Source organism: Mytilus edulis, chromosome 4 (genome assembly GCF_963676685.1).
Source record: "Mytilus edulis chromosome 4, xbMytEdul2.2, whole genome shotgun sequence".
NCBI classification, from domain to species: Eukaryota; Metazoa; Mollusca; class Bivalvia; order Mytilida; family Mytilidae; genus Mytilus; species Mytilus edulis.
The window spans coordinates 12,812,661-12,884,749 of record NC_092347.1 but is presented as its reverse complement, the minus strand read 5'-3'; the positions used below and the strand labels follow the sequence as shown (position 1 = coordinate 12,884,749).

General features: G+C 32.1%; 2 protein-coding genes across 2 annotated transcripts; one reads left to right on the top strand and one right to left on the bottom strand.

Annotated features, from left to right (window-relative positions):
• Positions 1 to 29,238: 29,238 nt before the first annotated feature.
• On the bottom strand, positions 29,239 to 66,058 carry LOC139518987 (neuropeptide receptor 15-like). The gene is made up of 2 exons (XM_071310701.1): positions 65,525 to 66,058; positions 29,239 to 30,731 (listed from the first exon to the last, which is right to left on the bottom strand). The coding sequence occupies exons 1-2, from the start codon at positions 65,965 to 65,967 to the stop codon at positions 29,990 to 29,992; spliced, it is 1,185 nt and encodes a 394-aa protein (XP_071166802.1). The 5' UTR covers positions 65,968 to 66,058; the 3' UTR covers positions 29,239 to 29,989.
• On the top strand, positions 35,401 to 37,181 carry LOC139518988 (protein unc-13 homolog C-like). Its single transcript, XM_071310702.1, has one exon. The coding sequence runs from the start codon at positions 35,441 to 35,443 to the stop codon at positions 36,350 to 36,352; it is 912 nt and encodes a 303-aa protein (XP_071166803.1). The 5' UTR covers positions 35,401 to 35,440; the 3' UTR covers positions 36,353 to 37,181.
• Positions 66,059 to 72,089: the final 6,031 nt, after the last annotated feature.

Sequence of the window (72,089 nt, the reverse complement as noted above, 5' to 3'; positions counted from 1 at the left end):
TATAATGATAAATGTACAGCTGAGATTAGGAAAATAAATGAAACCCTTAATATAATCGAACAAGTATTTGTTGAAAGTTGAATTATTGAGGGCTTTACGAGAAACAATATACATGACTACAGCATAATATCTTTAATAAAGAAAAACACTTAACTCAGTCTTTAAATTTGTCATTGGTTATATAAACAGTTGAGAGTGTATCTTAGAACCAAGAAACATTTTGCTTGCATTAATTGCACTACTTTAAAGATGCATAGATTTGGCTTTACATCAAATGTTTACATGATCTTAGCTATGAACTCTTTATGTTATGCAATTGTATAATACTACTAAAAAAAGTTGCAACCACCTGAGCCCACAAATGGCAGGAAAATGCAATTAAATCCCTAATACACAAATGAAAAGTACCAGTGTTCCCCTACTAAGCCTCCACAGAAGTAATTCTTTTTACCCAACATACTATGTAATTTTATTTATCTTACCTCCTATAGATTTATTGGAATATGATTGCTAAATGGACTACACGTAGTGACTATATATATATGATATAGGGTGTCCTAAAAAATATATCGTTAGTTACCATATAGGGTTGGCAACCATATGGGGTTAGTAAGGAGTTACTTCCCTTTCAGAACAAAAATAAAATCTGAAAGGTTTAAACAGAGGAAGAAACTGATAATGGACGATGGAAATATATCCATAAAAAATTTAAAGCTAAAACGTTGTTATTGTTGGCATTGGTTTTTTTGTAAAGACAAATAGAAGTAGGTTCTTAAATTAACATGTTAAAACTAAGTATTGAAGTCTTAATCACTTTGATAGGCCGATAATTTAAATACCACATGTTAAGCTCTTCGGTATGATAAATTCGCGTCTGGCGTAAATACCAAATTTAATCCTGGTATCTTTGACAAGTTTATTTACATGGTGTGCTAGTGACCTTATACGATATATATGGGGTTAGTAAATTCCATATGGGGATTCGAGTGAAATATGAGATTTACTGACCCCATATATATCGTGTAAGGTCACCAACACACCATGTAACTAATAATATAGCATGCTCACATATATACGATCTTTATTCATTAAGTTCATCATCGGAACAATTATAGACCATTACCGACACATTTCTGTTTTCTTGTAGAAGTATAGCAATGGTTATTACTGCAAATGATGTAAAGCAGAGTAGTTATCTAGACAATAATTTGAGTTGTTTATTTCTTACTTCTCTTATTAGCATTTTATTCACATTTCATATTATTAAAGACTACTTTTGAATAGGAAAACTGGATTGGTGATGGTTTACCTTGGAGAAAAGAAATTTTTTTTTAACTAGTTTTGCACATTTATTTTGAACACTTCCATTTTTCTTATTTAGAGTTGATTGAATTCGAAGAATGAGTTCCTATCTTGATTGTTTTCCTTTTAATGTTTTAGTTAGTAATTGATTGTTGTTAAAATTTACATTCTGAGGATTATAAACCAAATCAAATAAATAATTGTCCTTGGTATATTTGAGAGTATGCCATAAACAGATGTTCAATGGAATCATAAACAACAGTATTTCAGAAATTATTTACCTCATTCACTGCCGGGCTGTACATAACACAATACACATGATGTTGACGTTATTCAAAGGAGTGATACCAGGGAGACATTGTCAATGTAGTTTCTTGTTGCTACTTGTATAACTGTAGGATTATTCCATCTAGGTATCAGACTATTTCAATTATCCGATTGATATAATCTTGTATTAAAATATGTATATATTTATCAAAAGTACCAGGATTATAATTTTATACGCCAGACGCGCGTTTCGTCTACATAAGACTCATCAGTGACGCTGAGATCAAAATAGTTCAAAAGCCAAATCAATACAAAGTTGAAGAGCATTGAGGATCCAAAATTCCAAAAAGTTGTGCCAAATACGGCTAAGGTAATCTACTCCTGGGGTAAGAAAATCCTTAGTTTTTCGAAAAATTCAAGGTTTTGTAAACAGAAAATTTATAAAAATACCATATAATTGATATTCATGTCAACACCGAAGTGCTGACTACTGGGCTGGTGATACCCTCGGGGACGAAACGTCCACCAGCAGTGGCATCGACCCAGTGGTGTAAATATTTATATGCCTGTCCTAAGTCAGGAGCCTGTAATTCAGTGGTTGTCGTTTGTTTATGTGTTACATATTTGTTTTTCGTTCATTTTTTATATAAATAAGGCCGTTAGTTTTCTCGTTTGAATTGTTTTACATTGTCCTTTCGGGGCCTTTTATAGCTGACTATGCAGTATGGGCTTCGTTTATTGTTGAAGGCCGTACAGTGACCTATAGTTGTTAATTTCTGTGTCATTTTGGTCTCTTGTGGAGAGTTGTCTCATTGGAAATCATACCACATCTTCTTTTTTCTATGATAAGTTTTAACTAACAATTAAAATTTGTAGGCAGAATTTCAGTTATTGAGAAAACAGTAAGAAAAAAAGGCAGATTTTAAAAGTTCCATAAACAATATAATATTCAAAATCCCGTTAAATGTGTTTCTTAAAATACTTCCGTTTAACCGATTAGGAAACACTTTCAATAGCAAATGCATTACACCCTGTTTTTTACTAAATTAAATGGAAATCAATTAATACTAGTTCGAGGATTTCAAGCAGAATACAAGCATCCGCAGAATTTTTTGAAAGAAAATAACATGCAGGAGGAACAAATTGTCAGTGTATGAAGTTGAAACGATGAAATTAAAGTTACGTTAGTATCAGATAATCACATTAATTTGGATTTTTATTTCTGATTTAGACTTTTACAGTCTGTAAACATGAATGGTTAGAATAGATCGGAAATCTTTGGAGTAAACATGCAATAGTGCAATTGAATAGTTATTCGACACCAAAGACCAAACTAAATGATATGACACTAACACAAGTAGATAGATAGTTATTAAATAGAATTTAAATTTAAAACCAGTAAATGTGAAAAGGATCACTAGTAATCCATTTAAGTTGTTTTAATTATCTGCTTACGTGTTGAATGACGAGTACATTGGAGTTCTCATTTAAAAAGACAAAGATATGACTACAAAAAGTTGCATCATAGTTTTGAATCTTGTGGACTATTGCTACTAATTAATTTAATCTTTTGTATTGATTGATTATTTTCTGAGATTAACGTTCAGTGGCAAATAGTTCATGCATGTTCAAGACCAGAATAAATAATATAAATATGATATTATAGGTAGGTCCTGTAATAGAGGCCACACAGGATGAAAGTCGGGGAAAATTTAGACTACGACTGGAAAATTACAGCAAGTTGGAAAGAGAGAAATTTGCCATTCAGCATGACCATTAAAACAAATGTTGCAATGGTTCTTAACGTACAGAGAACGTAGCACTCTCAATACAAGTGGCATCGGATTTAACCTACTTATTTTTACCCGACGAGGCTATGTACTTGTACACCCATCACAGCCAAACAGACGACCCACTTGAGCAAGGGTTTAACTGTCGGCCGGAAGAAGACATGTAGTGCCCATATCTATATATTTCCTAGTAAACCTCGAACTTATAAACTTTAGTTACTGTGAAGGCCAACAAAACTATTAAAAAGCAATATGATAAGTTACCGAACTGAATTAGACATCATATATTGTATTATTTCGTCAATAAAAAAAACCAAAACTATAGCAAAACTGAAGGTTCCATCAAACCTGAATAACCAAGACGATATTGATGTTAAATCTTACTTACTCAATCTGAGTACCAGCCACGTTAAGAACTTTGATATCAAAATCCAGGCAGTAAAAATGGATGTTACTGATATATTAAAAATTAAACCTCGTTTTGAAAATTCAATAGAGGTTGCTGCCGCGATAAAAACTCCCGTTTCTGTACAAAAGGTTATTCTGTGTTAAATAGAACTTCACAAGTTTAGCTATTGCTCGCTGTGTTCGAATTGCAATCCAGGCTGTAGTCTAATGAATACCGGGCTAGAGGGAAAACTAGTTCAAAAATAAACTGGATCAATTCAAATGTTGGCTCCTCATATACGTCGTATATGATTACAATATTTAACATTAAAGTTCCATATGAACGATATTGTGCAATTTAGGTTTAGTAGACAATTTTATTTATTCTGATACTAAGCAATATGCAGTTCAATCAATTTTAATAGGAATTTGATACGTTGAAGCAAAACGAGACGATCAGATATGGTTCCATCTGAAGTAGAACGAAGTTCGTTAATTCTACAGAATTCAATTTGCACTTTTATACAATATTATATTACACTTAGTTTTAAGAAGGTGATGTATAAGCGTCCCGAAGGAAATTTAACATTCAATTCACGTTTAAGCATTAGTCCTATTGGATGAACTTGATAGACACGCTAAATGATGGAATTAGACATCTTGCGATATTATAATGTGTATTTATGTCGGTCTATGACAAGATGCTGCTTAGTTCAGACATGTTGTGTTGCGTTTGCATTCTGTATGCTAGTGCTGAACTTACCATTGACAGACCAATAAAAAGTAATCCGAATATATTACAAAAGAAATGTCAAACGGGACGACATTTCTTTTCTTTTTATTTGGTATAAAGTATAATCCCAAATATACTGACCTCAGGGGAAAATTCAAAAAGAAAACTCAAATTGCAAAATCAAAAGCTCAAACACATCTTACGAATGGAAGATGACTGTCATATTCCTGACTTGATACAGGCTTTTTGTTATCTTTTCAATGACGATGTTCTGTTGGCTATTTAATCGCCTGTATAATTCTTTAGGGGTAAAGTACCGGTCACAAATCTGATCACGTTTCCTCGGTTTTGACAAGAAAGAATTCGATTTGTAACCGAATGTTAATTTGTCATAGGCGTAATGAAGTATGGTCAGGGGCACCGATAATTATCCCCAGTATTTATTTCTGTTGTGTCTTTAAAATTTAATCAGACTGCAGTTACTATTTCAAATTCATGGGTTTATTGATTTGCATCATTTGGAGAAACGCATTGCTTCATCGAATGTTTGCATTCATATAAAAAATTGAAAACTACACCTTTAATAATGTTTTGCGTCCGAAGCGCTTTTCTGGATTTACCTTCATCAGGAACGCTCAAAGCCAAACATTTGAAATCCGAAGATATAAATGATTACAAACATATAGAAGTTTAGAGCTTATATGACAAAAAATATCTGAATTGCATTGAATTGAAATGAAGGAAAAAAAGTAAAATCACAAAAATACTTTACTCCGAGAAAAATTCAAAACGGAAAAGTCCCTAAACAAATGGCTAAAGCAAAAAGCTCAAAAACACAAATAAAGGCAACAGTAGTATACCGCTGTACGAAATTTATAAATCGATTGAAAAAAACCAAATCCGGGTTACAAACTAAAACTTGAGGGAAGCGCATCAAATACAAGAGGAGAACTACGACTCAACAGAAACACAACATTAAAATGTAACACACAGAAACGAACTATTATATAACAATGACCAGTTTGCTGACTTGGTACAGGACATTTTAAGAAAAAAATGGTGAGCTGAACCTGCTTTTATGGCAACGTTAAAAAAACATTAAAATGACAACATTACAGGACAGGACTACAATACAAATAAACATGATAAATGGGAAAACAAATGATAGGACAGAGAAACACATAAATAATAGCTAACAAAAGGTACCAAGTTTGAAATGTTTTACGCCAGACGCACAAGATATACCAGTGACGCGCAGATGAAAAAAGTTCGAAAGCCAAAACAAGTACAAAGTTGAAGAGCATTGAGAAAAAGTTCCAAAAAGTTGTGCCTAATACGGTTAGGGTTTCTGCCTGTGATATTAAGAATATCCATATTATTTAGAATAATTCATACTTTTGCAAACAGTAAATTTGAATAAAATGACTATATATTAGATATACACGATAACCCGAAGTGGTGACTAACTACAGAATAAAAACGGATTCATTACATAAAACAACCTAAACCAGCACATAAATAATTCACGGCCGAGTTAGCCATAGCCATCAACGCTCAAAGTGACGTCAAATTTGAATTTCTAAAAACATTTCCCAAAAATAAGAGAAAATAAGGATAGAATTCAAGATTAAATTTGTAATACTGATATAAAATGTATTAATAACAATAAAAATTACAATCCTTTTTAATATCAAATTGTGGTAGTAATTAGATAATTAATTGTACTATCTAGCTATAGATATTGGAAGATGTGGTGGGAGTGCCAATGAGACAACTCTCCATCCAAATAACAATTTATAAAAGTAAACAATTATAGGTCAATGTACGGCCTTCAACACGGAGCCTTGGCTCACACCGAACAAAAAGCTATTAAGGTTACCAAAATTACTAGTGTAAAACCATTCAAACGGGAAAACCAACGGTCTAATCTATATTAAAAACGAGAAACGAGAAACACGTATAAATTACATAAACAAACGACAACTACTGTACATCATATTCCTGACTTGGGACAGCTGCAAACATTTGCAGCGGGATTAAACGTTTTAATGGTACCAAACCTTCTCCCTTTTTTCTGAAACAATAGCATAACATCACAATATAGAAAACCACTCGATAAAATATCAACTATGTCGGTGTTTCTTCTGAATCGAACGAATGGATAACAACTGTCATCTTCTTGACTTGGTACAGACATTTTCTTTTGTATAAATTGTTGGATTAAACCTGGTTTTATAGCTAGTTAAACCTCTCACTTTGAATGACACTTACATCAAATATTGGCAACGATGTGTGAACAAATCAAAGTCATAATAGGTATAAAAATGTCAAAAATAGGGACACAACAGTCAACATTATAATATAATCTTAATCACTATAAAAACAAATGGGATGTAAATGTAATGAGTCACGTCATATATGTCTCAAAGGAACATGAAAAGGCATATATACATCTTCTTGAATGATATCTTTCACTTCATCACACGCACACAGTTCACTTTACAATTACGCTGACGACAACATTCTATCTTATGCAAAAAGAGATATAAACAATTATTTCCACGCATGAAAAAGATAATTTGGCTATGATAGACTGGTTTTCTTCCAATCGGCTATGATAGACTGGTTTTCTTCCAATCAAATGAAGGCAAACCCTGAAAAAATTCAAACTTAGGCAATTGGCAAAAAAAAGAAAAACAATGTACAAAACATTACATTTGATCTGGCAGGTAACAAAATAAAATGTGAAACAGAGGTCAAAATATATGGCATCACCATTGACTGAACTAAATTTTAACATACATATATTAAACATCTGCAAAAAAGCATCCAGACAACTCAATGTCTTAAAAAGACTTGACAAATACTTGGACACACTTGGAAAACTAACAATATATCAGTCCTTCACTATGTCAAACTTTAATTTCTGCTCATTGCCCAGGCATTTTTGCAGCGAGGCAAACACTACAAAATTGAAAAAGTACAAGAAAGAGCAGATCCGCTTCATTTACCAGGGTTACAAGAGCACATATGAAAACTTACTTTTAAAATGAAAAATGCCATCACTTAAATTAAGACGCCTAGGAACTATGGCAATAGAGGTTTTTAGAACAGTCAATCATGAAAATCCAGTATACTTCTATGATCTTATAAATATTAAAGAAACAAATTATTCTTTCATATACCAAAATTTAGCTCAAATTACTGCTGTAAGAACTACAAGGTATGGCTTGAAATCTTTCAGATATTCTGCTGTCAAACTATGAAATGAGTTGACAAACCAATTTAGAACTGAACAATCTTTTCCCTAATTCAAGAGTCTAATCAACTCATGTGATGGTACATCAAGGAATTGCAATGCATGTGCTAAGTATTTATTTTATGTTTTATGTTACAGCTACGAAACATAGTAGTGCTGCCTTTTTAGTGTTTGTTTGCTTAGCTTTATATAATTTGTGATTGCTGTCTTTTAATTTTTATGTTGCTTTTAGCGTAGTGCTCATGCATGTACATATGTATAGTATTTAAATTAGTTCAGCGTAAATGTGTATAATTATTATGTAAACGAATGTATTTGTCGGTTATAAAAGCTCAGGAAGCGTACATGTATGTTTATTTTGTTATGTAACATGCAGACTATAAATAAAGCTTTGAATTAAAGCACATTAGCAAAAATAAAAAGAATACAAAAATGTTTAACAATAGCATAATAACGGGATTTATAAGTACAGAGCCACGTCATTTGTACCACAGAAATACCAAAAGGATATAGACAAAGAACATTAGCAAACATGAAAGACAAGAATACGACAAGAACGCCATAAAGGGATAAATATATAAGGAGTCACGTCTAATTGATATCACTAAAACAGACAAAACAGTAAAAGTCATATTCATGAAAACAGATAAAGGAATAATATAAGTTATATGGTTTGCTACTGACCCCCTACGGCTTCACCCCCTATGGATTTGTAGGGGGGGGGGGGGGTGGGGGCAGTTGTGAACCGTATAACGTATCGTACGCAGGACTTTTATGCTGCGTTTTGTAGAAAAATAAACAATGAAATACAAGAACATCAATATTTACCATTAACAGTAGACATGACGTCATGAGCCCCCTGTGCAATTTATCAACCCCTGATCCAAAGGGGGTCACCGCGTGACGGCGTTCAACCAATCACAACGTGATAATAAACCCGCGTTGTGACAAAACACGTTATTAAGGCGATAAACAACATCAGTACCCAGTATCTTTACTCAAGACCATCATGTATTAATTGTAAAGTGGATACGGAGTACATATCTTCAAATTGATACTATATTCCCGTCCTCGTATTTCATGTCATGATTTCCTTGATAGAGGATTGCTACTCACAATAAAGCTATTAAACCAAGAGTTTCAAATGGTGAAGTTGAAATCATCCCTTCGTAAATTTTACGGAGGCCATCACGATTGGTTGACCGTTATGGAATAACCGTTTCACAGATGATATCGGATAGGTTCCCTACACGACGGGTGCCACATGTGGCGCAGGATCTGCTTACCCTTCCGGAGCACCTGAGATCACTCCCAGTTTTTGTTGGGGTTCGTGTTGCTTAGTCCTTAGTTTTCTATGTTGTGTCTCCAGTACTATTGTTTGTCTTTTTATTTTTAGCCATGGCGTTGTCAGTTTATTTTCAATCGATGAGTTTGACTATCCCTTTAGGATCTTTCGTCCCTCTTTTTACCGTGATAATTTCTACTATTTGTTATGAAGGAAGAAAATAATAAGATTGCAAAAATGATTAGAGAGTACTTTTCAGAAAATAGTAAGAGTCCAACATCGAAAACTATTTACCGAGTCAACTAAATACTGAATTGGGTTGCAAGTCAGATGGACAAATGTAAAAAAGCTCTTCCCTTGACAACTTTGCATTTGGCTTAAAAATACACTGTAGGTTTGCCTCGCTTAAGGATGTACTTGGGTGAGGTTTATGAATAAGTTTCAAAGCCTTGGTGTTTTTCCATAATATACAAGGTAAAATATTTTGCCCTATAACACCTATTTATCTTTTAACATAAGACTTAATAGCCCATAAAAGATCATTTGACAAAATTTGAGCAGATTCTTGATTTTCTTTCTTTTCATTTGAGATCCAAATAATACCAATGCAAATATAAGGTAAAAGGCCGAGTCAGCTTTTTTCCGCCATACTTTATAAATCAAATATCTCGAAAAGGAGCTCCTTGACCTATCAATATTTTAGCTTATTTTGATCCTCAACTAATACTCTTCCAGCTTAAAGTATCAATTTTTAATTCTTGATTTATTTAATTTTATCTCAGATCACCTAAGTACATTATAAACATTTGATATTATGAAGGACATCGATTTTTTATCGTCAAATGAAGATAGGGAGATGTACAGCTCTATACCCTGCAATTGAGAAGTGTGACATTCACAAACGTTATTTAAGTATTCATATGTTAACTTGCACATCACGAGTTGGTTGACCGTTATGGAATAACCGTTTCACAAATGATATCGGATATGTTCTTTACGTCGTAACTACATTCCCCTTACCTTTCATAAATGTGACCTACCGAATTAGACTATTTACCGTATTTATTATCTCATAAGCAACACGACAGGTGCCACATATTGAGCAGGATCTGCTTATCCTTCCGGAGCACCTGAGATCACCCCTAGTTTTGGTGGGTTTCGTGTTATTTATTCTTTAGTTTTCTATGTTGTGTTATGTGTACTATTGATTGTGTGTTTGTCCTTTTAATTTTTAGCCATGGCGTTATCAGTTTATTGTCGATTTATGAGTTTGACTGTCCCTCTTGTACACACCATGTGATTGCCGAACAAGGCATTCGTCTGTATTTTTGTCGAAGAGGGCTTGAAAACATACCAGAAATTACAAAGGACACATTTTATTGTTGAAGTAAATCCAAATACTGGAATAACGTCCATTCAAAAATGAAGCCGGGGTGAAAATAAAAGATCCAACGAAAAGGATAATTTTGGTGGTTTTGTGACTGGAAATATAGACTCATCCCTGTGTCCTGTGGAATCGTATGCAATCTTTTATTCAAACTGCACCCTGAAAATAATCGTCTTTGGCAGCACCACAGAGATATTTTTTCTTGACAATGTCAGTGTGTGGTAAACAAAAGGGGGACTCGGCAAAAACTTTATAAGTTCTTTTAAGGCCACTGCTACAACATCTTTATTCAAGAATAAATTTGCAAGTCATGGCCGTGACGGGGTTCAAATATGTGAACTCTTTAGCTGTGTACCATGCGTCTGACTAAGAAACCGAAGAAATGGGCGAAGCCATCCAAAAGTTAATACATACTTCAACTACAGCTCAATTGCAGTTACCTGCTCCAAAAGCACACTCATTATTAACACTTTCTACCATTCCCAAATCAAAACTTTCCAACTGAACTAGTATCAACTTCATGTATTATTTCGATGTTATTATCGATTTTTTATGATTTTGTCATTCATCAGCTATTATCAAATGAATGTTTTACCTCAATATTGGAGATCGCCAAATTGAGTGTAGTCAAAATTTCACAACTACAAAAACTTCTTACAAGCCATTTGGGCTTCTGGATGCGACAGTTTCTCGCTGTGCTGAAGACCCATTGGTTTTCTCTGTGACATATTTCCGCTTTTTCCATTCTCATTTTAATAGTTTGTGTGTTAGTATAATTCTTTTTAGCCATGGCGTAGTTTGTTAATGTTCGACTTTTATTGATATATTTATTTTAATATCTCTGACTGACCCATAATGTAATGACATTAACGAACAAAAAGTAAATCAATATTGGATTATGCAAACTGATAGCTTTTTCTGTGAAGTGAATGACATGATTTTGAAATATTGCCTAAAAAAAGGGAAAATAATAAAAATACCGAACTACAAGTAAAATTCAAATAGGAAATTCTTACTCTATTCGATCTTGATACTTCTGATGAACACTTTTATTTAAAGGACAAATCGTAATTTTTGAGCGTCAATGACGTTGAATTAAACACTATTTTATTTAAAAATAATGTCTGTTTTTTTTAACGTTTTTTTTTTTACTTGCAAATAAAACACCATACAACTAGATTTTTGTTAGTATGACACATCCGTGTTCTGTTAAATAAACTCTTGGATATTTCAGTTGAACAATCACTTTGATTTCGTTTACATGGATTTTCTTAGTTAACTGTAAAAGTGACAAAAAGTTATGTCGAAAAAATAAATTGGCGGATTATTTAGGTTTCATGACGAGAAATATATTTATTAAATGTTTCGTTTTAAAGAATGTGACTTATACTTGATACAGGTCCCGGGATTATATCCTGATCATGAGGTCAAGTCAATAATGTTATTGACAAACTTATTATTAAACACGTCTAGCATTTGATTACCAAAGGACGCTTTAGAGAATCTGCTTCATAAGAGAGAGAAAGCAGTCCGCTAGATGGATTAAAGAAAAGTTTTGTTAACTCATTCCTTAATCAGAATTTATTCCTTTATCTTTCATCACCAAGTCGAAATTATTCAACAAAGAAAAATTAATGAAAAATTAATGTTCAGGAAAATCTTTATCCAAAAGCGACAGAATTCCAATGTTGAAATACATTTTTTTTTATTCATTACTTAATAAGACTTGTTTTTAGATGTCTCCCCTTGAAGTATCGTCTGGCAAAGGAGAAGAATTTATAGGCGAAATTTTATTGGAAAAAAATAACCAACCAAAAACAAGTCAATAACTCGAATTGGTTCGAAGACGTTTAGCCAACACTGATAGAAAAAAACAAGTTTCACTACATTAAAAAATCAGACGGGAAATTCACCTCGCTCAATTTAAGATTCCTAATTTTACAGTTTTCTTTTATTTGATATCTGTAATATTTCTTGTGATCTTTTGCTACATTGTCTCCTACTTTGGCATGTATTTGATTGTCCACTAACCGCACTTAAACAGCAATGCAATCAAGTTTATGTAAAACTGCCATTATTAGGCATGATACTGGGGCATCTATGAGTGTTTTAAACCCCAAAATTTTTGACGAATTACCTGAGCATTGTAAAACTAGTTACAACCATGTGAAAATATTTTGAAAATGGCAGATGAGCATTATGTTGCACCATTAGGCATCGTTAAGTTACCATTTTTAAGAGACGATCAGTACATATACCAAATTTTTGTGATTGCTGATATTGAAAAACTTATTATTCTAGGATATGAGTTCATATAAGGTAGTTTCTCATTTGGTAGTGCATGAATAATGGTTTCACTATTGGGAGGTATAGTCAATTGATATTTTAAACAAATTAGGTATTTGACTCTCTAAATAACAGTCCACAGTCTGACTATTCAATAAAAGAATTTTATTTGGTACATCAATCACACATTGATTGTTATACTGGTACAACCATGATTCTTAGCAATACTAGTCAGTCTTTTAAGAATAAGGGAGTCCTTATTGTAAAATCTATTTGCACATTAAAGGGAGATAATTTACCTTTACGTGTCATGAATATGACTGATTTGCCCCAGACCTTATATAAAATAATTGTGCTGGTACAGCTGAAACTGTATGTTCAGAAAACATTTTGGGAAACATAAATGCAGAACCTGATTTAGTTTTACCTGCAAGTTGTGATGAAAAAGTGTAAAAGTAACCCCAAGGCCGATGAATGCAAAATTGTAGTTGACCTTTTAACTAAATACTCTAGAGCTTTTTGCAATGTCAGAAAAAATGACCTGGGTAGGCCGGACATAATACAACATCAAATAATAACAGGAGATGCTCATCCTATAAAACAAAACCCACGGCGTGAACCTTTGGCTCAAAGAAAGGAAGTTGACGATGAAATACAACTTATGCTTGATAGGAGTATTATACGTCATTTCCAGTCACAATGGAGCTCCCTTATTGTAGTTGTTCGCAAGAAAGACAAGTCTTTTCGCCTGTGTATAAATGTTCGCTTAGTCAACGATATGTCTATTAAATATAAATATATTTTGCCTAGAAAAGAGGACTGTATTGATGTGTTAAAAGGAAATCAATGGTTTAATGCTATCGATTTGGCTAGTGGTTACTATCAAGTGGGCAGGGACCCTCAAGTTCGGGCTAAAACATTTTTTCCCCCAGTAAATACCTTTTTAAATTTAATCGTATGCCTTTTAGTCTGTGAAATGCTGGAACCACCTATTCCAGACTTATGCAATATATTTCATCTGGGTAGTCTACCTAGATGACATCTTTGTGTCTTCTTAACTTAATCATTTGAGGAGCACATTACCAGGCTCCAAGATGTTTTTGATAGAATTTAGTTGGGTGGGTTGAAAATTGCTTCTAAAAAGTGTTTTATTTTTGAAATGAAAGTTTAATTTCTGAGACATGTTGTGAACGCAGATGGTATTACACCAGATCAAATTACAATAGAAGCTGTACAGTAATGGCCTATGTCAACCAATGTTGAGGATATAAGAAGTTTTCTTGGAACCTGTTCTTACATAGAAAATTCATTAAAGATTTTTCAAAAATAGACCGACCCTTTCATAGACTTACAGAAAAGAATGTGATTTTTAAATAAATTAATCAAGTGTCGCTGGTGTCCTAATTTGCAACCAAAGTGTGTTGGTTACAGAGAGAGACAACACGAAAAATGCCACGAGAAATATACAAACCTAATAACACCAGAAACAACTATGTGTGTGAGACTCAGAGGGAGGATTTCATATCAGAGACAATCAGGCAGCTAACAGAATTCCTGCAGGCCAGCATGCCGGATTTATCAGACCTGTTAGGTGTGGAACCCCGCACTCTATCACCATTGAGATAACTACTGAATGATTCCTTCAGACCAACTCTTCTCTAAGTGTGACAAGACCTGTCACCAATTAATTCCCCAGACAATTTCTCCATTGACATTGACTTGGAACCTTCCATCATTTCATATAATCATTAACTATCACCTCTAGTTTCCATAGCCACCAATTATGATCATCAACAACCATCACCTTCAGATTCCAATGCAACTAGTATTAATCATTAAGAACCAACAGAACAAATTTTAGATTTAACTATTTCCTAAACCATAACATCATAACACCATATGCATGTACACTATCTTAGAAATTACCTGATTAAATACTCAAGAATACAGTTACACAGAAGAACCAATTACAACCAACCAATAAATACTTTTAGATCTTTCTATGAAAACTGCAAATAATTTGAATAGAAAACCGATGGAGATTCCTACCAAATCATTGACATCTGTTATTGATTGCTCAGTACCTACAAACATATGGAAAGTACAACCCATATCACTAGTAACAGACAACCACGAACATTTTTGCCTGTACCCACGATAATTTTTTTGCTGGAGCTCCATCACAGTATCAAACACACCTTTTGGCTAATACCTTGAACGAAAAAAGTAAACATATACAGGTCATCACAGAAAGTTAGATACAAGAGACAGCTAGTTCTAATTGGTGTTAGGGAAGGAAGAACGCTGCTACCTACCAGATGGAACTATTTAAGAGATGAAAGAATAAACGGCTGCGCCATGAGCGCATGATATGCACGACATCTTGTGTGGAAGTTTTATGCAATAATCATAAATAGTTTCTGAGAAAGTTTTAAGCAATAACCATTTATTGTTTTCGAGACACGGCGGGACATGTGAACCCCCCCTGTTTTTTATTTTTTTACAAATATCACTAAAATAAAATTTTGAAACAAACTAAAAAGTATACAGATCTTAACTTACAACTCCCGTTAGCGCCATGTGTCGCATAGGGCGCGAATGGAAGCCTTCCATCTGAGTCTGTCTGTTGCTGCTTGTTGTCCCATGTTCTCCATCCAAATTCTGTTCTTTCCTTATCTACCATTCGTCTCCAAGTTTCTTTTGGTCTTCCTTCATTTCTCTATACTGGTGGTGTCCATGTCAAGGCGATTCTACAATCATATCCAACTCCATCCCCTGATCTTAATGGTGTTGGTTATGCAGCACATGTTGGCTTTTTGTAGCAGTTCTGCGTTGGATATCATAGTTGGCCAAAATATCTTAAAGATTCTGCGCAAGTTCCTGGTGTTGAAGGTGTTAAGTCTATCTCCATCTCTCTTGCTTATCTTCCAACATTCTGACCCATATAGCAACACTGATATTACATTGCTTTTATAAATTTTCATTTTCATACAGATCTTTAGATTAATATAACAAAGAAGTGTGTACAGTTTCAAGCAATAATCATAAATTATTTTTGAGATACGGCGCGACATGTAAAAAAACCCTCCCCCTTTTTGTCAAAGTACAGACTCAATAACTCAAAAATGAAATTTTGAATCATCACCAAAAAGTATACAGATATTAAGATTAATATAACTAAGAAGTGTGTAAAGTTTTGACGGGCGTATAAAAATGGACCTCTGACCAGCCAACACCATCACCAACAGAAGAATAAGGGTTTATTTTAAGGATGCATTTAATTTTTTAAGTAAATGCTTAGCAAGTAGGTCTCTAATTTTTATTTCGAGAACGAACCCTTTTTAACCCTGAATGGGGAGTAGTGTTATGCCTAAGGGTAGGAGTTAAAGATGATAGGTTTATATGTATCATGTTTCATTCTTTTCTTGTGTTGCTCAGATAGTTCATTTCTACTTTCATTCTTCTTATTTTCGTGTTCCGCTACTCTAAGCTGGACTGTTTATATATTATGAACGGAAGGACTATGGAGATAAACACTTTATATTTCAGGTATCGCGTCCGTATTATATTGTATGTATTAAATTATTGTTTATGGGAAATATAGTATTGTATGTATTATATTATTGTTTATGGGAAATATAGTAAGAACAGGGTTCGTTCTCATTGTTTGACTAGGGGGTACCTTGACACGAGACCATCTTTAGTTTGACCTGTATATCGCTTGTCCTATTTGCTCAGACACCTGTTTTATTCGATCACATTAAGGGTCTATATTGTAACCAGGGTACGTTCCCACTACGGGTTATTCTTGATAAGCCCATATCTTCCTTATTCCCTCGACAGGTGTACATTCCTATTGGTTTTTGCGCCATCTTTTATATTATTGCCGTGGGAACTTCCGGTTTTAAAGACCAATCGGAATCGACAGAGATGGCATAGTTTCCATAAACCATAACAGATATAGTTCGTAGACTTTGCATACAACAGTAAATAGTATTACGAAAGAATTTGTTATAAATGATCAGTAAGGATAACATTTCAATATATGTTTCGATTATTTGATCTAAAATACAAAGAATTATTGTCAGAATTTTAGTTACAATTAAATTACAGGTTTCACTCACAAGAAACTTATGAACAACACAATTAAAAAAAAGTTAAGGTATTTCGTTTAGCGTTTTCGTATAGTATAAGAAATCCATGTGGAAATAAGTGTTAAAATAACCGTATTGTACTTTATATACATAACGTAATGATCAACGCATTTATCTTCCGAAAGCAATATCGACATATATATTACTTTTTTATTTTAATATTGAGTAATGATCTTAATATGAAATCTTTCCAATCCATGAGTTATTTTGTCCATATTTTATACAAGCTGAATGTGTATTTAGTACTGTTACACCAAATAATCTGACGATAAATCGTCTGTAGAAAAACGTCTGAGATTATTGTAACGTGCACAGACAATAAATTATTGAAATTATAATCTATTATTATAATCTACAGCATGTCTTGAAGACTAATTCAAAACAAATACGTATAGTTATTCTACTTCGACACTTTTAGCAGATTTTATATCTTTCATGACTTTCTTGAAAACGATCCACAGAATGACGTGGGATTTAAAAAAAATAATACACGAACCAATGTTTCACTTCCTACTAGTCCAGTCAATCTAGCATAAATTTGACCCTAACCCGAAAGTAATTGCAACAGAAGATTTTTAAGTTTTAATCTTTAGCATTATACCCCAAATATACACAGAAAAAAGTCCCATAAAATCTAACTTGAGGAAGACTAAAAAAATCACAATTTAAAATTCCTATGGAGATTTGCATTGAAAAGGGAGATAACTCTTGCAAAAAAGGCAGAAATATCAATAAAATTGATACAAAATTATTACTTTACGGCTTCTATTCAACAGAATGTATTCATTCTTGATTTTTTAGCGGTCTTTAGAGTATAACAAACAACTCTGAAGATGTTTTCATATCTTTTATCAAGCTATAATCTAGATTTCGTAATTCATTAGTTGACCATTTATAGAATTTTTCAACATGTCAAGGTAAAGAATCTCAAATTTAATCAAAATAATTAAGCATGTATTCTTCTTTTTGTGGTTTAAAGTTTCTTTAGATAAGTAAGTTGCTGAAAAAATATAATATACAGATATAAACAATACCAAATTTTGACATTATTTTTTCTAAATGGTCACAAAGCTTCAAATTTGCAATTTCTTTAATGAAAAATGCACAAAAAAAATAAAACTACCCATAACACTTCGGTTTTGTACATTTCATGAGCAGAAGATTATATAATTTAGTCAAATACAAACTTGTAACCCCATTAAAGTATCATACTTTACATAAATTTCAAGAAAAACAATCAAAAACTGACCAAAAAAGACTCATTTTTGCAAGAGTTGTCTCCCCGTCCAATGTTAATTTCCATAGGAAATTAAAAATGTTGATTTTCAGTTTTCCTCAAGTTACATTTTATGGGACTTTTTTCTGTGTATATAAAGGGCATAATGCTATAGATTAGAACTAAAACATTTTCTGTTGCAATTAGTTTGAGATTAAATCTTAGATTGACTGGACTATACCAAAATGAAGCCTTGATGCTGATTGATAATTTAATTTGTTAATGTAAACGTGTCCTTTTCCTTCGATTAAATATTAATTAAAAAAAAATTAATGAGGAAAATGAAATGAAATCCAAAACTCCAAAGGAAAATGCAAAATGGAAAGTCCTTCATTAAAAATGGAAAAATCAAAAACTACAACATATTAAAAGAATGAGAAATACAAATTACTGTCATATTTCCGACTTGGAACAGCCATTTTCTAATGTAGAAAATGTTGAAAAAACTAGTTTGATAGCTAGCTAAATCTTTTACTTCTATGACAGTTGCATCGAATTCCATTTTATTAACAACACATAGATGCCAATCCCCTTTTGACACAATCAGTAACAATCTATCAAATGTTCAGTAATTTTGAAAACTTTTCAGTAATCATTAAAAAACAAGTAGGTTTACTTTTATAAATTTTTATTTGGAAGGAGAGTTGTCTCATTGGCACTCATACCACATCTTCCTTCCTATACCCATTTACCAAAATAAAATACTGACGAATGGTTGCAAAGTGATGTCAATAACATGATTCGTTAAACAAAAATTGTAAACAAAGTTTCAGTATTTGTCACTTGAAGTTCCATTGGGAGTTCTATCTTTTAATTTTAGGTGCAGACTGCCCCGACTCGGGACATTGTCATTTTGTCGAGAGGTAGAGAAATGGGGAAATAAACTCATCATAGATAGATGCCAGGATTAAAATTGTACATTTACGCCTGACGCGCGTTTCGTCTACAACAGACTCATCAGTGACACTCAAATGTTTGAAAGGCCAAAATAAAGTACGAAGTTGAAGAGCATTGAACACCAAAAGTTCCGAAAAATTTGCCAAAAACAGCTAAGGTAACATATTCCTGAGGTAGAAAAGCCTCAGGTTTTGAAAAATTCAAAGTTTAGTTAACAGTTAATTTATAGTTATGATCATATCAATGATAACTCAACACAGAAGCGCTGACTACATAATCACATGGCAAAATCAAATAACAAAACACATCAAAAACGAATGGACAAGAACTGTCATTTTCCTGACTTGGTACAGACATTTTCAAATGTAGAAATGGTGGATTAAACCTGGTTTTATCACTTTGTTGACAGTCTCATTAAATGCTGTTATATTTACGATGATGCGTGAACTAAACAGACATAATAAATAATGTAGTCAAAATATGGGTACATCAGTCAATAATTTTGAAAAAGAAACAATTTAACAGAATACAAAAACATCTATCTTCAAACACATTCATTCATTCGCGTGTCTGACGTCAGAAAATTATATACGTCACATATTTTTGTCGTTCAATGTTCATACAAACAATTTTAAAATTTCAGATGGGCAGTGTTAGCAGACAGGGTTAAAAAAAATCAAAAGTATGTAAGAATTAATTTCAGAAATAGAGCGAGATTTAAAATATTCCAAAAGTTATATAGAATTTATAAGAATCCACAAATCGATTGAATAATTTTGACGTTTGTGGTTCAACGTATTTTCTAATATAATAGAAATATATCATAATGACATATACTAGAACAATATCATACTGACGGGATCTTTTAAAGTACAGAGTGATAAGAACCAAAGAAACACAAAAAGTCGCATATACAAAAGACACAAGCAAAAAATGAAAGATAATACAAACACATTGACGGGATGTTTAAGTACCGAGCCACGTTAAATGGATATCACATAAAACAATCAAACAGTAAAAGTAATATTAATAATAGAACAAAGACAAATGAAAGAACAATATAACACGTTGTTAAGATGATAAACAACTTCAGTATGCAGAATCTATACATTAAGACCATCATGCATCATTTGTGAAGTTGATACGGAATATTTATCAACAAGGTCTTGGTACCTTCCGAGGTCTTACAAAATACCAGCCTTATAATTTATTGCGCGAGATGAGAATGTCTAAGCAATATTCAACAGTGGCACTGGAATCTAATCAATATGATGTTGAAGAACATAAGATTCGAAACAAACTGCCGGAATGTTGTGTTTAGTACGGCTTAGGCATTCTATTGCTGGCGATTGCTAAATCTGTGTAGTAAATTCACCCAGTAAATTTATGTCAACACAAGAGTGCAAACTGCTGGGCTTGTGATACGTAAATCATTTAAGATTGTGTACATTTTCAGGAAGTATAAAATCAACCAGTCGAACCACTTTTATCATTAAAACAGGATAATTAACAATAACTAAACGATTGATCATATCATATGAAGTAGACTGTAACATTATCTCAAGGGATTGCCACAGGACACCCCTGGTTTCTATACCCGTTATACAGATACAATTAACTGAACATTTATCAATAGGGAATAGCGGTTAATGAACTAAATCTCAAATAATACAGAAGCGCCTTCGGAGAAATATAAGATATTTATGATGTTTTCAAATGATTACAAATTCTGAATTAATTGATTTCTAAGTGCCTATGCTGCAATGTTTTGTTGATGATTGATATAATTAGTATCACGGGTTTGAAAAGGCTGTGCAATGGCATATTTTCTTCTCTGCCAAATTATCCTGCTTGAACTATATCATAACTTCTTTCATGTTCACAGGAAAGTACTACTCTTGTCTTATATATACACCTATAACATGTAAGTGCTGTAATGTACTTGCCAAATCTTTTAAATAATTGAAAATTTGAAATACTTTCTAATTGAACTTCTTAGGAAGAAAGATAAGAAGTTAGCAATATCCTTTAACTTTACGTTCCGGTATATAGACGATATTTTCTCACTAATTAATGGAAAATTTGGTGACTATGTTGAACGAATCTATGCCATCGAACTAGAGGTAAAGGATACTACCGATACAGTTCGTACTATATTTGGCCTTTTAATTGTTTTGGATTCGATCGTCACTGGTGAGTCTTTTGTAGACGAAACGCGCGTCTGGCGTGAATACAACATTTAATCCTGGTATCTATGATGAGTTTATTTAAGTCTGCCTCGTATCTTGACTTACATCTAGAAACTGGCAATGAGGGTTGAAAACAAAACTTTATGACAAAAGAGATGATTTCAGCTTCTCAATTGTGATTTTAATTTTTACATTTCTAATGTGTTCCTCCCGGACATACGATATGTTTCACCAGTTCCAACAGCAAATTGCAGAAGTACTTAAATACGAATATACATAGACGTTATACAATATTTACAATATTTCAGTTTAACATAGGGACGCAGGTCTGCTTTATTTTAGCAGCAGAAAATGAAGATTTGAAATGACCTTCCGCTTTCTGTTCAATAGTTATCGAAGGTACCAGGTTTATAATTTAATACACCTGGCGCGCGTTTCGTCTACATAAGACTCACCAGTGACGCTCATATCAAAATAGTTATGAAGTCAAACAAGTACAAAGTTGAAGAGCATCGAGATTGAGGACCCAAAATTACAAAAAGTTGTACCAAATACGGCTAAGGTAATCTATGTGAAACGATACGATACTCAGCGATTCCATCTGAAAGTAAAACCAGTAACAATTAAAAATATAACAATGACAACCACAGAACTACAGATTCCTGGCTTGGATTAGACATCGACACAAATGACACAACGTCCATATTCCGATTTGGAATATAATAAAACTCGAATACAGGGTCTGGTGAGCATTTTACAGAATATCTAAGGCACAGTACAGTGCGGCTACTTTTTTTCTTCAAGTAATTGATAAGTCTCAGGGGATTTTGTAAAAAATTAACCATATCTTCAAGTGATTGGATGTGATCATGTTTTATCTATAAAAAAAAACCAGCGTTAAAAGGTGTCAAGTTGTCAGTCAGAACCTTGCATATATATTCGAATTCATTTGACTGATTTAATAATTCCAAGTCGGATTCTGTTTAAATTAACGAGCTTTAAATTTTATTTCCATTAAATATGTGATATGTCGTTAATCAGGACTAAGGTGTTCACAGGTTTAACTTAAATCTGCTTTTAAAAGTGTTCAATAGTCAGTGCCCTACATATGAATTATTATCTATATATATATATATATAATTATTTAGTTTACCTCAACATTTGACAGTTTATTCTATATAAAATCAATTAAAATACCTGAACAACTGTCTGATCATTAATTGTACAGTTGCCGTTTCCACAAACAATGTTTGGCTCTTCCGCTTCCGAAAGTCTCTGGATCCATCTATAGCCGCAATAACATTGAGAAAAAGTGGCAAAGCTAAAACAATGTTTTCACAACTCTGATTCTTTGGCAGATGGTTAACCGCTATTTAAACAAAGAAACTAAAAATGATAGAAAATTATCTAGGATCCTTCATTTTGCCCTCCTAAATGATTAATGTTGTGACACATGACTTGCTATTTCCAAAAAAAAACAAAAAAAACAATCGCTTAAATTTTTATTTGGGGGAGGAGGCATCCGATTAAACGTCATATTTCTGTCATTTGGGGGTCGTACGGTTGCATACAATAAATTATTGCTTACATCCACTTCATTTGAACATTGATGGATAGTTTTCATTTTACAAACTTCACCTTCACATGGGATATATAGTTCCCAACTTATTCGGTATTCAGGAGCTTGTAGCTGCTACTTTGACTTTATAAAACGCCACCAGTGTCTGAGAAGAAAGTATACGAACCTGGGGTATGTTTCGTACTTTTTCTAAATAAGTTCATATAAAGATAGCAAGATATTCGATATCAACTTCACAAATAATACGCGATTGGCATGATGTATAGCTAAATCCTGTGTACTGGCGTTGTTTATCATCTGAATAACGTGTTATATATAGTATTCTATTTTTTTTCTCTGCGAATATTACTTTCACTGTTTTAAATATTTTTGGTGTTATCAAATTGACGTGGCTCTGTACTTGCACATCCCGTCATTGTGGTATGTTTTTTTTTTGTGTATTATCATATAATACATTTTTGCTAATGTGTTTTGTCTTAATGATGGATAGTTTTCATTTTACAAACTTCACCTGCACATGGGATATATATTTCCCAACTTATTCGGTATTCAGTCCTAGCAGCTGCTACTTTGACTTTTTAAAACGCCACCAGTGATTGAACAGAAAGTTTATGAACCTGGGGTATGTCAAAGAACGTCTCGTACTTTTTCTAAATAAGTTCATATAAAGATAGCAAGACCTTTTTGGTAGATATTCGATATCAACTTCACAAATAATACACGATTGTCATGATGTATAGCTAAATCCTGTGTGCTGGCGTTGTTTATCATCTGAATAACGTGTTATAGTATTCTATTATTTGTCTTTGAGAATATTACTTTTACTGTTTTAAATTTTTGGTGTTATCAAATTGACGTGGCTCTGTACTTGCACATCCCGTCATTGTGGTATGTTTTTTTTTTTGTGTATTATCATATAATACATTTTTGCTAATGTGTTTTGTCTTAATGCTGTTTTTTTACATGTGACGTGCCTCGATTTGTACTTGTGCATCCCGTCATTGTGTTATTGTAAAATGGTATATTCTTGTCTCACATTTTCGCTTTTGTGCTTTGTCTATATGCCTTTTTCAGTTTCTGTAACATATGACGTTGTTCTGTACTTATACATCCCGTCATTGTATTATGGTATTTTTTTTTATTTCTTGTGCTAGTGTTCTTTGTAACCTTGCTTTTTAACCGGATTTTTGTGACAAAAATGTCGGTTATTGATTTGGGGATGTACGGCGGGCGGTCGGTCGGTCGGGCGGGCGGGCGGGAATCAAATGTTGTCCGTGCATTAACTCATGAACCGTTCAACCAAAGCTTTTAAAATTTTAATATGTTGTTACTGACAACTAAATGAAGGTCAAGTTCAATAATGGCGATTTTGACTTTTACCGTTCAGGAGTTATGGTTCTTGAAAGATTGAAAAATGGAGTTTACAGTCGTGTCCATGCATTTACGCATGAACTGTTCTACCTAAGCTTCCCAAATTTTAATATGTTGTTACTGATGACAAAATGGAGGTCAAATTCAATAATGGCAATTTTGACTTTTACTGTTCAGGAGTTATGGTTCTTGAAAGATTGAAAAATGGAGTTTCCAGTCGTGTCCGTGCATTTACGCATGAACTGTTCTACCTAAGCTTCCCAAATTTTAATATGTTGTTACTGATGACAAAATGGAGGTCAAGTTCAATAATGACGATTTTGACTTTTACCGTTCAGGAATTATGGTTCTTGAAAGATTGAAAAATGGTGTTTCCAGTCGTGTCCGTGCATTTTCTCAAGAACCATTGAACCAAAGCTTTTGAAATTTTTATATGTTGTTACTGATGGCAAATTAAAAGTCAAGGTCAATTATGACGATTTTGACTTTTACTGTTCAGGAGTTATGGTTCTTGAAAGATTGTGAAATGGCGTTTCCATTCATGTTGTTGCATTTACTCATGAACCATTCAATCTAAGCTTTTCAAATTTTAAGATGTTGATACTGATGACAAAATGGAGGTCAAATTTGATATTGACGATTTTCACTTTCACCATTCATCAGTAATGGTTCTTGTGATATTGCCAGGACACAAATAAATCCGGTTTGCTGTCGTTGTGACAGCCTCTTGTTTCAGTTTCTTTTTTACATATTTGTTTGTTTTTATAGTGATTATGATTACAACACAATGTAAACTGCTGTACCAAAATTTTTGACATCTTTGCCTATTGTGTGTTTTTGTTTTGTTCAGACATCGTTGGCAATATAATATGATTTTTTTCGACTGTCACACGAAAGATTTATCTAGCTATAAAACCAGGTTCAATCCACCATTTTCTACATCAACAAATGTTCTTTCCAAGTTAGGGTAATGGCAGTTGTTATCCATTCGTTTGATATATTTGAGCATTTAAATTTGTCATTTGTTTAGGGACTGTCCGTTTTAAAATTCCTGGGTATAGCAGGAAATTTAACATCTCATTTCTCAGCAGTAACATACTCACGGTCAAATCGGATAGCGTCTACATCGCAATTTATACGATAAGTTACAAACGACTTCATTGGCTTTCTAAGATTCAAATACAGTTAGGGATATTTAGTTATCAAAGGTACCAGGCTTTTAATTTAATACGAAAGACGCGCGTTTCGTTTACATAAGACTCATCAGTGACGCTCATATCAAAATAGTTAGAAAGCCGAACAAGTGCAAAGTTGATGAGCATTGAGGACCCCAAAATCCAAAAAGTTGAACTAAATATGGCTAAGGTAATCTATGCCTGGGATAAGAACATTCTTAGTATCATTGAGCGTAATTTGAAGATTTTGCATTCATTGTGTTAATAGGCTTCCGTTCTATGTTATTAGTGGCAATTTGTATGTTTGACTGAGGTAAAATTTATTCTATAAACATTGTCTTAACTTGCATTGTTCAAAACGGCAATCATTCTATAGATATTTTACATTGGTGACAATAGTTTTGCATGTTTAGTTGAGATTATTTGTGAATTGTACATTGTCGTTGCAAGGATTTATCAACTTATATGTTTTAAACGGTTTTCAACGAATGTTAATAATCATGAAACAACCATTTTTCAGTTTCAGTACACAAACTGTAAATTAAAAACAAGCAATTTTGAAGGGCCTTTGATTACTTAACCCTAAAGTGAGTCCTACAATCTCTTTCTCTGTTCTTTCTTATTTGGTTTCTTTGAATATATATAATATTTTGAAACAACAAATACCAATTTAGTTAATAGCTCTGAATATTACAAAAGATCAGCCGTGATTACCTGTGTTTACTGAAATAATCACTAACTACATGTAATTACTAAAATAGTAAATACGAGTATATTTACTTAATTGTTCAGTAATAACGTGTTATTCCTTATTTCACCCATTTACTGTAACATATATATATATATATATATATATATACATTGTATACAGGAATGAACTATACTATATTCTAAAAAAAAAACCGAGATTTTTGCCTACCAGACCAATTCAAACTCAATTAAAATGTCACAAAAATGACAAATTCGGTAAATGTACAACTCAGACAATCATTTTAGAATTTAAAAAAAAATCTTTGAAAATGAAATTAAACAGCTTGACTGTTAATTTAAACACAGACATATGATATTGGTCGACCAATTTGTGATGGCAACCGTAAAATGCTTATACTTAGTCTTGATTCAGTCGTTCAACCCTCATTAACGTGTTGTACTTAAGTGCAATGCAATTAGTGAGAGGATATGTTATTGTTAAAACATGGGATTTGGACACATCAGGGAAAGCTGAAATCTACACATAAGGAAAACAGATCCTTATATTCAGCAGAAGTGTCGTTCCGGTAATATGCTTTATTTCAAATTCAGTGGGATGTATATGACATTCAACTGCTGATTGAAATGTGTTTGAGAGACATGACATCAATATATGATAAAGTGAAGTTAAACTTTGCAATCTTTGAAAATGTAATGACAAACTTTTGAATATTTGAAATACTAAAGCTAATCTACTTAAGGAATAGATTACTCTAGCTGTATTTGGCAAAACATTTAGGCATTTTGGTCCTGAATGCTCTTCAGCTTCGTATTTTTTTTTACCTTTTTAACTTTTTTGGAATCGAGCGTCTTATGTAGACGAAACGCGCGTCTGGCGTAAATACACAATTTATTCCAGGTATCTATGATGAGTTTATGTTGAATGTGATGCGTTTCGGTTGATGAAGAAATCATGTGTCTTGTATAGACCACTTTCAAACTAATGCCCAATGATACAAGCCAACGAATTAAAGTATAATAGTAAAACATTATTAGATACCGCGATTAAAATCACAAGTAGTATGAGGACACGTACAACGCCAAAACCAATATTTCACATGTGTCACAGGATCTGATTACCTGTGATTATCCCCGACTTTCGCTGGGGTCCTGGTGTTCAGACCTGAATTATTAATTATTATCGGACCACAGATGAATTATCACGTTGTGATTGGTTAAATGCCGACACGTGGTGACCCCCTATGAGACCGTATGGGGTTAGTAAGTTTCATATGGGGTTCATGACGCGTCAATGGCGACGTCATCTATTAATGTTGTTGTGTTTCATTGTTTAATTTTCAACAAAACGCCGCAGAAAAAGTCCAGCGTCCGATAAATCCGTTATACGGTTAACTACTGACCCCCTACGGATCCATAGAGGGTGAATAAAATTCATAGGGTACTCGGCCTCCGGACTCATTCCGTATGGATTTTACTAACCCTCTATGGATCCGTACAGGGTCAGTAGCGAACCATATAACTTATAGTGTATTTTATACTCATGTTTATTGATCTCTCTTCGACCGATTTTTGATTCTTCTTTTGATATCTTCTGTCTTTTTTTTCAGAAAGCTTGTTGATAGTACAAAAGTGAACATTCCACCAAGTGCGGATGCTTATGTTATCGTGAAAAAGAGGCGGGAGATAATTAACGTATTGAAACTCAAAGGCCGTAAACGGTCTGACCATGTTAAGGCCAAAACTGGAAATTGTAGATAAACATTGCATATTGTCTGTCCTGTTTTGCATTTTTGTGCATGAAATTCGATGACAAATGTGTACATGGTGATTAAGTAAAACTGATGTACTTAAATTAAATTATACGTTCATATTCAAAAACACAAAAGTATTGAATCAACAAAATGTAAGGTATTTTATTCAAAATAACATTTTACATCATTACGATTAATATCTTGATCTACGTTTAAAAGTTGAGAATGAGAGTCGGTTGAGAACAAATCTTTACGACAAAAGGGACGATTTCAGCTTTCGAATTGTCAGCAGTTCATTTCTAAGTTCCATCATTCCAGCAGGGCCGGAATTTGGAGTATTTATCTCCCATTTGATAGAAAATTAATGGTTTCCTTGATCGAGGTTTGCGCTTTCAACGAATTCATTGATTTGTAGTGGTGAAGATGAAATCATACCTTCGAAAATTTTACTGCTGCCATCGCGGTTTGATTGACCGTTATATAAAATCTGTTTCACAGATGATTCAGATATGTTCCAACTGTCATAACCAAAATCCTTTCCTGTTTTCCGCGAATTTGACCTACCGATTTAAACTCACCACAGTGAGCAGAACGACAAGTGTCACGTGTGGACCAGGATTTCCTTCTCTTCACCCTTTTGTTTCGATGGTGTTCCTTTTGAACAGTTTGTAGTGTCGCTGGTGTGTTTTGAATTCTGTTGTTCGTCTTTTTTCGTATTTGTAAAATTGTTGTCAGTTTATATTAACACATTTACCGTACCAATTTATATGCACAAGATGTGAATTAATGTCTCTTCAATAATGTTTGAATTATTTGAAAATCTAAAATGTGGAAATAACTGGTCAAAACAAAAAGCAACTGCAGTATAACCGAACACTGACAATGAATCAGAGCTTTGCATGAGGACGATATATATTCCATAATTCAAAATGATAAGAGTTTGAATATTTTTTTGGTATTATTTGCCTCTCATTTACATTAATGTAAACACTTTGCTGTGGTATAGGGATGAGTGTGAACAAGTTTTAAGTTACTCTGTTTGTGTAATGTAACAAACACTAGAGTAACTATATTAATGTCACCTTTATCTTGTGTTAAATATTGTACATTCCATAAAATCAACAAATGTAGGTCCAAAATTAATGTCATTGTTACTAGCCATTCAAATTCATGCATCAATCTGCTTGTTATCTAAACCATTTTGAGTAAACCATTCCAAGTGAAAACAAAAAAGAAAATCGCAAAAAAAATATACTAGGTACGTCCACTTGGTTATACATACATATTAAAGGTACTCCAACACATAGAAGTTTTCAACGACCTTGACTGGCTATACTGCCCTTGCACGGTGGGTTAAGGTACCCACAACAAATGGAAGTTTTTAACGACCTTGACTGGCTATACAGCCCTTGCACGGTCGGCCATTAAGGTACCCAGGGGGTATACCGCCGTCTTGAATTGTACAATTACAGAAAATAATCGGTCTAGTTCTTTGCCCAAATCTGCAAATTTGGAGACAGATTTGCAAATTTATTGGTTGCACTGTTTATTTATATAAAGAAAACTTAGTTATTTATTGCATTATCGAAAATGTTTCAACAAATACCAAATATTTGTGCTTTTAGAATTAATTTCTCAATCAAGCCATTTAAGGGGAGATAACTCTTTTAGTACAAAATTTATACTGGACATAAATGGAAATCTTCGTTTTTTAATTCCAGCAAGAAAACAAGTTCGGTGACACCTTTTTTTTCTTTTTATTTTCTTAAAATATACTATTAACCTATCTTCTCAGATTTTATTTCAAAACTCTGTCTCGTAGATTTCTTTTTATGCTCAACAATGTGTTTTATAGCGTGGGGACCCATACATTTTATCACTTTTTAAAAAAAAAGCATAGTAACATCCTCATTTTGGCAAGTATAAGAAAATTCTGTCATTTTGTTTTTCTATACCCCTGAACTACCTTAATAAATATATATATATAACCTTCAACTTGACATAAATGGTATAACTGTAACAATTAAAGTGATTATCCTTAGTGGTTTTACAGACAATAAATATATAGTAACTTCATTTAAAAAAAAAATTGATGTCTGACAATAATTTTGTTTTGTAAACAATATTTAAATATATATTTAGGAACACGATACAGATTTGTAAGAGAGGATACAATATTGTTCCTTTCGTCTAAACTGCATTCACACCATACTGTGCTCTTGGTGTCGACCGCCTTTGTAGTAAAATAGTGTACTCAGAATTAAGAGAAGCCACATTATTATGACTGTTTCCATTATGCTTGTAATAACGACAGAATATGATTGTTGCAAAGTTCTTCCGAAAGTTTTGGCTAAATATGCAGTATATAACAGGGTTTGCTGCAGAGTTGACGTATGCAAGGATAGTAACAAATACGACAAAGACCCATGTACCACTAAACGGTCTTTCAGAAACAGTATCGTAGATGAGTAAAATTTGATGCGGCGAATAACTTAAAAAATAGATTGTAACGCTTGCTATCAACATTTTGACAACTCCTCGACGTGTTTTAATTGCCTCTCTTAATCGACCATTGTCATCGCGTGCATGTCCCTTGTTTGTCAGATTTGACTGTAAGGCTTCTACGCTTAGAAACAAATGTTTTCCAATTATAACGTAACACAATAGTTGAATCAGTAATGGCAGGAAATAAAATATGACAGATTCCATATACTTAAACGTGAAGAACATGTCTTTGTTTGGTTCTGCTTCTGGAAATACAAGTCGACAAAAGCATAGACTCGCGTTAATTCCTACAGGGACGACAGTCACGAAGATGGTGGTTGGTATTCCAAAGCCAACCGCGACAAACCAAACGCTCACCATAGTTACCATTGTATGGCGTCTGGTACACAAAATATGTGCCTTCAGTGGAAAAACTATAGCGATATATCTGTAAAATAAAAAAGGAAAAAACTGTAATTAAAACCTAATCTGGAGACAAACTCGCATGCACAATGATATTGTATTTCTTAAACGACATTAACATCATACGTTAATTGCACTTAACATACATTGAACACGGGAAACATCGACTATTTAGCCTGGCATATAAGTGTTTGTGATTCTAATAAAGATCACTAATGTTATTTTAATTACAACATATTGGCATTTCAGGTGGTGTTTTCTTTACTGATAAAACATATTGTACTGAATCAGATGAATGTACTGTGATTTGTCTATTGCAGTTTATGTAACTAGAGGTAAAGAATAGAAAGAGAAAAATCGAACCATTATTCACGTAAATGATTACGAAACATGTAGACAGTAGAGAAAAAATCACAGTGGCGGACCACTTTCGTAATTTTCAGTAGGGATTTGGGCCTAATCTGCAGCTGAACGAAACGAATGACATGAATTCAATTTGTAAGTGTTTAAGGGTTTAAGAATTACAGCAGCATGTTCTGAAAGTGTTTTATTTATATCAATTTTTGGTTTGTCGGCTGTATCATTTACTGATAGTTTTGTTCGTTCTGAGTATATAAAAGACAGGTGTCTATACGCTTTGTCTTCAAGTATTTTTACAATAGACTATCAGTATTGTCACACTCTTCAACCCTTTGAAGTTTCTCTTCACTTAATTGAAACGTATTTAATACCCTTATACACAGATATATCAAAAACGCCGGGGGAAATTAAATATCTAGCTAATAGCATATTTCTTCCTGAATGTCCATTTTAAATCAACATCAATATTCTGTAGAGTTGTAACTTTAGCATTATCTGTAACTGGAATTAATTGTACTCGTAACAAAACTATAAAATCAGATTATGTTCGTCATCTATTTTCTGATTCTATTTTCCACGGATCTAGTTTCAGAATTCAATGATTCTTCATCCTTTCACTACCGAACTGATATAAAAGATAGCACTGATATTATGTAAATGTTCTATACTTTCCAGGTAAGAACAAAAAACACTTCGCCTACAGCATGTTGACGTATTTTACTTGTAGGTTTTAGAATCTCTATAGAAGATAAATTTAGTGCATACGAGTTGAAATTGTAATATGTGCAGCCAAACAGACACAATTAGAAGTAACAACCATTTACACAAATCAGTTTAAAAGGGCTTTACTCATTAGATTGATATATAGCACAATATAATTATAACACACAAACTAAAAACAAACAAGAAAACAGAATTTTGACAGGAACAGGAATCAAACCGGTGACCTCCATAATTCTGGATTAGCACGTTACAGCGAGACCATTAAGATTGATTTAAAGAGACATTATGCAAATTTGACAAACATCAATCAGAGCCTGCATGGGTCAGATTTAATATTGACTCTGAAGAAATCAGAATTTTAAAAAGCAACAGAACATAAAGAGTTCAATAAGATGCCATAAAGATGTTCTTGATGAAACATGTCTTCATTTGGGTAAATAGAAAAACTACTTGACCTCCTTTATGTGCCTCAATAATTCACTATCAAAGTGTGTATACGAATAGAAGAATAGGGTACTAAAATTATAACGCCAACTCGTTAATTTTAGTGGTTTTTTCAAGTGTACAGCAATTTATGGTCCTTAAATATGGTGCATAGCTGAATCCATTGTATATTATCATCACCATATTTTTAAAGGAAACAAGAACTATCTTTAAAAAAGATATCCGACGTATTTAAATTTGAGTATATGTTTAAAACTATCATTTCGATAACCTTCAGAAGCACAAAGATACCATTTAAATAACGTGTTCAGTATTCTCGGTCCTCGTATCTTTCCGTTTACATTCACCAAAACACCGCGGAAATCTCACATGCGTAGGCGCGTTCTAAAAGTCATGTACGTTCGTACAACAAAGTTTACATTAAAAATTATATAATTGTCCCGAATAAACAGCTGTCACGGATGCAAAGAGCTATTGGAGAAACAATTATTTCAATAAAAATATAAATCTTTGTAAGATCTAGTTCAAATATTTATAGTTTTTCACTTGATTTCCATCACGATATAATAAACGAGACGTTTTTTAAAACACAACCAAATACTCAGCATGACAGCATTTTGTCCAATCACTTAAAGGATTTTCGAGCATGCGCAGTATGTTGCCATAGTTAAGCGTCCTTAAGTTCAAAGGGCACAAACCGAAACTATACCGACTACGTCGGAAAAAGAGATATTATATCTCGTAATCGTAAAATCACAATTCGTTAATCAAGTGAAGTCTTAGCAGATGTCATAAGCTAAAGCCTTGAATTAAAAGAAGTAATGAACGCATGAGAACAGAAGAGAGCTCTCTGGTGGTAATAAAAACAAGAATTTGCTGACAATCTGTAATTTACTCTAGAGTCTGATGTTGAATTAATCATTTATGGAAATATGAAAGCCTACCTATTTCTTATCACTTCGAGCTAAAAGAATTTACACTTGCATAATTACGAAATGTACTGATTGATTGACACGTGTTCACCGTTTTATTCTGTAAATTCTGTCAGCTTTTTATTGTATTTGTGATAAATCCCTTCTCAGAAGAAGCTTAAAGTAGACAAATCAAATTAATTTTGTTTTCGAAGTCTGTCTATTGAAAATATTTTTTTTCATGTTTAGGAAATAATGAAAAGATTGAAATGCTTTGATCGAAGAACATAAATAAGAAAAATAATTAATTTTGACAGATTCAACTGCGAAATAGAAATATTAAGAAGGTTACATTTCAAATGTTTTACAAACGCTGTCATTACTAAAACAACCACAATGCAATATACGTATCACATATGACCATGGATGTAATTTTGTTGTCTTCCATATAAATAAAAAAATAAATAACAATGTCATGTCTAGTAATATTGACTCTGGTCAACCCTGATGATCGCAAGTACGCTATAAGCGCAGTTATCGACAGGATATCCGAATGAAACTTTTGTTGAGACATTTAGGCCACAAATTGAGCCGCAAGAACTGTTTCCCCGCTGTTATTGTGTCACTACCACGCTATACAGCTGTCAGACCGCCACTTACTACCTTCAATTTCTAACGTATGTAAAAGTAGCCCTACAAAATAGGGTTCTTGTCTATGAGTTTGCATTAAACATTCATGATTAATGCGCTTCATAGTATACTAATCAGAGATTCCTAGAAAACCAGGTGTTTTTTGGAGTACCTCTTTTTTTTAAAATACCCCATGAATTGGCATTCCTTCAATTTGACTGGTTTTCTCGTAGAATGATAGTTAAGATGTCAGTTTTTTTCTTGGAAGATTTTAAAACCATGGTGAAACATTGGCATGTAAAAAGCTTACGCATGTACAATTCAAGATATACCTGGTTTCTATGAAGTTAAACTTAAGGTAAAATATGTATGAAGCTGTGAAAATTGTGGTTGAACAGTAAGGGATTTCTAATTAGCGGTTTGACACCTTTACATACGCAGGTTATATTTGACAATGATGGAATCATTTGCTATGTCAAAAACGGATATTAAGGCTACAAAAATGATGCGGTGCAGTATAGGATGATGATACAGATTTGAATTGATGAGCCTCATGTTTGCTTTCGCCCATACATTTTGTGGAATATTTATATTGGTAATATGAGGTTCGGATTTAAGATGTTTTATACTATTGCAGTCTTCGCAAATTGCAGGTTGAGTAAAACGCCAGAAGTAGCCTGATTGCTTAACAGATCTCGTTAGGTGGAGATATTAATCAAGAAAGTATAATGCATTTCAAGGAACCACTGAGGAATGCACATATTAATCACAACTTATATGCAAAAAGTGGTTATGCAAAAAAAATGCATGCAAATTTAAAATCAGTATCTAATCAGCTTACATAAATTTTACTTGCATCTATATGTGTGTCTTATTGTAGACATTAAGGAGCATATGATATCACAGCTTTGCAATAATGATGTAGTCAATCCTGCTGATACTGCCAGATCACATTGTCTACCAATAGGGTCATTTATACTAATCTACACCAGTATCTAAGGGGCAAAAGAACATTCTGGACCAGGACAATCAGAATCGAAGCCTGCCTAAAATAGGGAGAGTAGTTCAAAAGACAACTTTCATTTTCGTACTTGTACCTTAGAAAAACCAATATCAAATTGTTCAGTACATAGATTAAAAAAGGGGTTTCAACTCTTATTCGGATGAGGAGGAAGATGAGAAAATTTAGCATCTACTGGGAATTAGTATAAGAAGAACACTTTTGTGCATCAAACAGAACAACAAAGTAGGAAGATGCACACATATTGTGAGCGATGCAAATCTCTCAGATTCCACTCGCAAAACGCAGTTTATACTGATTCTGATTTCAATTATTTATATCCATTAGGTTTCCCGGATGTTGCTACGGATAGCTGCTGTTTTTTTCGCTCTTGCGAAAATGCGTTTAACTGTGATTACTGCCCAAGTTAGAAATTGAAATGTGTCTGAAAGCTTCGCAGTAAGTAATTCTGCATGTTACAAAATTGGTTTTGCTAAAAAAAAATACGTTCAAATACAAATTTGAGAGATTTCGAAAAACGGAACTTTGTTACTTTTATTTTGTAACCAAGACTTTAACGTCACTATTAGAAATCTGTATTGTTGGGATATTGTTCTTCACTAACTACAAGATGGCGTCGTAACAACGTTACCAAAACGATTGAAAATGGATCCAAATGATACAAAACTCTTATTAGAAGATACTAGTAAAAATACGTTGGAAGCAAACATAGAACCAACATTTTTGGAGGTTCTGAATAAGATTTTAAATACTTTGCTATCAATGAACAACAGGATAGCAAAAATTGAAACAGAGGTCGAAAAAATTGAAGATGTTAAACAACAGTTATCATCGGTTGTCCAACGTATGGATCAAGCAGAACATAATATTGCCGAATTACAGCAACATAATAAAGAAATGGAAGACAGCTTTGAAGGCATGGGTCAAGTTGTTGAAAAAGCACTGGAAAAATGTGACTTAAATAGAAATGATATTGAAAAGATTGAGGAAAACACAATGCAGGAAAAATCAATCATCAAGGAACTGCAGGAAACCGTTCTAGACTTGAAATGCCGTAGCATGAAAAACAATTTGGTATTCAATGGTCTAACGTATCATCCATCTGAGGACTGTGAGGCAAAGTTACAAAATTTCATTAATAGACAATTAGGAATCGAATACATGGTTACATTAGGAAATGTTCACAGATTCGGTAAATATGGTAGAAATGGAGCACGCCCAATTGTGGCAAGATTCGTTTATAGAAAGGAATTAGAACATGTTCTGAAACAAGCATATCGGCTTAAAAATACAAACTTCGGTATCAACGATCAATTCCCTCCGGAGATAGAAATAAGGCGCCGCAAACTGTACCCGATCTTGAAAAATGAAAAAAGTTTAGGGAAACAAGCGAGACTTGTTCGCGACAAACTATATATTAAAGGTCAGTTGTACAATCCCGAAAACATCAATATCAATCCAGCAAATAATGACAGAGAAATTATTATTAATCAACGAACTCCTAGTACGCCACAACATAGAGAAGCAGCAAACCCTCCATCCATACCACCAAGATAAAAAAGAACCCGTACTGAACCGGATACTGCCGAAAAATCAAGATAGGACATTGGCAACGCTTTAGATAACAATACTGAGCGAATTGATAAACTTAAAATAACTCATCTTAATGTTTGTGGTATAAAATCAAAAATACTGAATCCTGATTTTCACCATCTAATTACACAGTATATCTTAGTGTTTTCAGAAACTAAATTGGACAACCTTGATGTCCTGGAATTACCCAGAGAGTATGACTACTTTGCAAAAACCAGAAGGAAATTTAAAAACAAATCAGGAGGTATCCTTATTATTTTCAAAACAAAAGCTCAAACAATATTTACGGTTTTTAAAGTCGGATTCTGAATTTGTTCAATGGATTGGAATTTCAAAACAAATATCCTCCCTTGATCAACATACTCTATTTGGTTGTACTTATGTTCCACCTGAGTTCTCAAAATATTCATCTGATGAATCATTCATTGAAATTGAAGAAGAATTGTTAATATTTTCTCAAGGTATCAAAAATATTGTGATCGTAGGGGATTTCAATGCTAGAACTTCTTCTTTGAAGGATTATGTTGATGATGATTTAAATTTACAAGAAATACTACAAATTGAAGAAGATGTCATTAATGATAATACTTCTAGTTATTCTATACTAAAAGAAAATAATATTTTACAAAGATTTAATGAAGATACAGGTCGTGTAAACAAATATGGAACAAAATTATTGGATTTTTGTAAAAGATGTAACCTATTTATAGCAAATGGTCGTCTTTTTTCAGACAATGGCATTGGCCATACAACATGTAAAGATGCTAGCATGGTAGACTATCTGTTACTTTCACCTAATAGTTTTAATATAACTACAGATTTTGAAATAGTTGGTTTTAACCCAATGTTTTCTGATGTTCATAATAGAGTCCATTTTACAATGAAAATAGATAACGATAATCATCAGAAAAGCTTAACTTTTAATCAAAAGGTAGACCAACATGTACGTTGGAGGTCAGATAAAGCAAATGAATTTAGTCAAGAAATAAATGATGATCCCAATAACTCATTGAATGAACTTAACATCATGTTGAATAAAATGAATGAAAACACACAGGTTAATGTCGATCAGATAAATAGTCTTATAGATAACCTTTGTAAATTCTTAGTAAATAGCGCCACTGACGTTTTTAGTGATAAAAAAATAATAGGACTAAAAGGTCACCTAAATTAAATGCAAAACCTTGGTTTAATAAAGAGGGCAGAGAAAAAAGAAATGCATTTCATCGGGTTAAAAATACATATAAGCATAAAAAATCTGCTGAGTTCAAACAACCTTTAAGCACTTCTGCTAAAGATTATAAGAAAACACTAAATCGAAATTTTAGTAAGTATCAAGAAAAATGTGCCGCTGAGCTAAGATCCCACTCAAAATCTGACACACAAGCCTTTTGGATGACTCTTAAAAAATATTCCGGTCAAACTAAACAGAACCCTCCGATTCCTATTGACACATTTTACGAATATTTTAAAAAATTGAATCAATATGAACCCGATGCAGCTGATGATGCTATTGATATTGATTTTAACTCTATTTGTGATGATGCTTTGTATGATTCAATTTTGAACGATGAGATTACGGAAGCTGAAATAACTGATGCAATAAAAAATTTAAAGAATAACAAATCACCAGGATTAGATAATATTTTAAATGAGTATATAAAACATTTAACTCCAGCATTGGTACATATTTACTGTAAAACATTTAACATTGTTTTAGAAACCGAAATAATACCAGAGCACTGGACTATTGGTATAATAAGACCAGTTTTTAAAAACAAAGGAGATACCATGGATCCTGATAACTTCTCCGAGCAATAGCATTTATAAGCTGTTTAGAAAAAGTCTTTACATCAATAATTAATTCTAGATTAACCTTTTTTGCAAATGAAATTTCCGTAATTTCATACAACCAAGCTGGATTTCGAAAAGGTCACTCTACAACCGATAATTTATTCGTATTTCATGCCTTAATATCACTGTATCAATCTTTTGGAAAAAAAAACTATTTTGTTGATTTTCGAAAGGCCTTCGACACTGTATGGAGAAGTGGTCTGTGGAAAAAACTACAGAACAGTGGTATGAAAGGGAAAATATTTACTGTTATTTTTAATATGTATAACAATATTAAATCATGTGTTAAATTCAACAACCAACAGTCAGAATATTTTCCCTATGTATAGATTATTATTAAGTTTAATGCAAAATAGCGGTCAATCATTCAAATGGCTGAACTTTATAGAATAAATATTATGGTATTAATGAATGGGTGTTTTTATAATGGCCCTGTTATATGTCCAAGGTCTGTAATAATGGTCGAGGAAGTCTGTAATTGCCCGAGGCAACGCCGAGGGCTATAACAGACATCCGAGGCCATTATTACTGACCGAGGACATATAACAGGGCCATTATAAAAACACCTATTACTTAATACATTTATTAACCAACTGAACAAAAGTATATGTGTTGCTGCTAACTTGATGTACTGTCTTACTATTTTAATGACAGTTTAGATTGAACAAAATAATTTGTACTTCACCATTATAAAGCTTTAAATATACCAAATATCCAAGATATTAAGTTGAAAGAGATATATGTGTTAAAAACAGGATGAACAGTGATCCCTTTATATGGTTCTTTAAAGTTGGTTGCTGGTTACTAAATTAAATAATATACAAAAAGGTATTATACTCTTTACAACTTAGTTTTATTAACTTTATCAAAAACCTAAACAGGGCGTAATACAGACAAACTGGGCATTAATACAGGGCCATTACAGAAAAACAGGGCCATTACAGAAAAAACAGGGCCATTACAGAAAAACAGGGCAATTACATAAAAAAAACAAGGTCATTACAGAAAAACAGGGCCATTACAGATCAATATTTAATGATACAGGACTAGGATATGTGTTTGTCAGTCAAGATAGTGCTGACTACAAACATCTGATAAAACAGGTTTTACAAGACCAATATATACAAAAAAGGCATCAAGATGTACAATTATCTTCCCGAGGTGTATTTTACTCTAGTTATAAAAACTGTTTTGGTTTTGAAAATTATTTAATAAAAATACCGGAAAATGCAAGAATCTGGATGACAAAATTAAGAACGTCTAATATAAAAATTCCCATTGAAACTGGGCGTTGGCACAAAATTCCGGCTGAGGACCGAACATGTCACATATGTAAAGAAAGTGTAGGAGACGAATTTCACTATCTTTTTATATGCAAGTCTCCTAAACTGGTTATTTTTAGAGAACAACAGATCCCTAGTTATTATACGAAGCATCCAAGTAAGCAGAAGCTATCTGTTATGTTATCTTACTGCAATGTTAATTTATATAGACAGGTGGCATCTTTAATCAAAAAGTTGAATAACTTATTGTGATATGTATATAAATTTGACTTATTCTTTTTTTTTTTTTTTTTTTTTTTTAATTATTTTATATATATTTTTTTTAATGTGTTATAAATCATGTTTACCATATATGTATCTGAGCGTTGCTTTACAATAAAATCTTATAATCTATAATCATAATGTTGCCGTAGTGATGGCCCAAGATTAAAGTGTGTACTGCTATCTAATCGAATTCAAAGAACAGAAAATTTCTATTTTTCTCTTTATCTCTTTATGAAACAACCAATTTGCATAATTAATTTCACGAAAGGAAATGACGTTTAAAGCAATCAAACGAAGTAGAAAGATTTTATATTGCTTTATTCTGCTTGGAAAATTCATAAAAATGAAAGTAAACATCTTAAGAAAATTCAAGAATTGGAATGCTTCCATCGTTTTAATTTGTATGTTTCATTTTTAAAAAACATGGACTGTATAAATTATTTGCAGTCTACCTTGTAATAGAAATGTCTTCAAAACCGTAATGGTGTCAGAACTGTGACAAATAATAATCAGTCTGAATGCGTATTTCCATCCAACAAGTTAATTATTAGAAAACATCGTTTATTATACGGGAAATGCTGTATAGAATTATATTTTTTAATATTCATTTCGAGTAAATTTGCAATTTTTCTTCTGAAGTAAAAATAGTTGTAGGTTGTATGTGGTTTTTATTTTATATAATTGTTTTGTTCGGTCTTTTTTTTATTATTATTAAATTTACACTGCATACTTAGTTTAATAAAAATTAATAACTTAACATCTGATCGAAATTCTATGGCAAATGAATACATTATTAATCAAAGTACTTAAGTACTGAACATCGGATTACCGCAAGTTCTTGTGGATGGTCAAAAACACAAGTCACAGAAAAAGATCACATCTCTATACCTGAAACTGAGGTTAATATACAGAGATTTATTTTTTTCTGAGACAAGTTCGTGCGTGGATGATTGAATAAATGACAAGAAATTTAACCACAAGGCCACACCAATTTGATTCTTTGTTCGACGGACCCGCACGCACCTATTTTTTTCAAAACAGATTTTTTTTTATTTTTTTTTATATTCCCGCATCCGGAAATGTAATCATGTCTATTTCCCGCACCGTTTTTTTGTAAATATTATAAAAAGATATCAACATTTGTTTTTTTTTAATCACAGTCTAACCTGTATATAACGATTTTAAACCTATAAGCACCCCATCACACTGTGTAAATATCTGTGAGAATATTTGTTTTAGCATGAAAGCAATTTATCCCATGTGGGTGTGCTCCGAAATAAATACATAACAGCAGAAATACCTGTACAGAACAACACATTGGTTTCTTTCCCTTTACTTATATTCCCTATTAAAACATGTTCGTTGTAAGAACTTCTGAAGGATTGCCTTCAACTGCAATTATATTGTATGCTGGCGAAACAAAACTATACATAGCCGCTGCATGTGTATGCACCTGTCCTGATTGATTCATTGGCCTGTTGTTCAGCAGTGCTCGTTTGTTGATGGGGGGCATTGGAATATTATTTCCCGTTTGGATATATAAATTAGATAGTTGGTTTTCCTGTTCGAATTGTGTACACTAATAATTTTGGGGTCCCTGTTTGGTCTGGATCAAAGCCCTGTGTAAAAGTCTGTACTTTGACCTTTTTTGTTATTATCAGGTTTGGAACAACCCTCCCTCAGACAAGGGGTCATTTTACTGTTGTAGAAAAGGAAGTAGAAATACCAAGGATTTGTATATTGCTACTATACAAAACCTTTGAAAACTTGGAATTTTTTACTCAAGAAGAGTACATCATATTTTAAACAACTTTTCTAAAAGAGGGTCCACTTATTTTGAATAATATTAAACTGTTAAAGTAAAATGTTTTAATATTACAAAATTCTTGGACATGTTTTCACCATTTAATACACGATAGATATATAGTTCTTTGGGAAAATATGAGCCCTTTTGTACTTAAAAGTGTTTTGTACAAAGAAATATATTACATACATAACTTATATTGACCCCTCATAAAAGGGATATTTATAACATTAAGGGGTTGTTCCCAACCTGATTATGACTTAGATGGAGAATTGTCTCATTGCCAGTCACACATACATAGACCAGATTTAATTATACAATTATTTCTTGGTGAACAGGGAAAAAATACTTCATAAATTAAAGAAATGTCAAAGTACAAGTGATAAATCAAGTTTCAATATTTATGATATTGTCAAAACCTACTATTTTATGTTTACAAACAAAAATTATAATCGCTCGCCTTTTCAAGCTTCGCCTCAAAAATTTGCAAATTAATTATTTTTTTATTAAAATTTTCAAATCGCTCGCTCGCCCCAATTTTTGGAGTCCAAAAATCCGTAGAACAAGAAATTAAATTGGTGTGGCCCAACGTAATAACTATTATATTGTAGTGATAAAAATCAGTATACCTGGAACTATTATACTAATATATTATAGTACCAGAGTATACAGTGGTTTGTTGTTATATATTATATCAATATAACAGTTACATGTATATATAATTTTCATCCATTTGTATATTATTCTATTCAACTATTCTAATTATAGTGCAGTGCAAGTGCATGGTGGATACTCTTCATTAAAAAATAACAGAGTTACCGGTCCTTGTCGTGAGTGTCGCTAAACGTTCTTGAGTCAGAGATATTCTTCCGCAAGCTTAAACATAATTTTCAGGTAAAAAAATTTCATATTATTAATTTGTGTTTTAAAAAAAATATTTATAGGTCATCCGGATGAAAAAATTATTATAGAGAGATAAAATTAAAATACATTAATTGTTATATCATATAAACCAGAGGAAGCCAGATATGTAGATTCCATAAACTGCAACAACTGTGTAAACGATATTTCTCCACTTGAGACAGTTACATTTGAACATATAAAGCGCGAGGCTTGCCGAGCTTTTTAAATTAAATAAAATCTAACTATTGAGAGCGCATAAATATCGTAACACACGAGTAATTGTGGTGAAATTTGTTTCTCGGATGATTTATATCGATCCTTCTGAAAGATTTGAAGAAAGTTGTGTACTTTTTATGTGACGTCATCAGATATGCTGTTTTTTTTCATGACGTCGCAATAGGAAAATTTTAATAAGAAACCAAGAAAATTTGACGTCATAATTAAATTTAGACCAATCATTTGCCGAGAACTGATTTTTCACAAGTGAGGAGAAATATTTTCATACATCGATCAGGAAATGTGAAAATAGCGCAAAAGTTCGAGATAAAAGGTTTTACATGCCAAGGAAATGTGTTCTTAAAACCAAGCAGACACACAAGCCTTGAAAATGTGTTCTAAAACCAAAAGGACGAACAAGGAAGACTGAAAATCATTTCAAATCTACCTGACGGCATTGGAATTCTATTAAATGCAAAAATTACACAATTTGTGGATTTTAAAGGAATAGTATAAACTCATTGGTCATGTCATCAGCACTGTAATTGACCCAGTGAGAGAGAACAATTGAAGTCAAAAGTACTAGTTTTATACGTTCCATGAATATACCAAAGGCTGCAAAAAGTTATTAGCATGGATTTGGAAAGAACCGAAGCGTTTTGATTAATTTTGAATACGAGAAGGGAAAAGTATGTTAGGTATACTTCAGCGAGATAAAACACCTGATGATCAGAATTAATGAATAAGAAATTATACTGAGCAAAAACGTGGCAAAATTGAGCATGTTCTAATTACAAGGCTGCAAACAACGGACACAATTAATGATCAATAGTTGTATGTATCATTCGCCTTTAAAACCATAGAATAAGGTTTAAGGTGAGAGGTTGTGAGAAGTCTCGTATAAGGAAATAACCATTGAGGCGTCCGTGATTTATAGTAATCCAACATTTGTTTTATATCAAAATATCAGAATCATCGTTAAATCTGAACTGACGGTATGTCTAAACTTTTGCACATACCTGTTTATCATCTTTGAAAACCAGCTGAATCTCTATTTATTTATTACATTTCAACGTCAAAATGACCCTTAGTATGCCTACGATAACTTTAAGATTTGTTCCGAATGTTTAGCTGAAATACGGATAATTTATTGTTACTCATTTTTATATGTCAACTGAATCGGTCAGAAAGTGGCCAACTGATTTTGAGTGTTTTTTCTTCTATGTTCTTGGTATAATCGTTTATAATTTCTTGGTATAATCGTTTATAATTTGACAGTAAGCAAGTTGAGTATCATAGTTATACTATGTTCAAATACTTATCCGGTTATAACATATTATTGAGCAGGACATGCATGTTAGATTTGCCATTCAAACTGTACGGTAAACATATCATAGATACTGTAACAGTTAAGCAGACATTTTGCATTGGTTCGTTATTGTATGGGAGTAAATTACTTAGTCATAGTAACACACCATACTTAAAATACAATGCAAAATGCGAGTTTTAAGGCCATGTATTGAAAATAATACTTTTCATTTCAAAGAAAGAAAATATCGCTGTTATCGACATGGTACAAGTTTCATAATAACGTTGCTATTAAAACGTCAAACATTGAATTCCACTGTATTAAGAACATTAAGGAAGAATGAGGCTTTCAGACAGTATTATTTACAGAATATCTAATTGCGACAATCACTCAGTGTCCCCTCGTATATGAAAACGCTGTCAATATTTGCAAATCAAATTTGAGTTACTTAAGAAAACACATCATGTATTTGATTAGTATAAGATAGATGTGAAACTGATTCTGACAATATCAGGGACCTCTGTTGATTACAATGTCGATGATGTCCTAGCGTGGAATTAAAAAGAACAACAAATCAAGTATTGAACACTCAGTCTGCAGTAGTGTTAAAACGTTCGCTGAAGATTCCAGACGAATGAATTTGTATATTATAGGACATTGACATTTCCACAGAATTTCAGTTAATTGCAATATTTTAGTTTTCAAAATCAAATTATGAAAAAAGATACACCAAAACTATTGAAAGCAATGATAAAGAGGTCGGAACATAATTCAGATTTATTTATACACGTTGATTTACCTGAATATAGGAAAAAGAAGATGTGGCATGAGTGCCAATGAGACAGCTCTCCTTCCAAGTCCATATTTATAAAAGTAAACCATTATAGGTCAACGTACGGTCTTCAACATGGAGCCTTGGCCTATATCGAACAGCAAGCTATAAAGGGGCCGAAAATGACTAGTGTAAAAGCATTCAAACGGGAAAAACAACGGTCTTATCTACAGTATATAAACAAAACGAGAAACAGTTATAAACAAAATCAACAAACGACAACTACTGAACATCAGCAGAGTCCTGACTTAGAACAGGTGCAAACAGTTGCACTATAACATTTATTCAGAAAAGAAATCTTTACATAGTTGGAATTTTTTAACTTTTTTTTGAGATGTTAAATGTCTGGTCTCGTATGGACCACGTTATCATGCACTTATCAACATAAATTTATATCTAGATATAAGAAGATGTGGTATGAGTGCCAATGAGACATATATTTCATGAATTCATGAAAACATATACTATCATAATAATCCTATTTATAAACGCTGATAGAATACTACGTTTGAAACAATGCTAAGCTTGATTAAAACTTGACATTTAACCCGTTATATATCCCTCTCGGGCAAACATTACTTTCTGTATTTCATATAAGAAGTGTTTTTCTCTTAGAAGATCTTAGAAACTTCATCGAATATCATCACAATCAATATGATAATATAGTTATTCCTAATATAAACATCGTCCTTAACTAAATTAGCTAACGAAATTGCAATTTTAGACTTCAGAAGTCAATAAATATATGAACAGTGAAGAGCTTTAAACCAAACAACACAACAGCATTAAGACCAACTGTATTCAGTATTTGCCTATTAACTACTGCATTATTACTATAACCCGTGTCGAAATTAGACAATACATATTTCGTTGAAAGAACGAAATCGGGAAATATGACAGCATTTAACATATATTTAAATCGAAATATTCTTTTGTTGTATGACCCAAGTGAAGAGCCTGTAATTCAGTTTGTCGTTAGTTGCTTTCAGCCGTGTTTGTTTTTGTTTATTTTATTATTATTGATAGACCGTTAGTTATCTTTTTTGGAATGTTTCACATTTTTATTCAGTTAGGATCTTTTATATCGTACTTAACTTTATGGGTTTTGCTTATTTTTTAATGCTCTACCTTGACATACATGTAATTATAAAAGTTGTTTTCATCCTCGTCTAATCTCAGTTACAATTATTCATATGACAAATCTTTATTTTTATGCTGTGTCACAAAACACCTCAGAAGGTTCACAGAAATGTATTCATTTGGCAATCTTAATTCCTCAAAACCTCACAAGTTCCATTTCATTTCTCCATTCTTTAAGTGTTAATTTACAGATATTTCTGTTCTGTTGATAAGTGGTCCTACAACCTCAAAGAAAGTCATCAAATATTCTATCAAAGCTTGTTAATTTCGCTATTATCTATTTCTGGAATTTTAAGAATGATTGAAAAGTATTGTATGAGCTATTTTCTTTGATAGCTAGGTTGTCTCCGTTAACAGTTATGGTTTTTGTAATCTAAATATCACTCTTCCATTTGAGATTATTTAATCCTATAGAAATGTTCTTGATAAAAAATGTGTAAACTAGAAAAAAATCCCAAATATAGGGACTTATTGGTAAAATATATCCACCACTCTCCTTATGAACACGCCATTTGTACAAAAGTACAACGTACAAAACCCTTCTTTGGACATTTCGCTAGATCGCGGTTTTCTCAAATATATTATGGCGGCTATTATAAGAAACCAATCCCAAGTGTAAGAACCGATAACCGAGTGTAATAAGAAATGATTACTTTATCGTCAGATTAAGTACTGTTAGCAAGACTCCAGTGTTTTTTTGTGTCTGCTAAAAGAGGGACGAAAGATACCAAAGGGACAGTCAAACTCACAAATCTAAAACAAACCGACAACGCCATGGTTTGTGTCGACCGGCTCCTCCTGAACCGTTTTTTCCCCCTTGTTTAGTTCTTTTTTCCCCAGTGTATTTAACTTTAACGGAGAGGGGAAAGAGCGGTTGACTTCTTTATATATGCTTTATTTATGTTCGAATAAACAACAACTGGAATAAAACTAATGCACAATATGTATTTTTATCAACACTCTCCCGTAATTAATTAACATACTACCTGTAGTCTATACAACTAAACGGACATAGGCAGGTGCAAAGTAGTCAAGTGTTTTAATCTTGATAGACAAAAGTATCTCAATAAGAAAGCGCAGCATATGTCTGAAAAATCTTTAAATGATACTAAATACCAATAAAATGATTTTATGTTGAACTGCTGCAAAATGATTTAAAAACTTAGCCTAAAATTGTGTCATCCTAATAAAAAGATTGTGGGTTGTATATAATTATGCCAAAGAATAAAAGCTAATTTGCAATATAAAAGTGAACTATTATAAACAACAAATCTGCTTTCGTGCTCATTATCAGGTGAATTTTTAATAAGTTTACCTTGAAGACTAAATTTACATTGGTATTGTTTTATTAAAACTTTCCTTTATCGTTTAGAAAATGGAATACGGGATTATTTACATAAATTCCTAAAGGTTTTTAGATAATAGTAACTTTCAACAAGTTGAATTAACACAGTGTTTCAGAATGTTTTAATGATTTTTGAGAATTGTTTTTTGAAACCAAGTTTTTCTACATTGATACGTATCGATCGCGGTGATATTGATGGTTCAGCAGGATCATCTATTGTGGGACTCAAAGCAAACTTATTGGCAAAGTAAATGATTCAAACGAAGTTTTGTACAGATTGACCATTGCCCCAAATAAGAGATGGTTTAGAAGGTTGCAGCGGACGATAGTGTGAAACAAATTTGATAATAAAGAACAAAAAAGAAAAAAAGTTACAAGCCAGTAAAATTTTATGATATTGCCTTGAATGATGGTTTCTTAGTTTTCTGCTTTCGGGTTCTCGTGAAAGTTACCTAACTAAAAAACCCCGATGCGTCCCAAAACTATTTGTTCACGCGTTCTTTCTGAACATTTTTTTTGTATAAACGTAAATTATTTCTTGTTTGAGAAGCGTGTGCATGATTATCAAAAAATAAGGATTAATGATTATATCTCTAACAAGAGTTATATCGAATTCAGTGTAATTCAAACAAATGATATAACAGAACGGAAAAGTCAATTTGATTTTATTCTCAGTGCATAGGTCGATAATGTTTTTTTTTAAATATAATTAAATAATAAAAATCAAGTTCAAATCCATGCTTTCGAAAACAGAAAACTCTCTCTTGAGACCACACTTATGAACATGATTTGTCTTTAGTAAGGTGATCTTGGCATTTCTATTTCATTAACCAATTCTGGGAGAGTTTATATTAACCAGACATTGCTCAGGAAATAAAGATAAATACTCTTCCGCCTTGTTAATCGGCACATGAAACATTGATGTGACAATAACAGTGAGAGAGAACAATTACACATCAACCTTATTAATAGTTTATTGACAACAATCGGCGTGATTAATAGAAATGGTTCAGTTAACATTTGGATGGTTGTCCATCACCGTATCATCATCTATTAATCTTGTCACAGGAGTGATCGTGAGGATAAACAGTGTTTTTGCTTCCTCTTTATTATTAAATTTCTTACAAATTGCTATTGTTGGCGGAAACGTGAAGGTGTACAGAGTATACCATGTTTTACAACATATATTTTCTTTACAAACCTTTAAATGAAATGTTTCTTGAAATTGCAATATAAAGGAAATTAAAGAATTAAATACATTTGCGTCTGTAATACATAGCCGCCTCGGTAGTGTCATGGTAGCGTGTTCGCCTCGAGTGCAGGAGGTCGTGAGTTCGACACACGGCAGGGGCAGACCAAAGACTTTTAGATTTGTATTTGCTGCTTTATCACCAAGCACGCGGCATTAAAGAGTAAAAGCAAAGACTTGTTATCTGGGAGTCAATAAAGTGTACGGGTTGGATGTGTCTTCCTGCTGACTGTTACCTAGTGAACTAGCACGTTAAAAATCTGGTCTAGTACAAAGTATGGTTAATATTCATATCGTCCTGAATATGCATATTAATTTGCCGCTGGAAGTTAAGCAGCCATTCATCATCCCCATCATCACCTATAATACATCTATTATGAACCCATAACGTATGATCGACAGTTAATACATTTTACGGTGATTGTTGATCGGAAACTTTGTCTGTGACTTTACTTTCTATTTTGTTCGAGATACTTAGTGATTGTGACCTTGAAGATCAACATGAATGCATTGAACAAGTGATATTTAAGTTTCTTGAGATGAAAGGTGTTGGCCTTTTTAACTTTTTTGAGTTCGAGCGTCACTGATGAGTCTTGTAGACTAAACGCGCGTCTGGCTTAAATACAAAATTTAATCCTGGTATCTAAGATGAGTTTATTGAATTGTTTGTTATTAATGGCTTTATTGCTTCGATTTTAGAGTCAAACTTATACTTTCTACATTCCACGTTTGAGTACTCTGTATCTTTTAGAGGTTTTATATTTTAACTTGAATTTGTTTTGTGAAAAAATGTGGATTGAACATTACTTCTCTTCAATAAGACATCACTCATTAATTCATCCCTTTAAGATTAATGGTGTTAATAAGAGTAACTCAAATATGTCTATTAAAATAGAAAACAGGAAATGTCATTATTATGTCTTTAAGCCAGGTTCAACCCACCATTTTAATTCCAAGTCAGGAATATTAAAGTTGTTGTCAAATAGCTCGTTTTTATGAACTTGGCGGTGGTTTTTTTCCGTTTTTTTTTTTTTTTTGCACTTCAGTGTTCCTATGTTTTCCTCTTATAGTTAATCATTATGTGTTTCCACGGATGTAGTTTGTAACCTGGATTTGTTTTCTCTCAATTGAATTATGACTTTTGAACACCGGTATACTATTGTTACTTTTATATATGAACCTAAAATGTTCTCGTATAAGAACACACTAACAACAACGGCTGGTCTTACAACTTCCTTTTTATATTGATAATAATACCTTCAAACAGATAGATGATGAATTAATAGTTTCCAATATGACAGCCTAATTTATTCATAAAAGCTAATCTATTTCATGCCAGATTAAAGAGGTACTGTCAGACTTAATTACACGGTTTATTATTGATTTTATAAATTAAATGCAAGGTCAAAGGTCACAATATGGTGTGACATTTTTTTTTAGATATGAAGGTATTTATGACATTGTAAATCGAAATGTTCACCACTAAATAAACAGGATAGAACAATTTGTTTTTGGTGGTCTGTACTGCCACAGTTTACATATTTTGGTTTTTCACAGTTTTTGCTATTAAAAAAATCAACCACTTTAACCAACCACTTAACAATCAACTACTAAAATCAGTATGTTTTTTAAAACCTACTTGTCTTTGATTTATCACTAGCCTAATACAAGAGACTCAAAATTATAAAAAAAGAAATAAAGATAAATATTTGACAAAACTCGTCACATTAGACTTGAGCAATATTAATCCCACCAAAATCGTAGACGCACTTAACGTCTCTAGTCAGTTACACAATAAATTTTTGGCTAAATTGTTTAATAACTTAATAAGAAACATATAAGGAGATTTAATATTTACATTTGTCGCCATGATATTTTATCCCTCTGGACATCATGATTGTTGAAGATCCGACTTCTCTAAATTTTCAAAATCGTGAAATATTTGATGTCGTCATATACAATTTATGGCATCGTTATACAGATCAAAGCAAAAGTCGTGTTTATGAAATGCTTAGCGACTTGTTTTATCTGATATATTGGACGTTTGTTGAAAAATTCAATGTTTAATGGTATTAATGTCTAAAAGTTCAGTTGAATAAACAACGGCCATTTGGTGATGCTTTAGAAAGATAGGAAATGTGGTGCATGTATGATTGCGAATGAGATGAATAGTCACCAGAGACCAACAGGACGAGGATGTTAACAACTATAAGTCAATGTACGGACATTTCATACCGTATACTAACAAACATTGTGTATTTGACAAGATCGCTCTATCGTTTACCACATTATGATACCCAATTTACGAAGCGTATGGTTATCCTTCATTTCATTTTTTCGTCAAATATTTTTTAAATTGTTTTGACTCAAATGAGGACTTCCGATTCGTCTTCACGAGACTCGCCAATAATGCTGCAAAAACAATATAAACAAATGAGAGTAACATAAATTTTAGATCATCGATTTGAGAAGTTGTGAAAAATGAAAACAACATTTTTTTAAATTGTATGCGTCAGACGAGGACTTCTAGATTTAAACACACATGGCAAAGGATGTTTTAGTACCAACACAAGTATAGAAATGAATACTAGTAACCAAAAATAACAGCAATAACAGCCATATAAATTTAAGGTCAACTTTGCTCTAAGTTTTATTATATTTTCAAAATTTTCAACGGATAAAGTACATATAAGAAAGGCAAGTCATAAATCATATAAGTACTGACTGCTGAGCTGTTGAGTTGATATCATTGGGGTCTACACAGTCTATTAAGAGAAGTATCGACCTAGTGCTAAAAAATTATATCCTTATAATCAAAATATTAGTACGAAACGATTTCCTGAATTTCCCTTCGTCAGAAACGATAAAAGCCTAAAACTAGATTTAAAGATATACTGGTATACGTACGGAAATTGTGGATGCAATAATACGAAGGAACGAATTACATACTACAACGATAAGGCAAGCAAGAGCTTATAATGTCGCACTCAATAAAAATCGAACTCATATTCTCTAGCGTTATCTCGGTTTAACCATTGTAAAAAATATACGATCAGAGTTAGCTTACTGACATCAATTGACTTAAATCAATTATACAAGATATAAATGTACGGAAGTGGGGTTTAAGTCCGGAGAAATTATTTCCGGAAAAAAGTAAGAGGACATGGCATGGATTATTCCGAGAGAAAAAATAATTCTGAGAACACTTTCTCAGGAAATAACACTCATTTCAACTTTTTATGTAGATTTTTAGTGTACATAGATGATTTATGTGAGTCAATAACAATTGGAGCGAAATTCATACCGACAAAAAGCAATAACCATGCATCGACATGTGACGGAGTATTATATGAGAGATAGCCTCAACAGAAGTTAGTGTAACAGTGTCATTATCGTACATAACACGAACTGAATGTTACCTACAAATAAAATAGTTTGATAGTAGAAACATGTTTGGGATTTTATTGAAGTTTACTTAAACACAGTTTAAATGGCATTATTTGATTGCTTAAACAAAATCACTGAACTTCAACCATTACCGCACATTGTAATTCCTAAAACAGATCATAATTCGTTTTCCTTTAGTATGCTTGATTTTCTTTTCTTTCTATAACTTGCAAATATAATCTTGTTAAAAAATCGCTTATCTTAATTTTTCTTCAAAATATAACTGCTCTGAGACATAAAAAGGAACGAAAGATATCAGAGGGACAGTCAAACTCATAAATCGACAATAGACTTAAAACGCCATGGCTAAAAATGAAAAGGACAAACAGACAAACAATAGTACACATGACACAACATAGAAAACTAAATGATGCCCCTGCAGGTGAAAAGTGTTATTTTAAAATATACAAAGTGGAACATGTGTTGGGGATCTGGAACACCTCCTATGCAAGAATATACTGTCTCAAAAAATTACAAAGTTGAAATATCTCACAAAAACAAAAATCAAAACCCTGACCACATGCACTCCTTCAATATATATAAAACAACATGCAAATGAAAACTTTCTAGCATTCAACCATTAGGAGGAGTTAACTGGATTAACTGGTTTGCTTGCAACAGATTACCTACTAATATCTCAAATATTTGTTGCAGGGGCTCTTAGAGATTTATCTGAACCTGGCTGCATACGTATACACCAGGTACTCTCAAACATACACCCTCTTTGACAAGGATTGTATGTTGGGAGCAAGAAGACCGAAGTGACAATATTCAAAGATACTAGAATCCTGTGAACTGAAAATACCGATTCACACAAGAGATATAAATAAAATGTGTTTCTTGTTTCCAGTTTAAAATTCGGTTGAAAGGGATATATTTGCACTGTTTGATTTCTATGGGTTGTACAGGAAATTTTCTAGCAGTTAATTAAAATATAAGATTTTATTTAAATTTTTGTTATAATTTAGTTTTTTGAGATTCCAAATCTTTTCGTTTTTGCATTGGTATGGGCTAGTTCATTAACAGATATGTTGTTGTTTTTCATATAGTTGAAATTGATTACATTGTACAAAAAGTATGTAGGCACGTGTTTACTCTTGCCATTTATGATTTTGACGTCACAGTGCTGTCACTAACTTCGACGTGGGTTTTCGATATCTACACTTTGGGCATAATCGAGTAAAATTCTTTGATTGGCTTAAAAATACTAACATCAGCAAGTTAATCACTAAAACCTTATTTACGTGTTTTGGTGTGAGATATTCAAGTCGTGATACAAATTTATCAATGTAAATGATATCATTGTGACCACAAAATCACTCAAAGCAACAAGAAAAAAAAAACAACAAATGAAGTTGTACACTTTGTATTAGTAAATATCCTGAAAATTTTCCTAAATTATGACAATTTCGTAATTGGATATTTGCAAATAACAATGCATAACAAGGCATGTGTTTGACAGCAGCTCAATAGAAATATGATAATTACAGATTTTATTTTTAACTCGAAATAAAACGTCACTTCTGTTATATTTAACCACGAAAATTGTTGTTAAATTTCTCAATCCTTTTTTCATTCCATATCTTGTCCGTAAATTTATAAGGTATAAATGTCATCAAAGTAACTATTAACAAATGATTAAGCCTGATAATCCCAGAGCTACTTTTGCTATAATAATAATAATAATAATATAGATTATCATGAAAAGAAAAATATGTCGTAAACATGATTGATGTATTCTCTTGTTCAATTTTCATTTATATTTTTTTACAAACGCTTGCTTCCACTTTGATTGGAAATATATTTAGAATTTTCGGTTAATTGATTGTAAATAAATAAGCTGCTCTAGAAAAAATCCTGAATATTAATGAGCATAAGAATTTTGTACTTGAATCTGCACTAAACAATAGAAAATCTATTAGGTAAAGAAAGAAACAAACATATATGGCAGAAGTTCAGTGAGTTCTTAAAACGTTTTTAAATGTCAAGATGTAACTGTTGTTTGAAGTATACATGAATAAGTTACAGAAGTATATATTGGTATATTGGTTATACTTGTAACACTACTACAGATTATGTATTTACAATGTAAAGCATTTAAAATTATACTTTTAGAATATTTGAATGTGATAAAACATTTGAAGAAATGCACATTACAATACTTTTATGTGAAGTAATATTTGCTTTTATTTCTTGAGCATCTAAATGCACCCGGTTGATGGTGGGGTCGTGTTGCTTAATGTTTTTTTTGTGTTTAGTATGTTTATAATATGTATGATTGCTCGTCTTTGTGTTGTTTCTAAAATTTTGCTATGGCAGTGTCAGTTTATTTTCGCTAGCATTTGGAACCTTCCTTAATCATGTTTTCAAAATATTAAAGATTATATAAAATGAATGGCATACTAGTTAAGTAAAATCAACAAACTATAATACATCTGTATTTTCTTTCCGTATAGGGCTTTTTAGTTTTGATGCTACGGAAGTGATTTCCCTGTTAATATGACATTGTATTTAGTTTTCATGACGGGGCAGTTGAACAATATTTTTTAATTATCATTGTTTAAAAACTTTTTAAGAAGAGGCCATTTCGTGAGAAAAAACCGGACTATTTGAGTAAGTTTGACCACAAATTAAAACAGAAGGTATGATATGAGCCATGATCTGTTGCCTAAATTGGCATAACTATTTTTCAAGCTTTCAAAATTATGTCAATTTTATATAAAAATGAATAGCTAATATGATCTGGACACCTTGTACATAAATATTGATTGTGATGTCACCATCAAAAGCTATCATGACCAAAAACTTGAACCTGAAGCGAGACAGACGGACGAACGAACGAACGGACTCATAGACCAGAAAACATAAAGCCCATAAATGGGGTATAAGAATAAGTTACGTACATTTAGAATGTTCCAAGTTGTAGATGGTGGAGAAAAATATTTGTTCTTTAATGTACTTGGTAGAAACATGAGTGTTAAGAAATATTTCGATGTGGCGTAGCGCCCTTCAAAATCGAATCTGATTATGATAAAAATATTTATTTTGAAAACATGTTATGATTTTTAAAATGTACTGATGACATTGAACATGAAAATCAAATTTTACTTTCTAGCATACTGTCTTGTATATGCAGGTAGACGTAATGTTATGTTTAATCATGCTAGTAGTGTTGAAGGGAATGATTTACATGTCTAATAATTAAAATTGTTATTTCTTTTTACAAATTAAAATATGGTATTTTATGCGGCCGAAATCTGCAATGAAATTTTGGTAATGGTTACACGTGTTTTATAATCAATATGTGTTACTTCTTTTTGTATTATATTTAAGAAAAATAAATAGTTCATAGTCTCTCATATTTCTTTATAGAGTGGCCCTTGTTGTTAACTTGTTTTTACTATGCTATTCAACTTTGTACTTTGTTTAGCTTTATAACTATTTTGATCTGAGCCTCACTGATGAGTATTATGAAGACGAAACGCACTTCTGGCGTATTAGAGTATAATCCTGGTACCTTTTGATGACTATTTAATAGCCTGTATATTTTATATGTAACAAGTGATGAGACTGTAATAACGTATTTGTCTTGTTTTTACGATTGTATACAGGTGGAGGATATAATAAATGCTACCCATCGCAATGACAAATTATCGAACTTTTAATTTTCTGTTAGGTTATATCTGTGATATTTCACATTTACACTCGAACAACTTTGAATAAAATTTTAATTTGAACATTTCATTACAAGCGCTGGTTATACAATTTCAGTTTCTACGAGAAGTTTTCTTCAGTGTGAAATTAGCAGCTTTAACATACAGAGTGTAAATGAAAGATAAAAAATAACGTGGAATTCACAAATGATTACCCGTAAGGTAGAGATAGCGTTTCCACGGTTAATGCATTTCGATTAAAAATCGAAAATCTTTAGTTGATGAAGTGTTTTGAGGAATATTCATTTAGAGACATATTCATTAGTTTTATTTTTTGATAAATGAATATGTGATCGATAGCAACGCATCATCATAAAGTCATCAATAAATGTGTCTTTCAATCGTAAAAAATCTATTTAGTTTGTTTTTCTGTTTTAAAAAAGCATGCGAACAAAAACCTGTAAACTGATATGATATAAGGTGATGAAGTCGAAGATCAGATAGAGGAATCCAACAAGTGATCGTCATCATGCAAGGTACATAATTATAAAATATCGATATTCACATTATAGTCTCGATGTCAGGATAATACGTTTAAAAATGATTTAAACATTAAAACATCAGCAATTAAAATAAAACGTTCTACTTTGTAAACCTTGCATGAAGATGGTCAGATTATAGTATTTATTTCAGTAATTTTTGGCAAATTACATTTTACATGATACAAATTTGTCTAGACTTTTTATGTGACTTGGAAGCGAAGCTAATAAACTGTTTGTGCCTATGGGAATTAAATTAAGTGCTCACTAAATCCCTTACAGATTCATCTTCTTGTAAAAGTATGCAAATTGGTAATTAAATGAACAGCCAAAGCCATTTAATGAAATCAATGCAATTCATCTTCATTCTGAGCAGATCACCAGTAGTAGACATGTTGGTTTGAAGAGTTAGAATATATTACAAAAGATTGTTCGTCACTTTTATGGTAGGGTGACTATATCATAAAAGAAAGTTCCTCACTTTTGTTTCTGGAATAAAACTGAATATAATATTTCGAGTAATTATTTATTATCTATCTGACAGTTAGACCTATGTTATCTGCTAGAACACTTTGTCCTGTGTCGCATTCTATATGTTTTTTCTGCTGCAAATTAACTTTCTTAGAAATATAATATGGTTCTTTATACGTTGTGGATATCTTTTATTGAAATATGTATGACTATTTAGTCTACCAATAACAATTACTAGATTTCTATTTTTACTTTTTTCATAAACACCCTTTTTTGTCAGGTGAGAATAAAAATTGTGCTATATTTAAAAAAATCGGCTGTATAATTTATTTAATACTAGATTATAAATCCGTTACAAATATAGACAAAATTTGAGGAGAAAAAAACATATTCGGGTTACAAACCAAACCAAGGGAAAACACTATAAGAGGAAAACAAAATAACAACCGGAACAGGGAAACACTGATGTGCAACAAAAACAAATGCTAACAAACATAGAAATGAACTGCCATATTTCTTATTTGATACAGGACATTTTGAGGAAAAAAATATTGCTTGAACCTTGTTTAATGGCATGCCAAACCTCCCGCTTCATTACATTTAAATTTCCATATGAAAATGCTTGTTCCAAGTCAGGAATATGACCGTTGTTTGATGTGTTTTATCATTAGATTTTGCCATATCATTAGGGACTTGCCGTTTTGAATTTTGCTCGGAGTTCAGTATTTTTGTGATTTTACTTTTTACAATATCAAAATATATAGATAAAAAATAATACGTAACAGAATTACATCACAAACATACGCAGGAACATTCATAACAGAGAAACGCACACACAAATAATAAAATAGTCGACAACAACCAACATATTACATCAACGATAAACACCACTGGATATCAAATACTCGACAACAACCAACATATTACATCAACGATAAACACAACTGGATATCAAATACTCGACAACAACCAACATATTACATCAACGATAAACACCACTGGATATCAAATACTCGACAACAACCAACATATTACATCAACGATAAACACAACTGGATATCAAATACTCGACAACAACCAACATATTACATCAACGATAAACACCACTGGATATCAAATACTCGACAACAACCAACATATTACATCAACGATAAACACCACTGGATATCAAATACTCGACAACAACCAACATATTACATCAACGATAAACACCACTGGATATCAAATACTCGACAACAACCAACATATTACATCAACGATAAACACCACTGGATATCAAATACTCGACAACAACCAACATATTACATCAACGATAAACACCACTGGATATCAAATACTCGACAACAACCAACATATTACATCAACGATAAACACAACTGGATATCAAATACTCGACAACAACCAACATATTACATCAACGATAAACACAACTGGATATCAAATACTCGACAACAACCAACATATTACATCAACGATAAACACAACTGGATATCAAATACTCGACAACAACCAACATATTACATCAACGATAAACACAACTGGATAGCAAATACTCGACAACAACCAACATATTACATCAACGATAAACACAACTGGATAGCAAATACTCAACAACAACCAACATATTACATCAACGATAAACACCACTGGATATCAAATACTCGACTTCTGATAGTTACTTCGTAGTCTAGAAAATTAAATAATAGCTAGGTCTTTTGATTCTTTTGGTCTAGCGTGTATCAGATAAATATGTTTTCGTGCTCACCCGGAAAAGTCTTGTTACATTAACTTTATCTTACTATTTCTTTGTCAGTACCACAGCGGTCAGGCTTGTCGTCAGTGTACTGTCCACGTTTCAGCCAGTGCATAGTTAATGGCTTAAACATAGTCCAATTTGGTTTATTCATTATAAGACCAATTTGGTTTATTCATTATAAGTACGTAACATGCATTTGCCATTTTGTCATCAATGACGACCTTAAACCGGTTCCTTTTTTTTTATCATTTCATTTTCGATGCTGCACTAGCTAATGTTTTAAAAGTTTTTTTAATTGATTTCAGTCGTTTTTCGGGAACATGAATCCAGAAGTATCATAAGTGCCTTAATTTATCTTTCAGCATTGAAATTTGATACAGTGTGTTCCAGACACCGCTTAAGTTTTGTTTTATCGTGTTTTTACGTTTTAGTAAAAAAATATGGAGAGAATTACTCATACCGTATCGTTAACGGTTGGTTTTTAACATATTTTAATAATTTAATTTTGGATGTAACGCGTCTTCTGATTGACTGTAGTGTTTTGTTTATAATCCCATAGACATAATTCTGTCATGTGATCGTGGCGTCATCAACGTTTTTTCATGATTTGCGCCGGTTTAAAATGGAATTGAGAACTTAATTATAAGAAATGACCGTAATATTTTTTCTGTCTATTCAAAATAACATAAAAAATATGGAGCACACTTGATAATAAACGGGTTATTTAGTGCACCACATTTTTGATGTTATTTCTGCAGTCAGAAAAAAAATCGTACAGTCATCCCTTAAATGGGATTTTAGTCGCGTCTTTTAATTTGGGGTTGATGTCAGTTTTTTTTTTATAAATGGGGTGCTGTTTTTATTTACTATTCACTTATTTTCTAGATCAAACAAGCTTGACACGGTACAAAATCATATATGTTGTTGAAAACAGTGTGTTTCCTTCCGGATGTACTATTTGACTTCGGTCTCATTGGCACTTACCCACACATCCTTTTAAAGACATGTTTCTATCAAAAAGTAAAACATACAAGTTCTATCAAACATTAATGGCATATCAAATTAGTTAATGTCACATTTATGTAGTCATTACTCGATAAATCTAATAACAATGCAATTAATAATACATTTACAATTGATTAAACATGAGTTAAAGTCGTTCTTAAAACATGTAGAACTACTGACATGTTTACAGCTTTTGCATGTTTACGGTCTAAATTCATCATGAAATGTATTCTTGCACTGAAAAATATGTGAGCACTAGAAGCAGAATTTATTATTTAAAATTAACGACGGCTTCTGTTAAGATATATTATATTATATTTCGAATTGTTTTTTGAGATTTTGGACTCAATTACAATTACGTAAATGTCACTAGCTTTAGTGAATATCTATTTCAAATAACTTGATAAATAAAATTCCTATATCAAAACTTTGATATACTAAAGTACAATTAAACTATATATGTCTATCTTTAAGTATATAACGTGGAAACAAACTCGTCATAGATACCTGAATTAAATTTTGTATTTACGCCAGACGCGCGTTTCGTCTACAAAAGACTTACCAGTGACGCTCGAATCCAAAAAAAATCTAAACGACCGAACAAAGTACGAAGATGAAAAGCATTGAGGACCAACATTCCTAAAAATTTTGCCAAATACAGCTAAGGTAATCCATCCCTTAGGTAGAAAAGCCTTAGTATTTCAAAAATTCAAAAGTTTGTAAACAGTTAATCGATAAATATCACAATATCAATGAAAATCCATGTCAGCACAACACAGAAGTGCTGGTCACTGGGGTGTTGATACCCTAGGGGAATTAAAATTGCACCCGCAGTGGCATCGACCCAGTGTTCGTATATAAACTCATCATAGATACCAGGATTAAAGGAGTAGGTCCGGTAAGGACCGATTTTTACCTCAAATTTCAGTTTCATCTGTCGAAAGATTTTTACCACTTTTTAAACAATTAAGTGTCTATTTTATTTGATTCAATTAATTTATGTGAAAGATTTTAACTAATTTAGTCATTAAAAACGCTCCGATTCAAGCTCAAATATGAAAAATCTACCGAATATGCCAATAAAAAAATCTTTTTTCAGATGGTTTTTGTCAAAAATGAAAGTGGCCACATCCGTGTTCATCCTCAACCTTTATATATGTTATGTATTATTATCAAATACAACTTACATTTCAATATTTTGGATGAACACGAATGCGTCAACTTTCGTTTTACACGGAAACCGTCTAAAATTTAACAAAAATGCTAGAATTGTGAAGATTTCAGTTATTTAGCATGACTAAATGGTGCTAGTACCCGCTATATGTGCATTGTATTGTCAAAAACAGCCCATATTTATGTAGCAGAAGCATTCTACTATCCAATAAATAACTAAAAGTTAACATTTAAACAATTTTGTAAAACTGCTGTATTTTGGGGCCAAAAAGGGGTCTTAATGAACCTACTCCTTTGGTATTTACGCCAGACGCACTTTTCGTCTACAAAAGAAGCAACAGTTAAATTTTTATGTTTTATGTGTTTAATGTTATTTTTTTAAACAGAATGATAAAAGTTTATTAAAAACTTGAGCGGAACGTTCCAAAATTGCAAAAAATACTGATTTTGATGTATATGCACCTTCATTTTTCAATAAAAGTACGTACTGAATATTAAGTTGGCGGTTGAATCAAATATATACTTCTAAAGAGAGAGTACTTGTGTTATTTGAAAAGCATTAGCCGTGGAATTCATAACGTTTATTTTTTTTTTGTGAGTGTGTGTTTGTTTTGAAGAAAAGAAGGTGTTTTAATACATGATTTTTATTTGCGATACTACACTTAAGTTTCACTGTGCAATTAAATTTTCTTAAGGCATCTGATAAATTCGATTTGAAATTTAATTCTGCATCTGGTTTGTTCTTACGTAATTTCTAGGTTCAAGTCGTGTGTTCTGTCAACCAATAAATCCGGAAGCACGTCAAAATGATATAAGATTAAGTCTTCTATCAGAACGAAATATGTACCAGATCGAAAACATAAAAGCAAACTACATTTAAATGACAGTTATTAAGTGTATAATTTTGTTTAAACTATCCCCCCCCCCAAAAAAAAAATTACATCATAGCAAAAACAAATTAAAGACAAATACTGTTAAAATCTCAATTAGCATATTTCAAAGATTATAGAAAAGTGCAAAATGTCTGCAGTATTCGTCAAAGTCTTGTTAGAGTTTACATATCATTCAGGCCTCATATTTTTATAACCACTATTTCTGAATAACGCAACATTCATATTACAATAATTTTTACATTTATATATAAACTGTTTTTAATCCACAGAAATTATTAGAGTGTACCAACAAATTATTGCAAATGTAGGAATGAAATAAAAAATAAAGTAAAAAATAAAATAGAATGGAATGTACTGCATTTTGTTGCGCAGTTTTTGATTTAGCTTTCTTTATCAGCATTTCCAAATTCCCGATAATATATGTCCTAAATTAGATCCAAAAACACTTTGATTATAGGCAGTTTGAAGTAAATATTATATTTCTAGAGATAGAACCTTAATCATAATTGAAAAATCTTTAGAATTTTAATTCAATAATTCAAATTTGTTTTTCATCACTTTACGTGCTGACCCTTTATTTATGCACAGTATTAAAAACAGCATGAAAATAAATCCACCTTGTTTAAACCGTAAAATTTGAGTAAAACAAGTATATTCAAGAAACACAATGTTAATACTATTTTTAACTAGTATAAGGAGCAACTGAGATAATCCTCTCTCGGATGTATTAGGGAGTCGCGATGCTTAGTTTTAAATCTTGTTTGTCTTATGTTTGTTTTTCTTTTGGTGCAATGGCATTATTAGTTCGGTTGACTTAAGGTAGATTCATGGTATACCGCCATCTTGGATTGAACAATCACAGTAAAAAATCGGTCTAGTTATTTGCCTAAATCTGCAAATTTGGAGACAGATTTGCAATTTGATGGTTAGACAGTTTAATAATATAAAGAAAACTTGGCAATTTATTGTATAATTCAAAATAATTAAACAAATATCATTTTATTTTGCTTTTTAAATCATTTTTTTCAACTGAGCCATTTAAGGGAAGATAACTCTTTTAGTAAAAAATTTATACTGAACAGATAGGGATTTTTTTTCTTTTTACTTGTAGCAAGAAAACAAGTTCGGTGACACCATTTTTTCTTCTTATTTTCTTAAAACATATTACAAAACCTATCTTTTCACAATTTATTTCAAAATTCTATCTCATAGATTATTTTTTATGCACACAATTGTGTTTTTCCATTTACAATCTAACCAAATTTAGGCAATTTTCAACGACTCATAGCTTGAAAAATAGCACGGTGACCCCTACTTTTTATTATATTTTTGAAAAGAGCATATTAAAATCTTCATTCTGGCTAAGTATAAGAAAATTCTGTCTCAAAAAAGATTTACTTATGATCTACCTTAAGAAGAAATCTTCTGACAATTTCTCTAATATATAAATGTATGGTATCTGATAAGTTCGACTTGAAATACATGATTTTAATATCGCACCTGGTTGTCTATTATGTAATAAATATGAACACGTGGTTTTGTTCTTTCACCCAAAAATATATACAGAAGCCCGTCAAATAGTTCTAAGTTTAAATCTTCTGACAAGTCCAAACATTTGCATCTGCATATCAGAACGAAATTTGCATTAGATCGAAACATAAAAGCAAACTACTTCTAAATGACAGTCACTAAGTGTAAAATTTTGTTGTAAACTATTTCCTAAAATCACATCAAGGCTAAATATATTTTTCCATTATTAAAATAACCACCATTCCGAAGATAACAACATGCTTTTTACAATCGGTTTAGTTAATGCTTCTTAACATTATTATTCAATATCAACCGATTGTTTTCTCAAATGTATAGTGCTTTTTGATATTAGTAAGAAGAAACTCATCGTTAAGAAAAAATTCAACCTACTATGTAATATAAGTAATCTAAAGTGGATCATTCGAAACACCCCTTCGAGTTTTTGTTAAGGTATTGTACACAAATTAGAATTAGATAGTGTCATACTTTTGTAAGTATGATTAATATGTTTTTCCTGCACATCACATTTATCTTGATGAGTCTTATGTAGTCGAAACGCACGTCTTGCGTACTAAATGATAATCCTGTTACCTTTGATAACTATTTAACACTACTGGATCGATGCCACTGCTGGTGGACGTTTTCTCCCCGAGGGTACCACCAGCCCAGTAGTCAACATTTCGATGTTGACATGAATATCAATAATGTGGTAATTTTTTCAAATTTCCTGTTTACAAAACATTGAATTTTTCGAAAACTAACAATTTTCTTATCCAAGGCATAGATTACCTTACTCGTATTTGGCACAAGTTTTGAAATTTTAGACCCTCAATGCTCTTCAACTTTGAACTTGTTTGACTTTATAAATATTTTGATATGAGCGTCAATGATGAGTCTTATGTAGACGAAACGCGCGTCTGGCGTACTAAATTATAATCCTGGTACCTATAACTATAATTCAGATTTTTTTCAACACACGGATCACGACAATTTCATTTCTGTCACCAAAATGACTGACTCGTTCCCCGTTTTAACATTAAGTATAAGGCATACAACCTTTAAATTGGTGCTAAGGGATTTTGTTTGAACTACACAAAATACAAATTAGAAAGCGAAACATTAAAAGAGGTAAAAGTAAAACATTAAGTGTATAAAGACAATTATTGATAGTTAATAACACACAATTCTACTTCGTCTGTATATATAATCAAACTGAAAACTAATTCAAACAATTGTTTAAATAAAGATCTACTGTTGCTTTAAGTTTTGAACCGAAAAAAATGTAGTTACAATTAAGATTCCATTGCTTTGATAATGTTAAATAAATGCCAATATGATTTATTAAATAGAAGAACAAAGTCATTCAATTGATGCTCAATGATTTGTGCTATGCTTAAGAAAGAAAAATAAACCAAACTGATATAAACTCATCATATATACCAGGATAGATAAATTATCACAACAGACGCGTGTTTTGTCCGAAAAATGATGCATCAGTGACGCTGGAATTCAACATTTTAAAAAGCCAAAATAAAGTTTTAAATTGATGAGCATTGAGGACACGAATTTCCTAAAAAGATTTTGACTGGAGTAGATCATTCATAGTAATTTGAAAATTTAAAGCTATGTAAAAGTGTTACATATTTCACATAATAATGACCATATCAATGATAATTCATGTCAACAAAGACGTGCTGACCCTTTATTTATGCACAGTATTAAAAACAGCATGAAAATAAATCCACCTTGTTAAATTTGAGTAAAACAAGTATATTCAAGAAACACAATGTTAATACTATTTTTAACTAGTATAAGGAGCAACTGAGATAATCCTCTCTCGGATTTATTAGGGAGTCGCGATGCTTAGTTTTGAATCTTGTTTGTCTTATGTTTGTTTTTCTTTTGATGCAATGGCATTACCAATTTGGTTGACTTAAGACTTGAATTATCCCTTGAACATCTTTCGTCTCTCTTTTATGAGATAAAACATAAATAATAAGTGTAAAAGTAGGGAGACAAATGTATATGGTATGATTGCCAATGAGAAAACCATTCCACTTAGTTAAAATGGCGTGGATTTTATATAATGACATGTGGAGCAGGATCCGCTTACCCTTCCGGAGCACCTGATATCACCCCTAGGTTTTGGTGGGGTACGTGTTGCTTATTCTTCAGTTTTCTATGTTGTGTCATGTGTACCATTTTTGTCTGTTTGTCTTTTTCGTTTTTAGCCATGGCGTTGTCAGTTTATTTTCGATTTATGAGTTTGAATAACCCTCTCGTATCTTTCGTCCCTCTTTTAAGAGAAACCAAACATATTAAAAATCAAGAAAACAAGTCAATTGATAATAAGACAAAATTAAACCCATGTACATTAAGTATGTCTACAATATGCTCTAAAAACATAATCATAAATAGATAAAAAGTATAAACTAACTACTTGTATTGGAGGGAATCAAAGTTTTCTTACCTTTCTATACATAATGCTACAAGTGTCAACACGGACACATACAGGGACATTACTAGTACAGATCGTTGTATTTTACACATAGCTTCCCCAAGTATCCATCCACGGTCTAACATAAACTGGACTATCTCGGGAATTCCAAAAACCATTATAATCGAGTCAGCAACGGCCAGGTTTACAATGAGCATGTTTGTCAATGATTTCCTCATTTTCTTATCATTGAATATTACAAAGATGACCAGTATATTACCTACGATGCCAATTATCCCAATTAAAAAGAAAGCAATGGTAAAACTAATAATGTATCCAAGCTGAACCTCTCCTATCTGACCGCTACTCGCATTAATGTTCTGTGCATCTGACCATTCAAATTGTCCGTCTAAAGCGGTCTCCATAATTGAAGGCATCTTTTCTTCATTGAATATAGTGTAGTTTACGTTGTTCATTGTCTAATTAGTTTGATAGACTTTAAAAAGAAGTTGAAAATGTTAATATGTTTAATCGACACCGTACAGAGGAAGTATAACTATAATAGCACTGTTGAAGTTGTAACGAGTTTTATTTGTCCAGTGTTGGAAGATCAATAATATCAACAGCTCTTTAAGGCAGTTTTAATGTAGAATTCTGCGTCAGATTGTTCATATATATTCATGTTTCTTGTATATAATAATTGAGAAATTGAATCTCTTAAGCTTTAATCCGCACAACTAACTATGTTTTGTTTTGTTTTACTAACAATAACATAATTTGAATGATTAATAATTCAATATAATTAATTTAAACAAAATTAGTTTCTTGACGAAAAATGTAGAATTCAAACAAGTAATTATTATCTTAGTGTTGATAAGCATTCCCAAGGTAAACGATTAGATCACACGAACCCTCTTTCGCATATCCAGAGGTTAATAACCACATTTATCAATCGGATTTCATATTACTTAAGGAAATACAAATCGGTTGTATCGAGCGTAATGCAATATTAAAATGAAATTGCAATTCTAAAGTATAATTGAAAATATGATGCTCAATCCCCGAATGAAAATCGTAAAATAAATCCGAACTGGAACACGTCAATGAACTGGATGTTACAAAGAGGAAAGTATACGGTCATATCAAAAGATCTAGTTTTGATATTGTGAATATCATTTTCTTTGTCACAATTGACCACCGGTTTAGCAAATTAAGCTGAAGATTCTATTTCATCCAATTTTGATCAGCTTAACGTTTGTGCTTTGAGTTCTGTTTTTTCGGATCACATATATCTGAATCGAGACATTTTCAATTTTCAGTGCATCATACAACAGAGGGGCGAAAGATATCAGATGGACATTTAAACTCACAAATCGAATTAGTCCGACAACGCCATGGCTAAAAAAAAGACAAACAATAGTACTCAAAACACAACATAGTAAAATAAAGAGTAAGGAACTCTGACTCGCCTTTAAACTGATGGATATTCTCAGATGCGACGGAAGGATAATTATATCCTGCCCCACATGTAGAACCTGTCATGTGAGTTGCTCATGTTAGTACACACTCATTTTACAATATTCGTTCAATACCGTCATAATAATGAATAGTTTTGGATAGTATTCCGAAAATAATTATATGAATTTGAAGATTATATGATTCGTGCTGTCGTTAATGGAAGATTTTCTTTGATATTCTCCAGTTTACATGTTGTAACGACTTTTATTATTATTTATATATGCAATTTTATGCTTTGAGTGTTCTTGCACTTGTGTATGCAGTATTTCTGTCACGAAGTAATGTCATTTCAGCGATGTTTTTTTTGTAACATTGCCATTATAGGCGGGAGGTTTTGCAAGCAATTAAAAGTTAAATCACAAATATAAAGAGGAAAATTGAAAGTCCTTAATCAAATGACAAAATCAAAAAGTCAAAGGCACCAAAGTTGACTGTTGTACCTATATGTAGACATTGTTAATTATTCAGTTCGTTTGTTTGTTAGTTAAGTTTAAACATATTTTTTTCTTTCAATTTAATGAAATTGTATTCTACTGTCATACAAGTGAGAGGATTAGCTAGCTATAAAACTAGGTTTAATTCACAATGTTCTACATATGAAAATGTCTTTACCAAGTCAAATATATGACAATTATCTATTCGTTTGACGTGTTTCAGCTTTTGATTTTGCCATTGTCTTTCCGTTCTGAATTTTACTCGGAGTTTGGGATTTTTGTGATTTTAATATTGCGTTGATTTATTGCATCAAAAAAGGCACTTTTATATAAAAAAAAGTCTCTGTATTGAAGCCTGATCAACAAATAAAAAAATAACATAATAGAAGTTTATGACATATTTCAACACATTTAATCGATGTCGTGCGTCTTGTATTTAATCAATTTAATTCTTTTATATTTTTTAATCAAGTTTCTGGAGTCTTAACTTTTTAAATTTTTATAATTTTATGCTGTATACTTTTTAACTTATTTTGTCTATTTTTAATTTTTTAGTTTCTTGTATGTACGAATTTGTGTTTATTTGCTATCACATGTAAAGCGCTTAGAGTAATAATTGTAGTTTTATATAATGCGCTATAAAAAGGCGTTGTAATAATAATAATAATAATAATAATAATAATAATAATAATAATAATAATAATAATAATAATAACAATTATAATAATAATAATAATAAACAAATGTTAAATATGTGTTAGGCTACTGTAAAAATATATCAGAGCATAACCTTTCATAAGTTGCTATCATATTGAAGATACGCAAAAGAAACTCCGATTTGAAAAGATTAAACATGTAGCAGCCGAGGAACTGGGTAAGGTTTACTTAACAGATAATAATAAACAAACGTGCAAAATAACAGATAATAATGGACAAACGTGCAGAAAAAAGGACAAACTAAAAGAAAAAAAATTGATAAAAATATCAAAAGATAAAGAAAATAGTCAATTATACTAAATAACCGAAAAAAATGGGTGCAAAAATCAGAAAAAATAAAAAAAAATGAGCAAAAAAAAAATAAAGAATAGGCCTAGGAAAACTGGTATAAAAAAGATGATAAAGAAACAAGAATGTGTGCATATTACACGAATGCCCCATACGCACTATCATTTTATATGTTCAGTGGACCATAATAGTTATCAAAAGTACCAGGATTATAATTTTATACGCCAGACGCGCGTTTCGTTTACATAAGACTCATCAGTGACGCTCAGATCAAAATGGTTAAAAAGCCAAATCAATACAAAGATGAAGAGCATTGAGGATCCAAAATTCCAAAAAGTTGTGCCAAATACGGCTAATCTACTCCTGGGGTAAGAAAATCCTTAGTTTTTTGAAAAATTCAAGGTTTTGTAAACAGAAAATTTATAAAAATGACCATATAATTGATATTCATGTCAACACCGAAGTGCTAACTACTGGGCTGATGATACCCTCGGGGACGAAACGTCCACCAGCAGTGGCATCGACCCAGTGGTGTAAATAGTTATTAAAAGTACCAGGATTATAATTGTATACGCCAGACGCGCGTTTCGTCTACATAAGACTCATCAGTGACCATAAAAATGGGGATAAACCTTAATTTGGCATCAGAATTAGAAAGATCATATTACAGGGAACATGTGAAAAAAGTTTCAAGTTAATTAGACTTAAACTTCATCAAAAACTACCTCTACCAAAACCTTTAACCTGAAGCGGGACAGACGGACAAACGAACGGACGCACAAACCAGAAAACATAATACCTATAAATTATGCATAAAAAGAACCCACTATCCAGACCCTCGTGCATGTAATAAATATTAACACTCAGTCTTCCTAAACTTTATAGCTCCTTTTGATAGATTTTAGAAGTGAAACGTAATTTATCCGCTTCGGAAACATATGGTTCGCAAGACGAACGGTTTTGATTTATTAGATTGAGAATATCCGAGTCGTTGAGAGGACACGTAATCTTTGATATATTTTTAATTATTTTATGCATATAAACTTGACATATATCAGAATGAAGAACATTCCTGTCTACTGCCATATGTTCTATAATCTCTGCGGTAACGCTGATGATGGAAAATATTTCCAATAACAGATTTTCAATATCCAAGAATTAGTAGTGGCCAAACAGCAGTCATACAATATTAATTACCTAGCTATAGACTTGTATCTGCGGCGCATGATGAACAGTGTAATATAATCCTTCTATTCCTTCCCAGTGTTTAAATATGAAGGTATATGTTTTGTAAATGAAATCAAATCACTAGTCGAATTCGGTACTGAAGATATATTTTTATGAGGAATAAATCTCAGACATCAAACAAGTTTCTGATACTTTTTCCAAAAAATAAATTTTAAATTTTAAATTTCATGTTAATCCAACGTTTACAGCGTATCGTAACATTAGATTGCCATTTAAAAACTGAACAGAGGAAGGACCGAACATACTATCATTGTGTGAAAGTATTTTTTTGTCAGATTATGTTTACGAAAAACTGTTCTGCTTTATAAAAAAAGAACCAGAAGATATTATAGACAAACTGACAATGCCATGGCAAAAACGAAAAAAATCCTGAATAGTTAAAAAAAATGATTTTTTAGTGCATGAATAAAAAGATGGAGGTATATTTCAATAAAACAGCATTCAAACAATATAAATTTCCAAAACACACCTAACGTTCAACATACGGTCTTCCACTATTTGAGGAGTTTCAAAGTTCTTATCATATACAGGCTCAGTCCTGGTATCTATGATGAGTTTATTTATATACATGTACCATAGCATGTCACGTCAGGGAAAACACATTAAGAAGGAAGTATTTCATTATACAATCTTTATTTTACATTAACTTATAAGCGGTGATGTCACTATAATAAATTGTTCTTTTATAATGAAATTCATAATATGAAGTGTTTCACCTAAAATTGTTTTCTACTTTTAGCACTAGAAATAATGAATTTGGTAATTGAGTCAAATATGTAATATGCGATTATAGTTGAAAATTCGATTTTATAAACATTAATATGAAAATATCATTATTTGAAAGTATCAATCTATTACGCCAACTACAAAATAATATTTATTGGTGAATAGCACATAACGAGTACAGACATTTTTGAATAAAACCACTTATTGTTCATTGCTAAAGATTTCTTGACCAAAAAACGGTGGTTCACATAATTGGTTTTTAAATATCGTTTATATTATCATTATGCATGTTTATGAATCTGCGATGTAGTTAATACGAATCAGTGTTTATATATCAGATGCGCATTTTCACAATTAATGTTTATTACATAAGAAAATGCACGTAACATGTCAGGAATATGATAGACAAAATGTTATGTATGATAAACTTGAATAGCTATGTGTGCAGCGACAATTCAACACACTTATAAATTTGTAATGATGGCGAACATTGAAACCTATAAACGGTTTCAATATGTTAATCAACTCCCACTGAGACATGTACCAACCAAAATAATGAGTAAGCTTATTATAATCAGAAACGAATATAAATACTAGAGACTGTATTATGATACTATTCATTGCTATACTCGGTAACAATTTTTAAGTATCAAAAAACATATGTCTCTTTGCATATCCAGAATTATTTGGAGAATATATTATTTTTTTTTCCCAAGAAAGATGAGAATAAAATGTCAATCAATTACGTCAATAATTCTAAAAATATGTTGGTCATTTCCTTTGAATTCATAACATCTTTATTAATTCTTGTACATGTGAAAGCGATTGACAGTTTGTCCGCTGTATGACTTTCCGAAAACAAAATTATGTACAAGGTATGTATTTATTCCGTATTATGTAAATCTCCAGACAAATAATTTTTATGAAACTTTCAATTTAGATGAATAAATATACAATAATCATACATAATTGTTAACAATTATCATACATATATCGTTAGCAAAGGCGAAGTAAGAGTAATGGTTATACTTAATGGCAAATTACATTGCTTGTAAATCTCATGGCATCTGTTTAGAATCACACTGAATCTTCCAGAAAATATACTGAAGATGATATTATCAAAATGCTGGACTTTTTGATCGACAATATATTTGTTGAGTTTGGAGGATTTATATTTCAACAGACAATCGGTATTCCAATGGGTACTAATTGTGCACCCCTGCTGTCTGATTTGTTTTTGTACTCGTATGAAGCAGAATTCATTCAAAACCTTCTAAAAGACAAAAAGAAAAAGCACCTTGCGAAATTCTTCAATTTTACTTTCCGATATATTGATGATGTTCTATCATTGAATAACGCGTACTTCAGCCAATACTTACATCTCATATATCCCAGTGAACTTGAAATTAAGGATACTACTGATACTAGAAGGACTGCTTCATACCTTGATCTTTTCCTCAATATTGACGTAGATGGACGACTTCACACGAAAATCTATGATAAACGGGACGATTGCAACTTCCCAATTATCAATTTCCCATTTCTCAGCAGTAACATACCATCTGCCCCTTCGTATGGTGTTTACATATCACAATTGATACGTTATTCACGTGCTTTTTCACACTATACGGACTTCATATACAGGAGTGTGCTACTTACGCAGAAAC

What these genes read in the sequence shown, in the direction of transcription:
- LOC139518988 (XM_071310702.1), top strand. Translation starts at nt 35,441, where the DNA reads ATGGATCCAAATGATACAAAACTCTTATTAGAAGATACTAGTAAAAAT.
- LOC139518987 (XM_071310701.1), bottom strand. Translation starts at nt 65,967, where the DNA reads ATGAACAACGTAAACTACACTATATTCAATGAAGAAAAGATGCCTTCA. An exon ending in GTAGCATTATGTATAGAAAG is followed by an intron (nt 30,732 to 65,524) that starts GTAAGAAAACTT and finishes TTTATTTTACAG; the next exon opens with ATATATCGCTATAGTTTTTC.